Source organism: Rutidosis leptorrhynchoides, chromosome 3, assembly GCF_046630445.1.
Source record: "Rutidosis leptorrhynchoides isolate AG116_Rl617_1_P2 chromosome 3, CSIRO_AGI_Rlap_v1, whole genome shotgun sequence".
Classification (NCBI taxonomy): domain Eukaryota; kingdom Viridiplantae; phylum Streptophyta; class Magnoliopsida; order Asterales; family Asteraceae; genus Rutidosis; species Rutidosis leptorrhynchoides.
Window position 1 is genome coordinate 648685313 of NC_092335.1, and position 72089 is coordinate 648757401.

A 72089-nucleotide genomic window follows, 5' to 3' on the forward strand; every position below is an offset into this window, starting at 1 on the left:
AAATTTCTGACCTACTCGCACTTAAACCGTCACCACGGTCAAACAAAGACGAATTAAGTTCTGAAAATTGGTCAACGGTTAGAGGACTCATAAATAGAGCCATAGCCACTGACTACGCGTCTTTTCGATTTGTATAGAGGTCGTAACAGCTGTCCGAAGTCAGCCTTTTGTTTCGATCTCTATTCTTGTTAAACTTACCTTAGTGTTGATGAATGATGATGATAATGATGATGTTGATGATGATATTTAAACTTAATTTATTCACTTTTAACCATTTTGGGACAACATACTGACCTAGTGATTTTTGACTTAGGTTGACGACCTTTCGGACTGACTTACTAACTGCATACGTTTCATATCGACTTTTACTGCTTATTCACTGTGAGTTATAGCATCCCTTTACTACTTTTTACTATTTTTGGGACTGAGAATACATGCGGTTTTTACGTTTTACATACTAGACAAGAGTACTTAAACTTTACATATGTGTGGGTGATATAACGGCACAAAGATTCACCTTAGCTCGATAACGTTTAATCGTTGGTTTCTTAACCGTGAACGCAAATCTTAGATATGGATCCATAGGGTTTGAAAATCCCACTCGTGCTAGTCGCGCTAGCATTCAACAGGTGTTTAATACTTCGAGGACAAATGCACTCGCCAAGTGCACTTTTAGGGGGTGATATACATACGTTAAGTCTAGTTACCGGGTGCACACGGTTAAGCATATACTTTTCATACTGATTTAAACTGCTGATTGAAGCACTGAAATCTCGTGGTCTACATTACTTTACTGATTACAAACTATAGCTCACCAACATTCGTGTTGACTTTTAAGCGTGTATTTCTCAGGTGCTTAGACGATGTTGCTTCCGCTGTTAGAATTATTGTCTTGGTGTTATAGACTTGCTGTTATGGACCTGATGTGTTAGATTTTCGCTGCATTACTTAGAGATGTCTCAATCATGGAACTTTTCTTTTGCATTCGTAACTTATGTTATTTTCAAATAATGACTGCAACGACCTGACTTTTTCGACTTTTAATTATGTTTATTTCTTTCACGAAACTGCGTACTTGTGTGTACTGAGATAGATTATATTCTAGGATCATTAATTATGTTAATTACATTCGTTAATGCCTTACAACGTGTTTTTAGGTACTTAGTTACTTAACGTGATCCTTGATTGCATTTACGACCGTTAGTGTCACTTATTGATTAAAGCGAGCTACGAACTTGGTACACGTTAAACTTTTGTCATAATTGGGATATTATGGCTACGTAAACTTAATTGTTATTAATTAATGATAATTACTTGGTTTTATGGTTCCTTAATTATGTTTAGTGTTTACTAATGCTTACTAGTTACCTTATTGGACTTAACACATTAATGGACTTCCATGGCCAAACCTACTCAACTTAGTGGGCTAGTTAGTGGACTAATTAACCCATGTAATTAAGATTTAGCCCATGAAAGTAATAAGACAAGTTGGTGCATGCTTATGTACTAATACTTACACTTTGATGCATGCTACCCAACATATCACTATCACCATTGTACCACCACCATGAAAAGCAAATGGTCCCCTCCCCCCACCCCATGGTGACCGTCGGCCACCACTCCCACTTCCACCATCACCATCATTTTATTTTTTTTCTTTTTCTTTCTTTGATAAATACCAACACTTCATTCATTTTTTCATTTCATTCAAACTCACACACTTCTCTCTACTTTCTCACTCTAAAATTCTCTCTCAAATATTTGAAGAACTTGTAAGTTCTTAACTTCTTTTTTTCCTTCTTTTCTTACTTTAATTCATAAGATCATCATCATCATCATGAACAAAGATTCAAGTTTTGTAACTTGAATCTTCATAACATTTGTTGATTTACACTTTATTTTGAAAAGTTTTCAAGAACATGATGGATTCAAGCTTCTTAGCTTTGAATCTTCATAATCTTGTTAGATCTAAGTTTACAAACTTAAGATCTCTTTATTTGTGTTTAAAGATCAAAACTCATGTTTATGATCTTCATGTAACTTGATGATCCAACACTTTACTTTATGGATCTTTAAGAAAGTTTGAAATACAAGCTTACTAGCTTGATGTTTCTACAAAAAGTTGAGATAAGATTAAAGTTTGTTAGTTTATGATCTTCTTTTGTTTGTTGTAGTTTAGATTTGTGACTTGTGTTATCATGAAACAAAAGATGCAAGCTCACTAGCTTGAGATCTCATAAGTGTTGTTGGAAATCCAAGCTCACTAGCTTAGGGTTTCATTTTTGTGTTTGATCTAAGTTGTGTTACTTATGATCTTCTATTTTGTTTAAGAGAAAGCTTATTAGCTTATGATCACTGATGATCCGCATAGTGCATCGGGCTAATAATTGGATTTGTGCTTGAGCCTGGCCCGTTAGCGGTCCATTGGCCTTTTCCCTTAAAACCCTAATATTGCCTCTATAAATAAAGGGCAGGACTTCTACCCTAAACACACACACATTCTGGAAGCTCAAACGCTCTCCTCTCCCTCTAGGGTTTTACCTACACAAGTGTAGGGTTTTTCCCTAGCCGCCAATCGACACGCCTCGATGGCGGCCAAACAGCTATAACCACCCTCCTGAAATCATCATCTCGGCTAGGATTACCACGGTAACCGGACCGGAGGTTAAAGTCGTTGTACATAACTGATGTTAAAGCGAAGGGGTACAAAATACTATTAATTTTTACAATGAAATACTATTAAATACGATACAATTTTACACAAGTTATTTATTTATTTATAGAGTGGATATACCTAAACCTTGCTACAACACTTATAGGCAGTGTACCTAATCGTACAGTAGTGTAGTTTTTAGTAAGTCCGGTTCGTTCCACATGGAGCTAGCCAAGTTTAACGCTATATTTTTTTTAAAACTATAATTGTATATAAATATAAATATTATAATATATATATATATATATATATATATATATATATATATATATATATATATATATATATATATATATATATATATATATATATATATATATATATATATAAGTAGTATTATTATTATAAAAGGGGGTTTTTACCGTTTAATGACCGGTTTGTCGATTTTAAAACTTTAGTCGCAGTTAAAACCTAATGTAAAATACTAAAAATAAAATTAACTTAATTTAAAGCGTAAAGTAATTGACATTAATTAAAGTGCGATAATTTAAAGTGCGATAAATAAAATGACGATAAATAAAATTGCGATAATTAAAAGTACGATAATTTAAAAGTGCAATAAATAAAATGACAGTAAATAAAAGTGCGATGAAATATGAAATAAAGGAATTATGCTTATTTAAACTTCCGTAATCATGATGTTAGACGTGTTGATTTTAGTTTATTACCATGGGTTAATTGTCCTTTGTCCTGGATTATTCGATATGTCCATCTGGTTTTTGTCCATAACAGTCCATCAGTCTTAAATATAAAGTGCGAGTGTCCTCGTCAAATTATCCTTATACCCGAAGTCAAATATTTTAACTAATTGGGGACTTAAACTGTAACAAGGTCTTAATACTTTGTTTAATAATTACACCAGGATATCGATTGTGTGTAACCCAAGGTTTTAATACTTTGTTAACAATTAAGCCAAGTGTCCTTGTACATAATTCACCCCTATTTTAATGAGTCCATTGACTATTAATCCATTCCCGTGTGACGATCGCTCCAAATCCATATGGACAATACGTCATTTATTGATTTCATTGCGAGGTATTTGACCTCTATATGATACGTTTTGTAAACATTGCATTCTTTTGAAAAGGCACACCATAAATGAATATTTAAATCAAAGGTTTTCAACATCTGATGATTTCTACATATAGACAATCACCGTAAATAATAGTTTACAATAGTACTTCCGTTGACAATGCAGTCAAAATAAGATACATGGTGATAATTTGGTGAATGCAACGTTTCCTTGAAAAGTATGTCATGTAAGACTCCATGCACATAGCTTGTCTAACATATAAGCAACAGCGGAAGACTTCTAGGAAACCTGAGAATAAACATGCTAACAAGTGTCAACACAAAGGTTGGTGAGTTCATAGTTTTAATGTTTCGCATAATCTGTGTATAAAGGTGGATCACAAGATTTCAGTTGTTTCATCCAGAAACGTTTATCAAAATATTCTACAAGATTGAGCACCCTGGTAACTAAACTTAACGTATATATAATTTGTACCCTTTGTATAATCATCTTAATAGTACACGCAAACCAACGTGTACGCTTCTCAAATAGCATACGTCCTTTAAAAGGCTAGCGCTCTAGCTCGGACGGGGATATCAAGCCCTATGGATCCATATATAACTACTCGCGCCCACCAGTTCTTATAACCGGCAGTTACTAGTTACCAAAGCTAAGGGATTTTCGGTTCAAACTAGGTGTAGAATTTAGTATGTACTTGTATCCATTGCGTTTAAAATAAAGTGCATGTATTCTCAGCCCAAAAATATATATTGCAAAAGCAATTAAAAAGGGAGCAAATGAAACTCACCTTAGCAGCACATAAAGTTGTTCACCAAAACGTGACCGAAACTCGGAATATCAAATAACCGTAGATCTCAACCTAGAGAACATATGTTGGTCAATAAATGTCTATCAAGCTAGGTCAGGTCATAGTGTATAACAATCCTAATGCTCGAGATCGACATACAAAAGTTATCCAAAGTCGTTTCAAAAAGTCAATTTTGACAATAGTTCAACAAAACGAGACATACCTTATATAAGGATTCATTTACTCGGTTGGTAATATTCAAAAATCCAATTTAACAATCTCGTAAACAAGTTGTTTAAATCTTAATTGTAGATTCAAAAGCAATTTCAATTAACGTTAATCATAATTCAGTTGATCATATCTTTTAATCCGTTCATCGAAATTATTCGATATCTAAATGAAAAGTTATTGATTTTTCGCCAGCTTTCCAAAAACATGTATATCATATACCTTTTACCAGTAATATATGTATTTACTTCGTGATTCATCATAACTATTTAACGACAAAATTTAGCATACAAGCATGCAAAAATATATATACTCGAGCACTAGACATGGATACACAATTAATGTATAAAAGATAAAATATGAGTGCTTACGTATCAATATTGAGATTCAATATTGTAGGAAAGTACGTAGATGCAACAGAAATGATAAACACTAGATTTGATTCACAAATATACCCTCGAACATTACCCATAACCTCCTTGACAATAACCCATAATTTCCTTAGCTCTATCCCGCTCAAAAACCCATTTTGAAGGTGACACGCTCATAACCTCGTCGTAGTATTTTAGGTATATATACTACTACTAATAATATTATAATAAGATTAATAATAATAATATTAATCTTAATAATAATAATAATAATAATAATAATAATATAAAAAAAATAATACAGAGGAATGAATCGAGCTTTTATAGTATGTGGCCTTCTACAGTACCTCATGCGATCGCATGAGTTTTCAGTGTTTTTACCATGCGATCGCATGGCCGCCTTATCCTATTTTTGTTTGCTAGTTCGTCGACATCAAATAGTGTACTGTAGCAAATAGTGTTTACTGTAGCAAATACGGTTCACTGTAGCAAATAGTGTTTTACTGTAGCAAATAGTGTTTTACGGTAGGAAAGTCATTTTACTGTAGCAAATACTGTTTTACGGTAGGAAAGTCGTTTTTACTTGTACATATATATATATATATATATATATATACATACATATAATTGTTCATGAATCGTCGAGAGCAGTCAAATGTAATTTAATACATGAAACAGTTCTAAAATTTTAAGATTCAACTTCATAGACTTTGCTTATCGTGTCGGAAACATTAAATCATTTAAAGATAAAGTTTAAATTTGGTCAGAAATTTCCGGGTCATCACAGTACCTACCCGTTAAAGAAATTTCGTCCCGAAATTTAAGTGAGGTCGTCATGGCTAACAATAGAAGTGTTTTCATGACGAATATGAGTTGATAAATAGAATTTTATCACCGTTGAATTATATGGATAAAACAATCCGATTTCTCGAAGCGTATGAGAGAAGTTATCGTAAAAGAGTGAAATGAAAGAATAGAGATTCGTCTTAGCTTTTGACGTAGTTACGATTGATTTCCGGAATTTAAGGAATAGAAAATCTTCATAATCTAAATAAGATTTGATTCTTTGGAATTTGTGGAAATTAGGATTTTCTTTAATTAAATGCGTAATCTGTCTCGATTGCTATAAATTGACCTCTTCTGTTTCATTTATTTTCACCACTCCTATAATTTTCTTTCTTATTTCATACATCCCAATAGATTGTGAAAATGCTTAATCCAGTTCTGATTCTTGATATTTTCCTGGCTATCGTATCCTTCATTCTTCTTTTTCATCTGCCACCAGAGGAAGTTATTTTCTTTTACTATTACCTTGGGGTTATAGTGTTTTTCATTCTCTCGTGTCTTTATATTGCTATACGCATTGATATACACGGTTTGTAATTTCGGAGTTGTTATCGGGCTTTATGTTCTCCATTATATTTCGGAGCTTCATGCTTTCATTTTCTCTTCCCGGCCTTAAGTCAAGAGAGTAATGGTCCAGAATTCGTAGGTATGAATTTCAGAATAAACATAATTAAAGTTCTAAGAAAGAAACGGTAATGGCACAATCCGACTTGTCAAATTACCAGAATATCCGGAAAAGACCGAATCATCAAGAAATATATTTTCTTGATATATTTAGAGATTATATAGAATGAAAGAGTTATGTAACATGGTTTATGATGAGGGTGTGATCTGTGAACCTTTGTCACGTTCCATTAGAAACTCAACATGACTTACTGTAATATAATCACGTTGATCAAGTGTCATTATATTATACTAACTCATGCTTCAGTTCCCAACATTACTTCAAAACATCCATTTTTTTTTCGAATTTTTCAGATTTTAGAAACTAAAATAGTTTCTTTTATGATGTAACACAGATAGCGCAAAGAGGTAATGGTTTCAGATAAGAATGGTTTAAAAAAATATCTTCAGAAATATGGAGGATATTTATAATGGGAGATACGATGATATCTTAGAATATTTAAGATAAGATGATGATGATAGCACTGTAGCAAAATACGGTTTCACTGTAGCAAATAGTGTTTTACTGTAGCAAATAGTGTTTTACGGTAGGAAAGTCATTTTACTGTAGCAAATACTGTTTTACGGTAGGAAAGTCGTTTTTACTTGTACATATATATATATACATACATATAATTGTTCATGAATCGTCGAGAGCAGTCAAATGTAATTTAATACATGAAACAGTTCTAAAATTTTAAGATTCAACTTCATAGACTTTGCTTATCGTGTCGAAAACATTAAATCATTTAAAGATAAAGTTTAAATTTGGTCAAAAATTTCCTGGTCATCACATCCCGTGTCCGGTCAAATGAACGATTACTAGTACTTATAAATATCCAACTCATCGTGTCCGATCGAGTGTATGTGGTTATTTATAATTACGTTCAATTGTAAATCTTTATATTAAATTAACGAACTATCATTCAATTAAACAAATATAAAGCCCATTAATAGCCCATAGTCTAATTTCCATAAGTGTCGTTCTTTTGTCCAAACCCCAATTATGGTACAAAGCCCAATTACCCCGTCTTTAATATTTAGTCTAACATCACGATTACTTCGACTTAAATAAGCATAATAATAACTTAGCTACGAGACATTAATTTAAAAAAGTTGAACATAACTTACAATGATTAATAATAGCGTAGCGTTACACGGACAGAATTTCGACTTACACACTTACAACATTCGCTAGCATACTCTTATTATTATTAATCTTAAATTAAAATTAAAATTATAAATTATATATATATATATATATATATATATATATATATATATATATATATATATATATATATATATATATATATATATCGTGAGAGAGAGAGAGAGATTGAAAAATTTGTAAATAAAACGTCCGAAAATTGCTGAATTTATAGATGTAGCCAGCACTTTACTGCCATGCGATCGCATGGGTATAAGGCAGCAAGGCCATGCGATCGCATGGCCTGATTTTCCAGCTAACATTCACAGGTCTAATAGTTTGCCGACACTTTTTATTAATATATATAATATATATATAATTTTAAGTAATTATATATATATTATATTATATTTATGTGCATAGTTGACTTGTAATTTTCGGTCCGTTGCGTCGCGCGTTGAGAGTTGACTCTGGTCCCGATTTCGGATTTTCGAACGTCCTTGCGTACAATTTAATATCTTGTATTTTGCATTTTGCGGCTCGTACTCTTGTAACTTTTAGACGTTTCTCATCAATAATTTGAACCACTTTGATTGTACTTTGTACTTTTTAGCTTTTTGGTCGTTTGCGTCTTCAATTCGTCGAATCTGTCTTTTGTCTTCACCTTTTATTATTTAAACGAATATTACTTGTAAATAGAACAATTGCAACCAAAAGCTTGTCCTCAAGCAATATAGTCTTGAAATAAAAATACTAGAATCACTTCTTTATTCTTCACACTTTGTACATCAGTGATTTCGATTTGGCGGTATGAACAATGATAGTAACGTTGTGGTTTACAGTCTCACATGACTATAAAAATTTAGATCCTTTAGGAAATTGGATCTTTATGAAAACATTTGACCTTTTGAAAATTCAATCTAGCTTTTACCCTAGATAAGTTTTCCGAAATAACACTTCGCCGGTGTTTGCAAATTATTTTTGTGGGTTTGGTGGGTTTCAGATTTGAAAATTTTAGCTCAAAACTTATGGTTTTGTGTCACCCACTTGCTAACCTTGTATTTGGAAAGCAACAAGTCTAATATACTTGCTCCGTATATTACCTTTCGGTAAACTACCGTCCGGTTGTAAAGGAAATCGTTGAACAAGCAACTGTTGAGGCAATGTCCCGTGACATTCTTTTGATTATGGTCTATATCGTGTTGGATGCAATTACTATCCTTTGTAGGAGCAATAGTAAAGATCACCCTATAGTTTTTCGGTCTAGCACAAGGTCCTGTCTTTCACCATGCTATGCAACCACCGTTCTTACGGTTGACACCCGATTTGGTTCAGGTGACCTAATGAATTTCAGGTGAATTCTTAGGATTTTACGTTCAATGGTAATGAATGCATTAAAAATGGGTTTTCAGAAAACAAATTGGTTTGTAATTTGATCAAAATATTTTCTCGTTCAAGCTCGAGTTTAGATATCATCGAATTCCATGAGTTTGTAATTCTCAATCTTTAAGGTCAATCTCAAGGATTGAGTAATATCAGGCTTAAAAGCTGATTTTTGATCTTTAAGGAGATTATCCTTTCTGGTGATCTGATTCATTAGTCTTATAAGCTAATTTGCACGGTGCCCCCATTGTACGAGACAGATCCTCTCTTGGTTAGGATAAGTCTGACCACTTGGCGACCCTGTTTGATGCTAAATTCTGTGGATTTCCAGCTGATTTTCGAGAAAACTTTTCAAGGTTTTTCGTAGACTCTACAACTGGTCTGGACGACAACTTCCTGACCTAAATCAAGAAGCGCGTGTCTTTTTCTCGGAAGACTTTACTTCCTTTTAAATTTCATTTATATTACAATAAACTGGGTAAAACTGATTAATATTGTCCAAAACAAAAGTATCTTTAATTATTTGTACAAAAATATGTGATATTTGTTTTAAATAACTTGGTAAATTTTTCCCACACTTGGCTTTTATTTTCCTTTCTTTGCCTTTTTATTTTCCTCTATTCCATTTTTTTAATGAATTCAATCATTTTGGGTTGTTTCTCAATTTATGTCCTTTCCGAGGTAACAATAATTTCAGTGTTAACACCTAGTTTTATCGTTCATAAATATGTATAAACATGATTTTGAATTCATTTATTTGAAAATTTTGAAAAATTTTACTAGAATTGGGTAGTCAGTATATAAGACTAGGGCTGTTCTTTATTATCAGAGAGCACTAGATTCGAATACAACTACTGCGTTACCAGTATTTTTAATGGTAACCAAGTGTATAAGTAAAAAAATTTTAAAAATCCAAAAGAATTTAACCCCTTCCCACACTTAAGATCTTGCAATGCCCTCATTTGCAAGAAATCAGTACATTTTAAATTATTGAGGGCGATTAGCGTAGAAAAATGATTAAATTTTACAAAAGTTTTCAAACATATTGTTGTTTTTTTGTTGAATGATAAATGGTGCACATCATTTGTTCATTCCGTCTTGTTGTTACATCACATTTGTTTTTCGTTTTGTCGTCAAAATTAGTAGCTTTTGTTGAACTTAATGTCAGTCTATGAAAATGCGATGTTTTACCCTGTTGTGTACAATTGACAATATACATACATACAAATAATAACATGCATGGTAAATTGAAATGGGACTTAACATCCCACTTTCAAATCAAATATGAAATATTAGTACAACATAATAAAAATGTTAGAACTTACATAAAAGTATCACAATATTATATGTTTAAACATAAATAAATAAAAATAATAAAAAGATAAAAATCATAGAAATCACCAACGGGAACTGTATCAATCTGGATAGGGGTTCCAGTTCATGTCGTCGGTCGGGTTCCACGGTTGGTTATAGGTGTACTGATAGGCCTGGTTAGGGTCGTAGAGAGTAAATAGTGGTCGCATATCGGGCTGGTGTGGAGGATAGTAAGCAGGTTGGGTCGGTACGTAGTTATTTGGTACCTGAGGTGATAGCTGGCTCATGATTCGATGCTGATGATAGTGCCATCTATCATGTTGTCGTTGCATAGAATGCTCGTACACATTCTCGGCGTGCCACTGTTCGTACCTACTATGTCTAGCCTCGTTTGTCATTTCTACCTCATCTATACGTTGGTAAACGTCAGTAACAGCCTCCCTAATGACATCCCTAATGTCATCCGCTTCCTCCATTTTCTCATCTGAACCTCTCTCTACCTGTGAATGACGACCATCATATGGTACTGCCTGATTGCGTTTGCTTTTTAATACCTTTGCACCCAGATAGACCCGCAATCCTAAAGTCTCAACCTGTTTCCTACACACCATCAGTGGACCCCCTTGATCCCTATCTACACCCAAATACTCTCCAATGAGAGTAACAAAAATACCTCCTCCTATTATTCCCCAGTCCTGTATTTCTGTTACCATTTTGGACAGATAAAAACCAACACAGTAGGGGATATTAACAAAGCTTCTAGTGTTTCGAATACACTTAAGGTAAAATAAATTGTGTAAGGTCATCTTCTCCTTGTTGTTACCTCTTTGTGTAATCGAATTAGCTAAAAATCTATGTATAACACGAAGCTCTGCTTTGTTAATATCTAAATAGGAGGGTCTTCCTCCCAGCGTAAAAACATTATAATTTGACATACGCCTTCAGACGGCGTCCGCGTCAAAATTCCTACCTACCCTTTCACCATGATAAATCAAATTTTTACAATCAGGTAGTAGTAATTCACCAGAAGTGTAAATCTGTAAAGCCTTGGCCATGTCCAGCATGGACATCCTATACATCCTACGGCCAAGTAAAAATCTAAGAAAATTCCTATCGTCTAACCTAACTACATCCGTATCTAACGCTATAGTACTCATAAGCTCAACACACCATTCCTTATATACAGGCCTATGAATGGTGAATAAACGTTCCCAATCGGGAAAATGAAGAGTTCCCATACCTTTGGATCAGATGATGCCTAACTGAGTTAGCTAGTTGGACCCTTTCCAAAGGCTCCCAATCGATTACCCTCGGTACTTCTACATTTTTCGTTACCAGTTTAAATTTGTTACTTTGGTATGTCGGGTAATCTCTCCAACTTCGATCAAATCTCAAATTAGGATGCAACTGTTCTTCATGAATCGTTGGGTGTTCTATTATTGGATGAATCAGAAATTGTACGTAGGCATTAACATATTCTTGTTGCGGATCATAATATGGTATGTGTTGATCATTATGATATTGTTGTTCTTGTTGTTGTTCCTGTTCAGGTTCTGGTTCATATTGCATTTCTGGTTCAGGTTCGTTTTCAGGTTGTCTGGATGATGATCCACCACCAGATTCGGTATATTTCTGCAAAATACATTAAACACAAAATTTGTGCATCCAAATATGCATTAGTGTTAGCAAAATAACAACTTAAAACAATTACAATAACATGTTTAATCCATATTAAACTCATGCTCATTTTCACATTTTTATCAATTCTACACTTTTTCAAATAAGCACATATGAAAATGTTTACAAAGTTCATAAGCATTCAACTCAAATAATATATCAAAATAATCATTACTAGCAATTAAAAAAGTTTCAAATGGCATTTACATCAAATTAATCAAGTTCATGAATTTTGGACTTAAAAAGTCCACTTTAATTCTCAAAAATCATGTTTAGGATCAAAGTTTGGATCATTTAGCTACCTAAACATGCTACACTACTTAATTTAGCAATAATTCATGACAAAAATCGGCCATAACCTGTTTATATCAAAAAGCCCCAAATTGCTCAAGAACACAAACCCTAGATTTTTAAAAATTTTGAAGTTTTTGGCTTCAAATCATGTTAAATAGCATCAATTTAGGTTATACATGCATAATATACTAACAATTTAACTCTAATTGCACTAGAAATTAACAAAATTAAATTAGGTATAAATTAGCTCAAGAACACTAAAACTGAAAATTTAAAGAGTTTAGGGGTGAAATTTCTACCTTTTTGCCTCCCCATCTGAAGAAAGACATATTTATAGCTAATTGTAGAACGAAATTTGGTTGAATTTGATGAAAACTTGATGATTTTAGAGGGTGTTTTGCGGTGTTTTTCGTGTATGTGTGTGCAGTTGTGTGAGTACAGAACAGCTCGACTCACTTTATAATCTGTCCAGTTTTTTGGCCTCATGCGATCGCATGAGTTTTCAGAGGAAACCCATGCGATTGCATGGGGTCTGATATATATATATATATATATATATATATATATATATATATATATATATATATATATATATATATATATATATATATATATATATATATATATATATATATATATATATATATATATTATATATAAAAATCTTATACTTTTAAAACAAATAATTAATTAAAAATTAAAAATTTTGTTTCTTTTTAGGATGAGGGCGTTTCGGATCGTTGTCCTAGTCCGTCTCTCGACAAAATTTTAAAATTTGTCACTTTTTAAGCGTTGTTTTAAAAGCAAAGATTATTGGGTTTTTTAATGTTTTTGGCATACTTTAATTCAATAAGATTAAAAATAATGATAATAAAATTTCTCGTCCCACCCTTGGGTAAAGCAATTTCGGTTCAACGACCTAGTTTTCAACTCATGATGAATTTTAAATATCAAATTTTTAACTTAATGAAATAAAGTAAATTTTTATTTTTAAATTCACACCAAACTTAAATTTAAAATGCATAAAATTAAAAATTCAAATTAATATCATTAATATTTATATATATTAAATTTACAAACTTATATTAAAAATATTAATTTTTAAAATATTTAAAAACTAAATATATTGATTTTAAAAATTTACATTAATAATTTGATATTTATATATTAATTTTAAAAACAAGGTAAAAATTTAAAATTTAAAATCTTTTTGGTCTTTTATCCCACTTTAATCAATCAAATATTAACAAAAATATACGCCCCTCTTTTCGGTAAAGTAATTTCGGTTCCATAACCTAGTTTTACTCCTGACGAATTTTTGAAATATTTTGGGTTGATTAATTAAAGATATTTATACCTTAAGAATTAACGGTAAATTTCGCAGTGATGTAATAAATTTTTGTATGATATCAATAATTTCGGTTTCGCATACCTAATTTTATTGAATACCAATTTAATACTTTATAGTGAACGATTTAGCGTTTATTATCAAAAGGTTAAAAGCAATAAAAAAAAATAAAAACTGTACATACTTACCTGTGAGAAAGAATTCTGAGAGACCTGCTTTAGCTAACTCATAGGAGAGTCTTGTGATTTGGTTCTCCATAGCTACGTAAGCGTAACCTCGATTCTTCAATATCTTTTCTTCTAAACATATGAACGGTCCTTCTCTGCATAGAGTAACAAATTCAGTATTTGAATATGTTTGATTGTTTGAACATTTACCTTCGTATGACCATTTTCCGCATTTATGACATCTTTCAAGGTGTTGTGCCCTTCTTTTTGTTGTGGATTTTCATTTTCCTTTACCAAAATGTATCTTACGATGATCTTTCCTGAGTTCTTTCCTTACTTCGTCCATTTTTCCTCTTACGAATGATACCACTTCACTCGGAAGTGTGTCATTATTACGTTTAGTAATCAAAGCGTGTAGCATTAGACCATGGTTCAGATCAAAGGAATTCTTCATCTCGTAAAACCTAAAAAAAATAAAAATTCAGAATGGAGGGAGAAGACTAGTTCTTTAGGGTCTGCTAGGGAAAGACCATTCGGATTCTATTCTCGGAAACTACACGAAAACAGAATATCTAACTCTAACAGAAATATATATTACCCTAAAAAGATTCAAACCTTCCCACACTTAGTTAGCTGTGGTGTCGAAATTGTGATTAACTTCATCTTCAACTTCCATTAGATTATCTATGTAATGTTTAACTCTGTGACCATTAACCTTAAATTCAATCCCATTTGAATTTATTAATTCTACTGTTCCGTACGGGAAAACTCTTTTGACTATAAATGGTCCAGACCATCTTGATTTCAATTTTCCAGAAAATAGCTTGAATCGTGAATTGAAAAGAAGAACTCCGTCTCCTTCTTTAAATTCTTTTGAACTTCTGATTCTTTTATCATGCCATTTCTTCGTTCTTTCTTTATAGATTAACGAATTTTCATATGCTTCATGTCTCAATTCTTCTAATTCGTTTAATTGACTTAACCATAGACGTCCGGCTTCATGCAAATCAAGATTACATGTCTTCAAAGCCCAAAATGCTTTATGTTCAATTTCTACTGGAAGATGACATGCTTTTCCGTAAACGAGTTTAAAAGGTGTGGTGCCAATTGGAGTTTTGTAGGCTATTCTAAAAGCCCAGAGTGCATCCTCCAATTTCATGGACCATTCCTTCGGATTTGATCCTACGGTTTTCTCTAGAATACGTTTTAAAGCTCGGTTGGTATTTTCAACTTGTCCACTTGTTTGTGGATGATAAGCGGTTGAGATTTTATGAGTTACTCCATATCTTTTGAGAACTTTCTCAAGTTTATTGTTACAAAAATGAGTACACCGATCACTTATTAAAGCTTTCGGTGTTCCGAACCTAGCAAAAAGACGTTTTAAAAAGTTGACTACAACTCGTGCATCGTTAGTTGGGAGTGCTTGTGCTTCCGCCCATTTAGATACATAATCAATGGCAACGAGAATGTAGAGATTATTATGAGATTTTGGAAATGGACCCATAAAGTCAATACCCCAAACGTCAAATACTTCACATACTTGAATGACATTTTGTGGCATTTCATCACGTTGACTTATTTTTCCGGCCCTTTGACAAGCATCACAGGATTTACAAAGAAGGTGTGCGTCTTTGAAAATTGTAGGCCAATAGAACCCAGCATCATAAACTTTTTTTGCTGTGAGTTGAGGCCCATAATGCCCTCCTGTTGGTCATGTGTGACAATGGTTTAAGATTTGATTGGCTTCATCTCCGAATATACATCGGCGTATTATTCCATCGGGACAACTTTTAAACAAATGTGGATCTTCCCAGAAATAGTGTTTTATATCACTAAAGAATTTCTTTCTTTTTTGGTACGACAACCCTTTTTCAAGGAATCCACATACTAAGTAGTTTTCATAGTCTGCAAACCATGAAATTTCATTATAATCGATCTTCAAAAGATATTCATTAGGAAAGTTATCTTGTATGGCCGATTCATTCAGAACTTCTAATTCAGGATTTTCAAGACGAGAAAGATGATCAGCGGCGAGATTTTCTGCTCCCTTTTTATCTCGAATTTCAATATCGAACTCTTGTAAGAGTAAGATCCAACGGATTAATTGTGGTTTGGCATCTTGTTTTGAAAATAGGTATCTAAGAGCAGAATGGTCGGTATAGACCACCGTTTTTGCTAGAACGAGATATGAACAAAATTTATCAAAAGCAAAGACAATAGCAAGGAGTTCTTTTTCAGTAGTTGTGTAATTCGTTTGTGCTCCTTGTAACGTCTTACTAGCATAATAAATAGGTTGAAATCGTTTTTTAATCCTTTGTCCTAAAACGACTCCCATTGCAAAATCACTTGCATCGCACATGAGTTCAAATGGTAGATTCCAATTTAGAGTTATCATGATCGGCGCATTAGTGAGTTTTTCTTTAAGTATATTAAAAGATTTGATGCATTCATCTGAAAAGATGAATGGAGCATCCTTTTCAAGGAGTTTATTCATAGGAGTGGCAATTTTAGAAAAATCTTTTATGAAACGTCGGTAAAAACCGGCATGCCTTAGAAAACTCCTAACTCCTCTAACATTGGTGGGATGTGGAAGTTTAGCAATTACATCTACTTTAGCTCTATCCACTTCAATTCTTTCCTTTGGAATTTTATGACCAAGAACAATGCCTTCTTTAACCATGAAATGGCATTTCTCCTAATTAAGTACTAGATTTGACTGTTCGCATCTAATAAGCATTCGTTCAAGATTAACTAGACATATTTCAAAAGTATCACCGAAGACTGAGAAGTCATCCATGAAAACTTCCATGCATTCTTCTATCATGTCGTGAAAAATCGCCATCATGCACCTTTGAAAGGTTGCAGGGGCGTTGCAAAGTCCAAATGGCATGCGTTTGTAAGCAAAAGTACCATAAGGGCACGTGAACGTGGTTTTTTCTTGGTCCTCGGGTGCTATTGGAATTTGAAAGTATCCGAAGAAATCGTCAAGAAAACAATAGTAACTATTCCCGGCTAATCTTTCCAACATTTGATCAATGAAAGGTAAGGGAAAGTGATCTTTTCTGGTGGCGTCATTTAATTTTCTATGATCAATACAAACACGCCATCCTGTTACAGTCCTAGTAGGAATAAGCTCATTTTTTCATTTGTGATGACAGTCATGCCACCCTTCTTAGGTACGCATTGAACTGGGCTTACCCATGGACTATCAGAGATTGGATAAATTAAACATGCATCAAGCAGTTTAATAATTTCTTTCTTAACAACATCTTGCATATTAGGATTTAGTCTTCGTTGGCGTTGCACATACGTTTTATGACCTTCTTCCATAAGGATTTTATGTGTGCAATACGAAGGACTTATGCCTTTAATGTCATGAATCTTCCATGCAAAGCTGGTTTATGAGCTTTTAGCACAGAAATGAGTCGAGATTTTTCATTTTTCGTAAGGGAAGACGATATTATTACAGGTAATTTAGTTTCACCATGTAAATAAGCGTATTTCAAATGGTTTGGAAGTGGCTTTAACTCTAATGTCGGTGGTTCTTCTATCGATGATTTGTATCGATATCTGTCTTCCTCTTTTAGCATTTGAATTTCTTCTGTTATTGGTTCATATTCATTAGCCATGAGTGCGGCTAACATTTCAGTTTCATCAATTGGTTCAGTTCCTTCTCCTAAAGAATATTCTCCTGTTCTTTGTAATTCTGGAAATTCTTCTAACAATTCTGTATGTGAATTTATAGTTTGAATATAATAACATGTATCATCTGCAGATTGCGATTGTTGCATAGCTCTATCAATAGAAAAGGTAACACTCTCGTCCTCTATACTTAGGGTTAGTTTCTTACCGAACACGTCTATTATTGCTTTAGCTGTGTTTAAAAATGGTCTTCCTAATATGAGAGGAACTCGAGAATTTTCTTCCATGTCCAGAATAACAAAATCTACTGGAAATACTAAAGAACCAACTTTAACTAGCATGTTCTCCGTTATCCCTCTAGGATATTTTACTGATCGATCGGCTAGTTGTATACTTATTCGTGTTGGTTTCAATTCTCCAAGGTCTAGTTTAGAGTATAATGAATACAACATTAAATTTATACTAGCACCTAAGTCTGCCAATGCTTCTATTGAACTAAGACTACCCAGAAAACATGGAATTGTGAAACTTCCTGGATCTGATAATTTTTCTAGTATCTTATTCAACAGTACTACAGAACAATTAGCATTCACAGTAACAGCCGAGAGTTCTTCCATTTTCTTTCTATTTGTGATTAGATCTTTCAAGAATTTAGCATATCTAGGCATTCCTGAAATCACATCAATGAAAGGAAGATTTACATTTATTTGTTTAAACATATCCAAGAATTTGGATTGCTCGGCTTCAAGTCTTTCTTTTCTCATTTTACTAGGGTAAGGAAGTGGTGGTTGGTATGGTTTAACATAAGGTTTAGCCTTAACTGTTATCTTCATTAACCTTTTTAACTACCGGTTCTGTTTCCTTATCTTGCCCAGGTTGTGGTTCTTGTGTAGTAGGAATAGAATCATCAGAAATTATAGGTATTTCAGGTGGTTTAAGTGTGATACCACTTCTTGTGGTAATAGCTTTAGCTATTTCATTCCGGGGGTTAGTATTTGTATCACTAGGTAGACTTCCCGGTTTCCTTTCACCTATCAACCTTGCTAGGTTGATTACTTCTTGTTCCAAATTTTGAATAGAAGTTTGTTGATTTCTAAATGCTTGAGCATTTTGTTCATTGGTTTGTTTCTGAGATGTGAAAAACTGAGTTTGAGATTCAACTAGCTTTGACATCATGTCTTCTAAATTTGGCTTTTTATCATCGGTTTGTGGTGGTTTAATTGGAAAAATAGGTCTTTGCTGATTGTAAGTATTATTAGATACTTTTGATTGCTAGGACCTTGTTAGTTGTTGTATGGAACATTTCGGTTATAATTCTGATTTTGATTGTAGATTGGTCTTGGCGGTTGATAATTATTCTGATAATTATTTTCAGGCCTTTGGTTCATATATGAAACATTCTCTCTTTGTTCCATTGTTTGTTCAATACTGAGACAATCTTTTATCAAATGTGGTCCTCCACACTGCTCACAACCAATTCTTATTGAGTGAATATCTTTAGTCATCTTTTCCATTAGTCTCTCGACAGCATCTATCTTTGCAGAAATGGAATCAAAGTCATGGCTAGAATCTGCTCTAGCTGCTTTAGATGATCTAACGATATCTTTTTCTTGATGCCACTCATGTGAGTGGGAAGCAGTGTTATCAATGATTTTGTAAGCTTCAGTTGCGGTTTTCTTCATAATGGAACCACCAGCTGCTATATCGATGTCTTTTCGTGTAGTGATGTCGCATCCTTGGTAGAATATTTGTACTATTTGATAAGTGTCTAAACCATGTTGCGGACATCCTCTTAACAACTTTCCAAATCTTGTCCACGCCTCATATAGAGTTTCATTTGGCTTTTGTGTGAACGTAACAATTTCTCCTTGAAGTCTCACAGCTTAGATGCCGGAAAGAATTGTTTAAGAAATTTTTCAACTAAAACATCCCATGTATTAATCGCCCCTTCAGGTAACGATTCTAACCAATCTTTGGCTTCTCCCTTTAAAGTCCAGGGAAATAACATGAGATATATCTGTTCATCCTCAACTTCTCTGATTTTGAATAGAGTACAGATCCTATTAAAGGTACGAAGATGTTCATTTGGATCTTCTTTCGGCGCAACACTAAATTGGCATTGATTAGTTACCATGTGTAGGATTTGTCCTTTAATTTCATAATCTGGCGCATTAATGTCTGGTTGAGTAATTGCATGACCTTGGCCAGTGCGTTTAGCCCTCATTCGGTCTTCCATACTTAGAGGTTTCAGATTTTCCGTGATTGAATTTGTTGAATCTGAATCACTAAAGGATTCTGACTTAATGGTTTCTTCCTCGACAATCTCTGGATGAGTGATTTGTGGTTCAGGAGGAATGATTAGTGGTTCAGGATCTCTGAATTGTCCCTGAATATCCTCTGGATTCTCAACTGTGAGGTCGGGTTCAAAAAATGGATTATCGGAAATTTGAATTGGAGTACTTGGTCGACTAGATGACGATTCTAAAGAAAAATCAACGGCGACAATGTTGGCTAGATGTCTTGATCGAGTTACAGGTGGTGAACGTATAAAAGGTGGTGAACGTTTTGCTCGGTGCATTCACTGAATATCCTATTAGTTATAAAATATAAAAATTATATAAGTTATCAAATTAATAGACTTTTCTGATTTTGCCCACGTTTCGAATAGCCATTAGATGTAGCAGGTAGCCAGGACCCTTTAAATCGGAACCCCACAACTCGCCACTAACAAATCCAACTATTACTACGAACCAGAAAATTTTTGGATGTCTATCAATTTAACTGCTTAAAATAATTTTTCGTTTTGAAATTGTAGAGAAGAAATAGAAAATTCTATGTCCTAAAAACTAGAGCGTCGAAAAATAAGAAAGAAAAAGAGTTCGTCGAAAAACGTCGAAAAATAAAAGGTCGAAAAATAAAAGGTCGAAAAATAAAAATAAGAAAGTAGCGCGTCGAAACTTAAAATTCTAAAAACTAAAAATTAAAAGTTGCGTCTAAAGGTATTAAAGCTTAGAGAAATTCTATATCCAAAACGGCAATAACTTAAAAAGGTACTAAAATATATTAAAAACTAAAGCGATAAACAACGTCGTAAAATTCTAAAGCGTCTAAATCTTAATCTAAAGAAAAAGCACTTAAGGGATTTTACGGCAAATCTTAGAAAATAAAAATAACTACGGCAAAATAGTAAGTTACGAACTAAAAATATACAAATATTACGAATAAAAAGATATAAAATATAAAAATAAAACTTAAAGTTGTAAAAATACAATTTTTATAAAAATATTATTTTTATATTATTTATTTTATAAAAGTATTAATTTTATAAATAATAAAACTAATTAAAACTTAAAAATACAAATTAATTAAAATCTAAAACTAACTAATATTAAATTAAACCCTAATCTTAATTAATTAATAATAATAATAATTAAATCTTAACCCTAATCGTACGTACCAGGTATGTGGGCTGTCTTTTCAACTCATGCGATCACATGAGTTGTATGTTATAAATCCATGCGGTCACATGACCCTCGGATCCAGTTCAGATGTTGGGCTGCTACAGTGTAGTGGCCCGATTAATTTTTTTTTCTGTTTTTATATTTATATAAAATATTTATATAAATTAAATAAAAACTTAATTTTTTAAAAACTAAAATAGAAATAGAAAAACTTTATATTTTAAACAAACTCTTAAAAATATATATATTTCGTTTTTCTTTTTATATTTTTGTATTTTTAATATTTAAAACGTATTTTTACAAAAAAAAAAATTAAACTTGATAAAAATCTTTTTTTATATATAGCGTTTCGCTTTCGGCATTGTTTGATTTTCCCGGCAGCGGCGCCAAAAATACTTGATGTTAAAGCGAAGGGGTAAAAAATACTATTAATTTTTACTATGAAATACTATTAAATACGATACAATTTTACACAAGTTATTTATTTATTTATAGAGTGGATATACATAAACCTTGCTACAACACTTATAGGCAGTGTACCTAATCGTACAGTAGTGTAGTTTTTAGTAAGTCCGGTTCGTTCCACAGGGAGCTAGCCAAGTTTAACGCTATATTTTTTTAAAACTATATTTGTATATATATATATATATATATATATATATATATATATATATATATATATATATATATATATATATATATATATATATATATATATATAAGTAGTATTATTATTATAAAAGGGGGTTTTTACCGTTTAATGACCGGTTTGTCGATTTTAAAACTTTAGTCGCAGTTAAAACCTAATGTAAAATATTAAAAATAAAATTAACTTAATTTAAAGCGTAAAGTAATTGACAATAATTAAAGTGCGATAATTTAAAGTGCGATAAATAAAATGACGATAAATAAAATTGCGATAATTAAAATTACGATAATTAAAAAGTGCAATAAATAAAATGACAGTAAATAAAAGTGCGATGAAATATGAAATAAAGGAATTATGCTTATTTAAACTTCCGTAATCATGATGTTAGACGTGTTGATTTTAGTTTATTACCATGGGTTAATTGTCCTTTGTCCTGGATTATTCGATATGTCCATCTGGTTTTTGTCCATAACAGTCCATCAGTCATAAATATAAAGTGCGAGTGTCCTCGTCAAATTATCCTTATACCCGAAGTCAAATATTTCAACTAATTGGGGACTTAAACTGTAACAAGGTCTTAATACTTTGTTTAATAATTACACCAGGATATCGATTGCGTGTAACCCAAGGTTTTAATACTTTGTTAACAATTAAGCCAAGTGTCCTTGTACATAATTCACCCCTATTTTAATGAGTCCATTGACTATTAATCCATTCCCGTGTCCGGTCAAATGAACGATTACTAGTACTTATAAATATCCAGCCCATTGTGTCCGATCGAGTGTATGTGGTTATTTATAATTACGTCCAATTGTAAATCTTTATATTAAATTAACGAACTATCATTCAATTAAACAAATATAAAGCCCATTAATAGCCCATAGTCTAATTTCCACAAGTGTCGTTCTTTTGTCCAAACCCCAATTATGGTACAAAGCCCAATTACCCCGTCTTTAATATTTAGTCTAACATCACGATTACTTCGACTTAAATAAGCATAATAATAACTTAGCTACGAGACATTAATTTAAAAAGGTTGAACATAACTTACAATGATTAATAATAGCGTAGCGTTACACGGACAGAATTTCGACTTACACACTTACAACATTCGCTAGCATACCCTTATTATTATTAATCTTAAATTAAAATTATAAATTATATATATATATATATATATATATATATATATATATATATATATATATATATATATATATATATCGTGAGAGAGAGAGAGATTGAAAAATTTGTAAATAAAACGTCCGAAAATTGCTGAATTTATAGATGTGGCCAGCACTTTACTGCCATGCGATCGCATGGGTATAAGGCAGCAAGGCCATGCGATCGCATGGCCTGATTTTCCAGCTAACATTCACAGGTCTAATAGTTTGCCGACACTTTTTATTAATATATATAATATATATATAATTTTAAGTAATTATATATATATTATATTATATTTATGTGCATAGTTGACTTGTAATTTTCGGTCCGTTGCGTCGCGCGTTGAGAGTTGACTCTGGTCCCGGTTCCGGATTTTCGAACGTCTTTGCGTACAATTTAATATCTTGTATTTTGCATTTTGCGGCTCGTACTCTTGTAACTTTTAGACGTTTCTCATCAATAATTTGAACCACTTTGATTGTACTTTGTACTTTTTAGTTTTTTGGTCGTTTGCGTCTTCAATTCGTCGAATCTGTCTTTTGTCTTCACCTTTTATTATTTAAACGAATATTACTTGTAAATAGAACAATTGCAACCAAAAGCTTGTCTTTCTTGAAGGATAATGCTATGAAATATATGTTCGTTTTTAGTATTATCAATAACAAAGCCTCATCTATTGCACTCAAGTGTATCTCTAGCATTCGGTGGAAATATGCTTGATCATTTGGCGCCATCCGTGGGACCATCAACTACAATTCTCGTGGTTATTATCATTGATGAGAAAACTAGTTCGCTGTTCAGAATCATTCATGGCTGTAAGTTTTTATTTATGATTTTATTAATCATATTAATCTTGATTGTACTTTAAAATCCATAAGGACAGCCTCGGGCTAATAATTATGGATAACGATTGCAATAAGAGCTAGTTAAGTCTCTATTATACAATTAAGAAGAAACCACTAACGTCAATAGAAAAGAGTACGTTTGATTTCGGTCAGATCCGGAATCTAATCTTCAGATATGTCAAAATAAGGTTTGTACTATTATCTCTATGGTGGTTTATGTAAATGATAAAACTAAAAATATGTACAGTTTAAAACATGACACAGAATCTTCCAATTAAATGAAACTGCTTCGCATCCTTTTGTGACAAAATTCAGAATATCTTTAAACAGAGGTTTAAGCATTAAAAAACCTTTTTCTGTGAATACGAATTAAACAAAGGTTTAAGCATGAAAGTGGTGTAACGGATTTGCACATGAATATCTTCTATAATTCGTAATTTGTGCCCTGAAAGGAAAGTATTATGTTATATATTTTACCAAAATACGTAAGAACGGATTTGGGGATAACCTTTATGATTTGGGGATGACCTTTATGATTTGCAATTAATGATTTCCTTTGCCCTTTATTTTGATCTGAGTAAATCTCTAGCAATACATAAACCTAGAAAATATCATGATATTTCGTTATATCTAAACATGTATGTACAACCTCGTGTACGTGAGGTACAATACGCAATATGCTGTTACAAGTTTCAGGTTTGTATCCTTAGAGGGTGACCACTGACGGAGACAGAAGTTCTTACTAGCTAACTTATATGTTATTTGCGGTCACAACGGCTCCTGGAAGGGATGCATATGCCGCAATAAGTCAACTCACGCTCTATTACGCGCATGATTGACTATACAATGCAACACGACGTTACGTGTTCTTACCACCAACGTTAGTTAACTCGTGTGTGCAAGTCTTCATTTATTTTATGAAAAGAACACATATGAATAGACTAAATATTATGATCGTGTAAAATAATCACAATTATGATTACACGTACTGTTGTTATGATCATAAAAAAAAAAAGATTTACACAATATGGAGTTGTTTGTGTATTAACCGGCTTTCCCGAATCTTTAACACAACTATTTCAAAAAGGACCTAGTTTCCTACTTAATAATCGTCTTATATTCACGATGGTGTTCTGCTTTTGAAGAATTCCTTTTAATTAACTAACGATTGGATAAAGGTTAAAAAAGAATGAGAGTCTGTGACTAGCAAAAATTTTAGTTTTCGTAATATTACGATATGTATATTGATATAATATTCGTTAATTTTGAATCGTAATATTGAATACGGATTATATTTACATCATATTGACGATTTTTATCACGAGAACTAGCAAATATATTCTATTGGTATATTTATATACAATATATGTTATTGTGATCTTATGAGATCTTATGTCCATGCACAAAAATTGTATCACAACTGATAAATGTTGCAAGCATTGAACCTTATCATGAAATATAAGTTTGGCTATTACTTTGGTTTGCGTACAAGTCATTTTTGCAGATAGTACAGCAATTTATATATGCTTCAACTCATTGGTACTGGAACGCATAGAAATACCGATGTTTGAAATCGGTGTGGTGTGATCGTCTATACACTGTTAAGGTTGTAGCCTACACGCACCTTGCTCATTAAGTTACCACAGCGATGGGTCTTATACTTAAGGTTGTTGATCAGAACCTGGTTCGTGACTCTTCTTCAATGTTACCTGTAAGTTTGTATTTTTACATTCATGCTAATAATCTAGAGGCTTGATCGTATCTATAAGTCCGTGACAACGGACATTCATAATTATAAACAAACAGCTAATATATGAGCCAATTAATTTTTAGTCAAGCAAAATCTACAAACAATTGAAAGTATATGTTTGATCCAAGAATTTGCCGAACCGTTTTACTATAAACATACAATTATATCCTTTAACTAAAAACTGATGAACCATTTAAGGGAATTATCTAATGCTTTTATATTTGGGTCTACTTTAGACTAAGAAAATTAAAATTATATTTAATCTTTTCTAGTCGTGACAAAAAAACTAGTAGACATTTTGGTATATGGGTTCGATAACTTTTACTGTGTTCTAGCTACCAAACTTTATTTGTTCGCGGTACGCGATGTGGCTGACACAAAATTACACGATCTGGAATTATTAATTCAATCTTGGACAATGAAAAGCTAATTATGAGGTAACTAAATAATGTATGGATTTAGTTGATATCCCATATCCGTTATTCTTATAGAAAGATTACAAGAGAATTCGCACAAAATAGATAAAATTAATTATGAACATTATTGTTATGGGCAACTTTGAAAAGGTTGGTCTCTATTAGCGTATAAATTTTGCTGCGAAAATTACAACGTATCATTGAATTGAAGACCCATCGAAGCAATTAGCAACAGCTTTTGCAGCTAATTTATTGCATATTACGCGGGTGTTTTACAGTGTGCGTTAGTCTGTGAAGCTTGAGGCGCACGATTACAACAAAAAACTTAAGAAGTTTTTATACGGTATTTAATTCTTGGCGTGATATCAATAGTAGTTCAACACAACTAAAATACTTTAGTTATCTTGAACTGGGGGCCCGCATAGTATATACTATAACTAGTAGAAAAGGAATGTTTCCTTTATTTTTTGAAAAGACGGTTGGATACGGAATATGTCTCCCTGAGATGCTAAGATTCCGCAGTGCTACTCCGCAATACCGGTCCATAATACCCCCTTGCAGTGTTAATCATACGATATCACATTACGCACTATTTGTGCACTAAAATAGTCCATGGCTGCAACGCGTAAGCCCATGGACAATTATTATAAGACCATGGCCGCGTACGCGCGCCCATGACATATTTATTAAATCCATGGCTGCAACGCGTAAGCCCATGGACAATTATTATAAGACCATGGCCGCGTAAGCGCGCCCATGGCATATTTATTAAGTCCATGGCTGCAACGCGTAAGCCCATGGACAATTATTATAAGACCATGGCCGCGTACGCGCGCCCATGGCATATTTATTAAGTCCATGGCTGCAACGCGTAAGCCCATGGACAATTATTATAAGACCATGGCCGCGTAAGCGCGCCCATGGCATATTTATTAAGTCCATGGCTGCAACGCGTAAGCCCATGGACAATTATTATAAGACCATGGCCGCGTAAGCGCGCCCATGGCATATTTATTAAGTCCATGGCTGCAATGCGTAAGCCCATGGACAATTATTATAAGACCATGGTCGTGTAAGCGCGCCCATGGCATATTTATTAAGTCCATGGCTGCAACGCGTAAGCCCATGGACAATTATTATATGACCATGGCCGCGTAAGCGCGCCCATGACATATTTATTAAGTCAATGGCGACAACGCGTAAGATCATGGACAATTGTTTAAAGACCATGGTCGCGTTATGCGCGTCCATGGCATCTTTAGTATAATCTCATGGTAGCTTTGCGTAAGTCCATGAGATCACTTTATTTGCTCATAGGTCGCATACGTACTTTTGCACTTCCCTTCTAAAAGTGGTTTAAGTTCCATTCTAGATTTCAACACCACTAAGTACTTTAGTACTATTGAAATGGGGGCTACCATGATATGAGCATAACTATTAGAAAGGCTTATTTTCCTTTCAGTGATTAGCGATTGCATGCCAAAAATCCTTTAAACACGTAGGATAGACCCGCATATGCATCGCATATATTATTTTTGCAGTTAAGCCCGTAAAGAAAACACACTTATCGAGGAAACTGATCCACCCTCTACAGTGTTTCTTATTTAGCGCGTCCAAAACACTATAAACATTAAGTATGTTGATTGCATGCACCGCTGCACAGGGAACGCTCCGAATCCCAAGTGGCATAGTTTAGTTTGGCTACTAATACTATTTTTAATGGTGACAGTAGTAAAACATTAGTTTATTTTAAACGCTTGTATACCGCGCAAGACGGAGATCTGCAAAGTCATGACTATAAAATACAAGTTTGGTTACTTGTGAATATCACGGACATTGGTTTGGCCGGAAGACTCTTGAATAAGCATTGGTTTGCTTATATACGGATAGTGACATTGGTTTATCCATGCGTAAAATACTTATAAGAAATTTATAAAAGTCAAGAGTATAAAATTTAGAGCATTGGCTTGCTCTCTAAGCGGACAACAATGGATTGTTGCCGCAAGAATAAAAATATTATGTCTGTATAGAGGGGTCGCTCCCGTCATGCAGCATAACATTTATTCTACGTTATTGTGCAAATAATGAAAGCTGGCTTTTTAATTTGCTATTTTGCAAATATTAAGGAACTAATTTGTTTCTTTGCTCGAACATATGCCAGAATAAACACTAAATGCAGAATAACGACGCGCGCATAAGAATACTATCAAAAATAAAAAAGGCATTAGTTTGCATGCGTAAATATACGTAAATATACGCAAATTACGGCATTGAATTGCCTGCACAATTAAATACCCCTCACCTTTTGGTTGGGATGCCTCAAAATGACTGAGTACGGAGCTTGCAAGTCAGAGATGCCTTGAATGCAACATCGATCTCTGATTTATCGCATTGTTGCATCAAGAAGGCTCCTATGCGAATAGCTGGAGAAGCCTCGACGTGGCCTTGAGATTCGAAACTCAAAGTCACTAGTGAGATGTCTTGAACGCAAACGGAAATTCTGAACAATGTTTGCTTCAGGAAAGCCTTAATTTACAATAAAACGTTTTATGAGTAGACCATGACTTTGTGCTATGGCCCACTCTTCATTAAGTCCATGGTCGCGTAAGTGCGCCCATGGCATATCTTTACTAAATCCATGGTCGCGTAAGCGCGCCCATGGCATATCTTCATAAGTCCTTGGTCGCGAAATGCCCTTGGCTGTTATACTTAAGACCATGGACGCATGGCAGTACTTTGTAAAAGCCATGATCGCGAAATGCTCATGGCTATTATTATAGTTCAACACAACTAAATACTTTAGTTATATTGAACTGGGGGAGTAACGATATACTAATATACTATTAGTATACTTTATGCATTAATATATTGGGTTATGTTTTGTAATTGTCCCGCATCACACCTAAAGTATATCATTCATAAGTATAGGTGTTCGACATTAGAGCTGTCATGATGACGGCGTCACTTGGCGCAATAGATGCTCATTACGCATCATTACTTGGCGCACAAGATGCGCATCAAATGCTTATTTCAACTTTGTTAAACGTGACAGTTCTTTCAAGTTACATGCGGTGGCATATATTATAAGTTCGATACGATACATTTGCTATATATCATACCGAACTTGGGGGACTTGATGATCCGCATAGCGCATCGGGCTAATAATTGGATTTGTGCTTGAGCCTGGCCTGTTAGCGGTCCATTGGCCTTTTCCCTGAAAACCCTAATATTGCCTCTATAAATAAAGGGCACGACTTCTACCCTAAACACACACACATTCTGGAAGCTCAAACGCTCTCCTCTCCCTAGAGGGTTTTACCTACACAAGTGTAGGGTTTTTCCCTAACCGCCAATCGACACGCCTCGATGGCGGCCAAACAGCTATAACCACCCTCCCGAAATCATCATCTCGGCTAGGGTTATCACGGTAACCGAACCGGAGGTTAAAGTCATTGTACATAACAAAGCCTCATCTATTGCACTCAATCGTATCTCTAGCATTCGGTGGAAATATGCTTGATCATTATACTTTACAAGATCTAAGTTCCTAACTTATGGTAGTGTAAAGATTGAAAGTCTAAGTGTTATGACTTGGGGTTTCATCAAGATCATGAGATCTAGACTTTTTGGTCTAAGATCTTTAATATCTAGTTAAGATCTAAGCTCTCTAGCTTAAGGTCTTGCTTATTTAATTTGATTCAAAGTTTATAGCTTAATAAGACTTGTATTGTGTCGAAACTAAGAAAATTGATGTAACTTTGGTTCATCACCTTGCTCAAACTCTCACATGAGTTGTGTTTTAATTCTTAGTTTTGATTATTGTGTGTTGATGGTAGAACCTTGGTCAAAGTGATGCAAACACATCAACGAGTTGTACACTTGAAGCTACAAGCATCAAGGATGAGAACCGTGATGAGCATCAAGCACCAAGAATCCCACCGGAGCACTTTGCTTACTATTTTCTGGATCTGACCAGGCTGCTGGGCTACTGGAAAAGTTGATTTCTAGATATTTCGGTTCGAGTATATGACTTTTCGTTTAGGCGTCGCCTAAATCCGATGTACGGTTTAGGATTTATAGCCTTCCGAAAGTCACTACGCCCTTGTAACGTTGTGCTGAAATTTCTGACCTACTCGCACTTAAACCGATGCCACGGTCACACGAAGATGAGTTAGGTTCTGAAAATTTGTCAGCGGTTAGAGGACTCACATACGAAGCCATGGCCACTGGCCTCGCATCATTTCAGTTTGTATAGAGGTCATAGCAGCTGAATGAAGTCAGCCTTTGTTTCGGTCTCTATCCTTGATTGAAAACTTACTTTACTTTTTACGTATGATGTTGATGATGATCATACTTAAGACTTAACTTACGTACTTTTAAACCTTTGGGAACGATTTACTGACTTAGTAACTTTTAACCTAGGTTGAGGACCTTTCGGGCCGACTTACTTGCTTACTTATCTCGTACCGACTTTTACCGCACTTTCACTGTGAGTTATAGCTTCCCTTTTTACTTTACTATTTTTGGGACTGAGAATACATGCGCTTTTTATGTTTTACATACTAGACACGAGTACTTAAACTTTATATATGTGTTGGTGATATAACGTCACAAATATTCCCCTTAGTACGGTAACGTTTAATCATTGGTTTTTGAACCGGTGAACGCGAATATTAGATATGGATCCATAGGGTTTGACATCCCCACTTGGGCTAGTCGCGCTAGCATTTAACGGGTGTTTAATACTTCGTAGACTTACGCACTCGCCAAGTGTACTTTTAGGGGGTGATATTACGTTAAGTTAGTTACCAAGTGCCCACGGATAAACATATACTTTTCATACTGTTTTGAAATACAAAATCTCGTGGCTTACCTTACATTACTGTTACAATTTAAACTATAGCTCACCAACATTCGTGTTGATATTTTTAAGCATGTTTTCTCAGGTGCTTAGAGTTTTGAGGCTTTCACTGTAGTAGTCTTGCTGTGTAGACTCCCGCTGCTTTTGTTAGAGATGTCTCTGCATGAAACTTTTACCTTGCATTCACGAACTATGTTACTTTTGAACAATGAATTTGTAATGACCTTTGGGTCTCGTACTTATGTTAATTGCTTCCTATTCATTGAAGCACACTATCGTTTGTAAAACATTTGACGTTGGTAAAGGCGTTACCCCTTTTTATGAATGCAAACTTATTTTAGAACAGCATATAGTGTTTGACCTTGTAATGATCCTGTTGTTGATGATTCGTACACGTTAAATTTGTACGGGGCGTCACATTTGGTATCAGAGCATTGGTTGTAGGGAATTAGGTTGCATTAGTGAGTCTTGACCAAGCCAAGTAGGATTCACTGATAGGACTAATCTACAACTTGCTTGTTTACCTGTTTCTGCGGAACTTACTGCATGCTACTGCTTACCTTACTACTATGAGTACTTGCTGTATGCTACTGCTTATTCTCGATACTGCATGCTACTATCTGCTTTCGATTGCATGATACTTTTGTAGGATTTTGTTAATATTGCCATGATATGTACTGCTAGGATGTTGTAGTGCCTAATTACGTGCTTGCTATATGTCTTACTGACATGGAAAAAGTTATGTTTCCTTGTTCAGATGTCGGATATCCCGCCCATTATCATTGACTTGGAGAGCGACTCAGATACATCTACTACCTCGCCTACTATTGTTGCTGACTCACAGATCCCGTCATCGCTACCCTCCGGCGACTCTGGTGATTCGTCCTCTGGAGACAGTAGCCACGCACCTGACCCGACGGTTATATCAGATGGAGACGAGGATCCAGAGGAGATTCCAGCTCCACCTAGCCCTAGACTCCCGAGGCCACAGCACCATTCCGGTGGCACTGTGATTCCTGGGGGAAATGGGGACGGTCCTTTTCGTAATGAGCGTGGACATTGGGTCAGACGCCTTGCTGATGGACGTGTCGTGCCGATTCCACCTTTCAGATATCGACTTATGACTACCGGCCGAGCAGATCCACCCTCAGATGATTCAGACGACTCATCATCCGATGACTCCAGCGAGGAGGATTTCGAGGATGATTCCGAGGAGGACCCTGAGAAGGCGCCCGTGCAGCCGCCCTCTACCCCACCGAATAAGCGGTATCGTTTCGTTGGTACCTTTATTCCAGGGGTTAACGGAGGTAGACCGTTCTTGGACGCACGTAGACAGTTGGTTAGGGTTACCGCCCGTAAGCGGGTTGTGCCGTATCCTGCTAATCCATTCGTGCGTAAGGTTGCCCATTACGCACCATCTACTTCTGGTACTGCACCATCTGCACCGCCTGCCGCACCAGCATCCCCCGTCATCGAGGAACTGACGAGGGAAGTGCATATCCTCCATGCTCGGGTAACTGAGCTCGAGGAACAGATGACCCACCTGATGGACATCATTTATCCACCATCACCATAGGACTATTGTATTAGATTTTGTTATGTAAACCCTGTTAGTAGTTTCATGTTTTACTCACGTATTGTACGAACCTTATGCGGATGTATGCAACTTTCTTATTAATGAATAGAACTTAATGTTGTTAATTTTTGTACGGTGTTCTATTTACGCTATTGTATGATGATTTTTTGGTATCTGTATCTGGTTGCATTACTTAATAATTGTGTGTTGTGTTGATTCCATACTGAGTGCCTTATGCTATAATATTATTACTTATTGAATGCTGGATTTTGACTTAAGTCGAAACTTTTGTTTAGAAGATCAATGGAAAATGGAAGAGTTCCAAGGGAAATGCCCACAGCAGCACAGATTGAGGAAATGATAACTGCTCAAGTAGCCGAAGCAATGGCGAATGCCAACCCCCAAGCTCCACCCGCTAACCAGAACAATCATAACGGGTGCACCTATAAGGAATTTCAGACCTGCAAGCCCCACAACTTCAGTGGTACTGAGGGGTCAGTTGGACTGATAAGGTGGTTTGAGAAGTTGGAAGCTGTGTTCCATGTGAGCAACTGCTCAGAAGTGAACAAAACTAAGTACGCCTCCTGTACGCTGTCGGACGGCACTTTAACCTGGTGGAACACACTTGCTCTGGTTAAGGAAATTGACGAGGCTTATGCTACCCCGTGGGAGGAATTTAAAGGGGCTATGATCGAGGAGTACTGCCCCAGAACGGCAATACAGAAAATGAAAGCTGAGTTTTGGGAGTTGAAGGTTGTGGGAACCGACCTTGATGGCTATAACCGAAGGTACCTGGAATTAGCTTTGATGTGCCCCACGATGGTTACCCCTGAATTTAAGCGAATGGAACGATACTTGTGGGGACTTCCCAAGACCATTCAGGGAAATGTTACCTCTTCGAAACCAGCAGATGTCCCGGAAGCGATGCGCATGGCGCACACCCTGATGAACCAGATCATCCGCAAGGAACCCGAGAAAGCGAAATCAGAATCAAGAGCTAGTAATGAGAAGCGTAAGTGGGAAGGCAACAAAGGAAAGGTCTTTGATCAAAACCCAGCTAAGAGGCATGAGAGTTGCAAGGGAAACGACTGGAGGAACCCCAACCCGACCCCTAGCTCGAACCCTAACTACAAGGGTAGTATTCCGCAGTGCAAGAGATGCTACAAGCATCATATCGGGTAGTACAACGTGGTCTGTGAAAAGTGTAAGAGGAATGGGCACATTGGCAAGGATTGCAAGATCACCACCCCAGCTGTGAAGACAAACCTTACTGGACTAAGGAAGTGTTTTGAGTGCGGTCAACAGGGCCACTTCAAGAATGAGTACCTGAACAAGAAGAAGGATGGCGGACTAGCACGTGGAAGGGTTTTCAACATGAACGCCAGGGATGCCCATGAGGATCCTGACTTGGTCACAGGTACATTCACTGTCAATAATCTACTTGCTTCTGTCTTATTTGATACTGGTACCGATAGGATTTATGTATGTAGATACTTTTGCTCTAAGATAGACTGGTCGTTAGTTCCTTTAGAGGAGAGTATGCTTGTTGAGGTATCCAATGGGAAAATTGAGAAAGTTGACCAAGTTGGTCGAGGAGGCGTTATCAACTTAGCTGGTGTAGATTTCGAGATTGATCTGATACCTATCAAATTAGGAAGCTTTGATGTGATTGTCGGTATGGACTGTTTGTCCAAGGTAAGAGCCGAGGTTATCTGTGGGGAGAAGATTCTCCGGATACCTCGCGAAAATGGTGAGCCATTGATGGTTTACGGAGAGAGATGTAGCACAAAGTTGAACCTTATTAGCTGCAAGAAGGCACAAAAGATCATGAAGAAAGGACGATTTGCTGTTCTGGCACATGTGAAAACGTTAGAAACCGAAGTGAAGAGCGTGGATGATGTACGGATTGTGAACGAATTTCTCGACGTCTTTACAGAAGAGTTACCTGGATTACCGCCATCGAGAGCAGTGGAGTTTCAGATTGATCTAGTACCATGAGCTGCACCTGTAGCTCGTGCGCCTTATCGACTTGCACCTTTTGAAATGCAAGAGTTGCAGAGTCAACTACAAGAATTATTAGACCGTGGATTTATCCAACCAAGCTCTTCACCTTGGGGCGCTCCTATTTTGTTTGTAAAGAAGAAGGACGGATCTTTCCGCATGTGTATCGACTACCGCAAACTCAACAAATTGACGATCAAGAATCGGTATCCCCTTCCCAGAATTGATGATCTTTTCGATCAGCTGCAAGGATCAAGCGTTTACTCTAAGATCGATTTGCGATCCGATTATCACCAATTGAGGGTGAATGAGAGTGATGTGATGAAGACTGCGTTCAGAATCCGTTATGGTCATTATGAGTTTCTTGTGATGCCCTTCGGTTTAACCAACGCACCTGCTGTATTCATGGATCTCATGAATCGTTTATGCAAACCATACCTGGATAAATTCGTTATCGTCTTCATAGATGATATCCTCATCTACTCCAAAAGCGAAGAAGAACATGAGCAACATCTTCGACTAGTGTTGAAACTCTTGAGACAAGAGCAACCTTATGCCAAATTTTCCAAGTGCGAGTTTTGGTTGAAGGAAGTCCAATTTCTAGGTCATATCGTGAGTGACCAGGGTATCAAAGTTGATCCCACAAAGATCGAAGCTATCAGCAAGTGGGAAACCCCCACTACTCATACTCACATCCGCCAATTTTTAGGCCTCACAGGTTATTACAGAAGGTTCATTGAAGGTTTCTCTCTGATTGCACGCCCGTTAACCGCACAGACTCACAAAGGGAAGAAATTCGCTTAGGAAGCCGAGCAAGAGTCGGCATTTCAAACCTTAAAGCAGAAGTTGACCACCGCACATATCCTATCTCTTCCCGAAGGCAGTGATGATTTCGTTGTGTATTGCGATGCCTCGAAAAATGGTTTTGGGTGTGTACTGATGCAACGAACGAAGGTCATTGCTTACGCCTCTCGACAACTAAAGATTCACGAGCGAAATTACACTGTAACATCCCACCTTTTCCGTTTACTTTTTCGTTTAACTATTTAAGTTCCGTTATATGTTTATAACACATCCCGTTATTATGCGTTGAATTATCTCGTTTAGGTAATTCCCGCACCCGGTTTAAAGTTGAGGGACCAAACTTGCCAAAGGTTGAAACATTTGACTAGGTCAAAGAGTCAACCCCTTTTCATCCATTCATTTCACCTCCTCTTCCTCTTTTTACTACTTTCAAATCCTCTCAACATTCAAACACAAAGATTCATCATCCATTTATGATCTAGCGGGTATTTTACAAAACAAATTACATATTTGAGCTCCTTGCAACTTCCTCTTCGTTTTGGTACCAACTTCACCTCCTTTGGGTAACATTTCTAAAACACTAGATTTCTTTAAATTCATGTTCTTGACTTATAAAGTTGTTAATTAGCGTCTATGGCTCATTGTGATGTCGTGTATGTAATTTGTATGCTCGATTCGATGTTTTTGGTGTAACTAGTTCAATATGAAAATTACTTGCTAAATCCTTGATTTTGGATGATCAAATGTTGTTAGATTGTTAAAGTGCATGTTTTAAAAGTGTTACTAGTATCATTAGCTTCGTTTTGATGTATAGGTTGATTAAGGAAACTCCAAGAACATGATTAGTGATTTTGTGAACTTGGATTAGGGTTTGATAAGCTTTACATGAACTTTTGATGCGTCAAATGCTATGAGATATTGTTGTTAAGTGTTTTGTTGCAATGTGTGTTTGATCACCTTCGAAACGGCATATCATACATGTAAAACGGTTGCCCGAATCATGAAATGCATATTTGGAACTTGAACTTTGATTATGGACGTTTAAATGCGGTTTTGGGGTGTGTAAGTGTTGAATTGCTTGATGAAATGTGTCTAGGTGTTTTCCTCGTCAAATTACCTTTCCGGTGATATAAAATACATGTTCTAATTGTTTGCGGTTTGTAATTTGGGTTGGTTTGATTGTTGGTTCGTGCACTTAGAGTTGCAGCAAACAGGGCCTGGAAACCAACCAGGACGCCGTCCAGAAACTCAGGACGCCGTCCCACTTCTAATACCTGGACGCCGTCTAGGTACTCAGGACGCCGTCCCACTCTTCAATATAGGACGCCGTCCAGTCATCTGGGACGCCGTCCTAATGGCCTAAAACTGGCTGTTCGCTTAGTCTTTTGACGAAAAATGTTTGGCATGTTCTAGACCTCAAATTCACGTGCAACTTGTTTTAACATGCTTATATATGAATAACTGGCATAGAAAATTTGTCCGAGACCCGACCCGACCATGTTGACTTTTCCGTTGACTTTGACCCGACCAAGTTTGACTTTTTGTCAAACTTAACCAAATACTTATACAACCTTTCTAACATGATTATTTACTTGTATCTTGCATGAAACTTGACTAGTTGATTCACATGCTAATATAATCGAGTCGTAACGAGCCATAGGACTAATTGAACATCTTTACCCTTCGTGACTATCGTTATTGATACAACCTATTTGTTTAGGTCAAGACTAGCATTGTTCTTTGCACACGTTACTTGTCGAAGTACTTTTTGGTTCGTGCATACAAGGTGAGATCATAGTCCCACTTTTACTCTTTTAAACTTACTTTTAGGATGAGAAAACATAAACGATTCTTTTGAACTAAGTGAACACAAGAACGGGAAAACAAACATTCTACATACGAGTTTAGAACGAAAATCCTCAATCCGATTATCATTAGTTACATCAGATGGTGTAAGCGAGAACTTATGTTATATGGCCATATGGGTTGACAACCCTCATCTTTGACGGTTCGCTACCGTCTACGGATGAAATATATTTTCGGGAAACAGTGTTGTTCTAGCACTAATTTATGGGGTATTCAACGGACGGAATGTTAAGCTTTGATAATTGGGTGCTCGTGAATATTAACTTTTAGAATGTACTATGACTTTATCAATATTGCAACTCTTGTGGTTCAGCTTGCTTTTACTCATTTACTTATTTAAACCTATGATTTCACCAACGTTTTCGTTGACAGATTTTCTATGTTTTTCTCAGGTCCTTGAACTTAGGTGATACATGCTACCGCACATACTTTTTGATACTTGCATTGGATGTCGAGTATACTTGCATACGTGGAGCGTCTTTTTGGCTATTTTAAACTATGTCGCACGTGTTTCATATGAACAATAACTTTTGTTATGTACTTGTCTTGGGAATTACTTTTGTAAACATTGAAACATCCTTTATGAAATGTATGCGACATATTTTCGGTCAAACTTTGTTATAAATACTTATAACCATGTAATGGGACCATACGTAGACGACGCCGTCACTTGACGATTTGTCGGGGTCGCTACAAGTGGTATCAGAGCTTTGGTTGTAGGGATTTAGAGTTCATTGGTGTCAACCCCGAGTCATAGGGTACATTGGTGAGTCTAGACTACAACCGGCATATAGACTTGACATAGGAATTACTTGACAAATTGTGCATTTATACTCTAACTCTTCTACTCATATCTACTCTTATTCTATCTAAATCTTGCATTATATAATTTAATTGTCACGCCACCTTGACTATATGATGTAATGTCGAATGCACATATGAATTAGGGTAATATAATTCCCGAAAATTATATTACGGTGACTCATATGAACATACCGACATTATGACATAAAGAATTTAAGGCGGGTCAAGGATAATTTTCTCTCTATCTTTATTCCATATCACGGTTAGTATTATTTAGAATACTAACCAACGGTATTCTTTTGTTTTGAAGGAACAATGGCTCCTCGTCGTGTACGCCGCAATGAAACTCCCGAACAAGCTCTCGAACGGATGATAGCTACCGCCGTAGATGCGGCCATGGCCGGTCACTCGTCTAACAACAACAATAACACCAACCACAACAACAATAACCAAGGAGCCGGTAACTCTAGCGAAGGGTGCTCCTACAAAGCTTTCATGGGGTGCAAACCTCACACTTATGATGGAACCGGGGGACCGGTTGTGCTTACTCGTTGGTTTGAACAAACCGAGGCCGTCTTTAGCATAAGCGGTTGTCGGGATCAAGACAAGGTCAAATACTCCACCCACACTTTCTCCGGGATTGCTCTAACATGGTGGAACACCTATGTTCAATCGGTGGGTACAGATGAAGCTCATGCCCTCTCTTGGGCCGATCTAAGGGAAAAGGTGATTGTTGAATATTTTCCGCGTGAAGAAACCCGCAAGCTTGAGGAAGAACTAAGAGCTTTGAAAGCGGTCGGAAACGATCTTAAAGCTTATAATCAACGCTTCGCCGAACTATCCTTGATGTGTCCTAATCTTGTTAACCCCGAATCTCAAAGGATTGAGCTCTACATGCTCGGTCTTCCAAAAAGCATCAAACAAGGGGTGATGTCATCCAAACCCACTACTCATCAAGCCGCTATGAACATGGCTCGCCAATTAATTGAAACGGTTAACGAAATCGTAGTACCAGCTCCTAAGGCCGAGGACAAGTCGGGTGGCAACAAAAGGAAATGGGAAGCCACTCCATCAACTAACTACAACAACAACACCTTCACCAAAAAGCCCTTCAACAACGACGGCAAGAAGGGTTATGTCGGAAACTTACCTTTGTGCAACAAGTGCCACAAACATCATTACGGCGAATGTAACAAGCTAATTTGTCACCGTTGCCAAGGAGTTGGTCATAGGGCCAACAATTGCACAAGCACTGCCCCCGTCGCTCGAAAGGGGCCCAATCCTCCAAGGACGGTCACTTGTTATGAATGTGGCCAAACGGGCCATTATAAGAACGAATGCCCGAAGAAGAAAGCCAACCCCAACAACCGAGGCCGAGCCTTTAACATCAACACCGAGGAAGCCCGAGATGACAATGAACTAGTCACGGGTACGTTTCTTCTCAACAACTCTTATGTTACTTGCTTATTCGATTCGGGTGCCGATAAATGTTTTGTGTCTAAGACTTTGGCTCCTACCCTTTGCACTCCACCACACCCTTTAGATACTACTTATTCCATCGAAGTGGCCGACGGAAAACTCTTAAGTGCCGACACATATTACCGGGGGTGTACTTTGAACATTTTGGGTAAGGAATTTGAAATTGACTTGATACCCATGGAATTAGGGAGTTTTGATGTAATAATCGGTATGAATTGGATGGTCAAAAATAAATCTCACATTCTTTGCGATCTTCACGCAATCCGAATTCCTATCGAGAATGGTGAACCATTGATTGTCTATGGCGACAAAAATTGCACCGGACTCAATCTCGTTTCGTGCCTTAAAGTTCGAAAGCTACTTCGCAAGGGTTGTTTCGCGATTCTTGCTCACGTTAAGAAAGTCGAGGCCGACGAAAAGCGTATCGAAGATGTGCCAATTGTTAGTGACTTTTCCGATGTATTTCCCGACGAATTACCGGGTCTTCCACCTCATCGACCGGTTGAATTTCAAATCGATCTTATTCCAGGAGCCGCACCCGTAGCGCGTGCACCGTATAGACTCGCTCCATCCGAATTACAAGAATTACAAAGTCAAATCCAAGAGTTACTTGACCGTGGTTTCATTCAACCTAGCCATTCACCATGGGGCGCTCCGATTTTGTTCGTCAAGAAGAAAGACGGATCCCTACGAATGTGCATTGATTATCGTGAACTAAACAAATTGACGGTTAAGAACCGATATCCTCTTCCTCGCATTGATGACCTTTTTGATCAACTACAAGGTTCTCGTGTATACTCAAAAATCGATCTCCGTTCGGGTTATCATCAACTAAGGGTTAAAGGGGAAGATGTCTCCAAAACCGCTTTCCGGACTCGTTATGGTAGTTATGAATTCCTTGTCATGCCTTTCGGTCTCACTAACGCACCGGCGGTGTTCATGGATCTCATGAACCGCGTGTGCAAACCTTACCTCGACAAATTCGTTATCGTGTTCATCGATGATATTTTGATCTATTCTAAAAACGAAGAGGAACACAAAGAACATCTCCGACTCGTGCTCGAGCTCTTGAGAAAAGAGCAACTATATGCCAAGTTCTCCAAGTGTGAATTTTGGTTAAAGGAAGTTCAATTTCTTGGTCATGTTGTAAGTGATCAAGGCATTAAAGTCGATCCCGCAAAAATCGAAGCCATTAGTAAATGGGAGACTCCTACTACTCCTACTCAAATTCGTCAATTCTTGGGTCTCGCCGGATACTATCGTAAATTCATCAAGGATTTCTCCCTAATCGCTCGTCCTTTAACCGCGTTAACTCACAAGGAACGAAAATTCGTTTGGACATCCGAACAAGAAACCGCTTTTCAAATCTTGAAAACTAAGCTAACCACCGCTCCTATCTTGTCACTTCCCGAAGGCAATGATGATTTTGTTGTATATTGTGATGCCTCGAAAAACGGTTATGGATGCGTATTAATGCAACGAAAGAAAGTCATTGCTTATGCCTCTCGACAACTCAAAGTCCACGAACGAAACTACACGACACATGATCTTGAACTCGGTGCCGTCATCTTTGCACTTAAGTTATGGAGACATCATCTTCTTGGTACCAAAAGTACTATCTTTACCGATCACAAAAGTCTCCAACACATCTTCGATCAAAAGCAACTAAACATGAGACAACGAAGGTGGATTGAAACCTTGAACGATTATAATTGCGAGCTTCGTTACCACCCCGGGAAGGCAAATGTAGTGGCCGATGCCTTAAGTCGAAAGGAAAGAACGGTACCTCTTCGCGTCCGAGCATTAAACATCACCATCCACTCCAACCTTAATAGCCAAATTCGGGTAGCTCAAGAGGAGGCTCTTAAAGACAACCACATCGGGCGTGAACTTTTAAACATTCTCGTCTCCCGATTCGAAGTTAAGGAGACCGGACTTCGATATTACGCCGGAAGAATTTGGGTGCCTAGATATGGCGACTTACGAAACCTCATCCTAGACGAAGCCCACAAATCGCGATACTCGATTCATCCCGGCGCCAATAAGATGTACCACGACCTTAAAGAACGATATTGGTGGCCGAACATCAAAAAGGAAGTCGCTACTTACGTTGCCAAATGTTTGACTTGCGCTAAAGTCAAAGCTGAACACCAAAGACCGTCCGGGTTACTTCAACAACCCGAGATCCCGCAATGGAAGTGGGAAAGGATCACGATGGATTTTATCACCAAACTACCAAAAACGTCGGGCGGTTATGATACTATTTGGGTCATTGTCGATCGCCTCACCAAATCCGCGCACTTTCTCGCCATGAAAGAGACCGACAAAATGGAGAAACTTGCACGACTATACATTAAGGATATTGTAGCCCGACACGGTGTACCTTTATCGATTATCTCCGACCGAGATGGTCGTTTCGTTTCTAGATTTTGGCGTACGTTACAAGAAGCGTTGGGAACGCGTTTGGACATGAGCACCGCATATCATCCCTAAACCGATGGGCAAAGTGAACGTACAATACAAACCTTAGAGGATATGTTACGAGCCTGTGTTGTTGATTTTGGGAAAGCTTGGGACAATCACTTACCTCTCGCCGAATTCTCTTACAATAATAGTTATCACGCGAGTATTAAGGCCGCACCTTTTGAAGCATTATATGGTCGAAAATGTCGCTCTCCTCTTTGTTGGGCCGAAGTGGGTGACGTGCAAATTTCCGGGCCCGACCTCATTCACGAAACCACCGAGAAGATTCTTCAAATCCGAGATAGGCTTCGGACGGCCCGGGGTCGTCAAAAATGCTATACCGACAAAAGACGCAAAGACCTCAAATTTCAAGTCGGTGACCGCGTCATGTTAAAAGTCGCACCTTGGAAAGGTGTCATCCGTTTTGGGAAACGTGGGAAACTAAATCCGCGGTACGTTGGTCCTTTCGAAATCTTAGAACGTGTTGGAACCGTTGCGTATCGTTTGGATCTTCCGCCTCAACTAAGCTCCGTCCATCCTACTTTTCATGTATCTAACTTGAAGAAATGTCTTGCCGAGCCCGATATCGTCGTTCCTCTCGAGGAACTTACTATTAATGACAAACTTCATTTTGTGGAGGAACCGGTTGAAATTGTGGACTACGTCGAGAAGGAATTGAAACAAAGCCGGATCCCGATTGTCAAGGTCCGTTGGAACGCCAAAAGGGGACCCGAGTTTACTTGGGAAAGAGAAGATCAAATGCGAAAGAAACACCCTCATCTATTCCCGGTTCCGGAAACGTCAGATTTCGAGGAAGAAACAACGACTACTACGCCTACCTAAATTTCGGGACGAAATTTCTTTTAAGGTGTAGGTAATGTAACATCCCGCCTTTTCCGTTTACTTTTCCGTTTAACTATTTAAGTTCCGTTATATGTTTATAACACATCCCGTTATTATGCGTTGAATTATCTCGTTTAGGTAATTCCCGCACCCGGTTTAAAGTTGAGGGACCAAACTTGCCAAAGGTTGAAACATTTGACTAGGTCAAAGAGTCAACCCCTTTTCATCCATTCATTTCACCTCCTCTTCCTCTTTTTAGTACTTTCAAATCCTCTCAACATTCAAACACAAAGATTCATCATCCATTTATGATCTAGCGGGTATTTTACAAAACAAATTACATATTTGAGCTCCTTGCAACTTCCTCTTCGTTTTGGTACCAACTTCACCTCCTTTGGGTAACATTTCTAAAACACTAGATTTCTTTAAATTCATGTTCTTGACTTATAAAGTTGTTAATTAGCGTCTATGGCTCATTGTGATGTCGTGTATGTAATTTGTATGCTCGATTCGATGTTTTTGGTGTAACTAGTTCAATATGAAAATTACTTGCTAAATCCTTGATTTTGGATGATCAAATGTTGTTAGATTGTTAAAGTGCATGTTTTAAAAGTGTTACTAGTATCATTAGCTTCGTTTTGATGTATAGGTTGATTAAGGAAACTCCAAGAACATGATTAGTGATTTTGTGAACTTGGATTAGGGTTTGATAAGCTTTACATGAACTTTTGATGCGTCAAATGCTATGAGATATTGTTGTTAAGTGTTTTGTTGCAATGTGTGTTTGATCACCTTCGAAACGGCATATCATACATGTAAAACGGTTGCCCGAATCATGAAATGCATATTTGGAACTTGAACTTTGATTATGGACGTTTAAATGCGGTTTTGGGGTGTGTAAGTGTTGAATTGCTTGATGAAATGTGTCTAGGTGTTTTCCTCGTCAAATTACCTTTCTGGTGATATAAAATACATGTTCTAATTGTTTGCGGTTTGTAATTTGGGTTGGTTTGATTGTTGGTTCGTGCACTTAGAGTTGCAGCAAACAGGGCCTGGAAACCAACCAGGACGCCGTCCAGAAACTCAGGACGCCGTCCCACTTCTAATACCTGGACGCCGTCTAGGTACTCAGGACGCCGTCCCACTCTTCAATATAGGACGCCGTCCAGTCATCTGGGACGCCGTCCTAATGGCCTAAAACTGGCTGTTCGCTTAGTCTTTTGACGAAAAATGTTTGGCATGTTCTAGACCTCAAATTCACGTGCAACTTGTTTTTAACATGCTTATATATGAATAACTAGCATAGAAAATTTGTCCGAGACCCGACCCGACCATGTTGACTTTTCCGTTGACTTTGACCCGACCAAGTTTGACTTTTTGTCAAACTTAACCAAATACTTATACAACCTTTCTAACATAATTATTTACTTGTATCTTGCATGAAACTTGACTAGTTGATTCACATGCTAATATAATCGAGTCGTAACGAGCCATAGGACTAATTGAACATCTTTACCCTTCGTGACTATCGTTATTGATACAACCTATTTGTTTAGGTCAAGACTAGCATTGTTCTTTGCACACGTTACTTGTCGAAGTACTTTTTGGTTCGTGCATACAAGGTGAGATCATAGTCCCACTTTTACTCTTTTAAACTTACTTTTGGGATGAGAAAACATAAACGATTCTTTTGAACTAAGTGAACACAAGAACGGGAAAACAAACATTCTACATACGAGTTTAGAACGAAAATCCTCAATCCGATTATCATTAGTTACATCAGATGGTGTAAGCGAGAACTTATGTTATATGGCCATATGGGTTGACAACCCTCATCTTTGACGATTCGCTACCGTCTACGGATGAAATATATTTTCGGGAAACAGTGTTGTTCTAGCACTAATTTATGGGGTATTCAACGGACGGAATGTTAAGCTTTGATAATTGGGTGCTCGTGAATATTAACTTTTAGAATGTACTATGACTTTATCAATATTGCAACTCTTGTGGTTCAGCTTGCTTTTACTCATTTACTTATTTAAACCTATGATTTCACCAACGTTTTCGTTGACAGATTTTCTATGTTTTTCTCAGGTCCTTGAACTTAGGTGATACATGCTTCCGCACATACTTTTTGATACTTGCATTGGATGTCGAGTATACTTGCATACGTGGAGCGTCTTTTTGGCTATTTTAAACTATGTCGCACGTGTTTCATATGAACAATAACTTTTGTTATGTACTTGTCTTGGGAATTACTTTTGTAAACATTGAAACATCCTTTATGAAATGTATGCGACATATTTTCGGTCAAACTTTGTTATAAATACTTATAACCATGTAATGGGACCATACGTAGACGACGCCGTCACTTGACGATTTGTCGGGGTCGCTACATACACAACGCACGATCTCGAGCTTGGAGCCGTTGTCTTTGCACTAAAACTGTAGAGACACTATCTTTATGGAACAAAGAGCAATATCTTCACCGATCACAAAAGCCTCCAACACATCTTTGATCAGAAGCAACTGAACATGAGACAGCGACGATGGATCGAGACGCTGAACGACTATGATTGTGAACTCCGTTACCATCCTGGCAAGGCAAATGTTGTAGCTGATGCTTTGAGCCAAAAGGAGAGAATGGTACCTCTCCGTGTCCTAGCCTTGAACATCACCATTCATTCGAACCTCAATAGCCAGATCCGAGTAGCCCAAGATGAGGCTCTCAAAGAGGAGAATATTTTTCAAGAACATTTGAACATTCTCATTTCACGATTTGAGGTCAAGGAGACTGGACTCCGGTACTTTGCCGAAAGGATTTGGGTGCTTATTTATGAGAATTTACGAAGCCTCATTCTAGACGAAGCCCACAAATCATGATATTCGATTCATCCGGGAGCCGGTAAAATGTACCACGATCTCAAGGATCAGTATTGGTGGTGTAATCTCAAGAAGGATGTTGCTACTTATGTTGGGAAGTGTTTGACTTGTTCGAAGGTTAAGGCCGAACATCAAAGGCCATCTGGATTACTTCAGCAACCTAAAATCCCGCAATGGAAGTGGGAAAGGATAACAATGGACTTCATTACAAAACTACCAAAGACGGTGGGCGGATACGATACCATCTGGGTTATTATTGACCGTCTTACCAAATCTGCTCACTTCCTAGCTATGAAGGAAACTGATTTAATGGAGAGACTCGCTCAGCTATACATAAAAGAGATTGTATCTCGACATAGAGTGCCATTATCAATTATCTCAGATCGCGATACCCGTTTCGCTTCCAGATTTTGGCGTTCTTTGCAAGAAGCCTTGGGAACTCGTCTCGACATGAGCACTGCGTATCACCCGCAGACCGACGGTCAGAGCGAATGAACGATTCAGACTTTAGAGGACATGTTGCATGCTTGTGTTATCGATTTCGGAAAAGCTTGGGAAAAGCATTTGCCGCTAGCCTAATTCTCTTACAATAGTAGTTACCATTCGAGCATTAACGCTGCACCTTTCGAAGCGTTGTATGGCCGCAAATGCCGTTCTCCAATTTGCTGAGCTGAAGTGGGCGAGAAGCAAATCACCGGACCTGAGTTAGTCCATGAAACAACTGAGACGATTGTCTAAATTCAAGCGAGGCTCAAGACGGGCCGTGATCGCCAAAAGAGTTATGCTGATCTTAAACGAAAAGACTTCGAATTCAACGTGGGTGACCGTGTAATGTTGAAAGTCGCACCTTGGAAAGGTGTGATTCATTTCGGAAAGCGTGGAAAGTTAAACCCGCGATACATTGGTCCTTTTGAAATCTTGGAGCGTGTTGGACCCGTTGCTTACCATTTGGATCTTCCGACTCAATTGAGCTCCGTTCATCCTACGTTTCACGTATCAAATCTGAAGAAGTGTCTTGCTGAACCAGAACTGGTCATACCACTGGAAGAGCTTATGATTGATGACAAACTCCACTTCGTGGAAGAACCTGTTGAAATCATGGACTGTAAGGTTAAAACTTTGAAGCACAATAAGATTCTAATTGTCTGAGTTCGTTGGAATGCCAAACGGGGACCTGAGTTTACCTGGGAAAGAGAGGATCAAATGATGCAGAAGTATCCTCACCTTTTCCCGACTCCTCCATCTACCTCAGCTTAAATTTCGGGACGAAATTTTCGTTAACAGGTGGGTAATGTAACGACCCGACTTTTTCGACTTTTAATTATGTTTATTTCTTTCACGAAACTGCGTACTTGTGCGTACTGAGATAGATTATATTCTGGGATCATTAATTATGTTAATTACATTCGTTAATGCCTTACAACATGTTTTTAGGTACTTAGTTACTTAACATGATTCTTGATTGCATTTACGACCGTTAGTGTCACTTATTGATTAAAGCGAGCTACGAACTTGGTACACGTTAAACTTTTGTCATAATTGGGATATTATGGCTACGTAAACTTAATTGTTATTAATTAATGACAATTACTTGGTTTTATGGTTCCTTAATTATGCTTAGTGTTTACTAATACTTACTAGTTACCTTATTGGACTTAACACATTAATGGACTTCCATGGCCCAACCTACTCAACTTAGTGGGCTAGTTAGTGGACTAATTAACCCATGTAATTAAGATTTAGCCCATGAAAGTAATAAGACAAGTTGGTGCATGCTTATGTACTAATACTTACACTTTAATGCATGCTACCCAACATATCACTATCACCATTTTACCACCACCATGGAAAGCAAATGGTCCCCTCCCCCCACCCCATGGTGACCGTCGGCCACCACTTCCACTCCCACCATCACCATCATTTTATTTTTTTTTCTTTTTGTTTCTTTGATAAATACCAACACTTCATTCATTTTTTCATTTCATTCAAACTCACACACTTCTCTTTACTTTCTCACTCTAAAATTCTCTCTCAAATACTTGAAGAACTTGTAAGTTCTTAACTTCTTTTTTTCCTTCTTTTCTTACTTTAATTCATAAGATCATCATCATCATGAATAAAGATTCAAGTTTTGTAACTTGAATCTTCATAACTTTTGTTGATTTACACTTTATTTTGAAAAGTTTTCAAGAACATGATGAATTCAAGCTTCTTAGCTTTGAATCTTCATAATCTTGTTAGATCTAAGTTTACAAACTTAAGATCTCTTTATTTGTGTTTAAAGATCAAAACTCATGTTTATGATCTTCATGTAACTTGATGATCCAATACTTTACTTTATGGATCTTCAAGAAAGTTTGAAATACAACCTTACTAGCTTGATGTTTCTACAAAAAGTTGAGATAAGATCAAAGTTTGTTAGTTTATGATCTTCTTTTGTTTGTTGTAGTTTAGATTTGTGACTTGTGTTATCATGAAACAAAAGATGCAAGCTCACTAGCTTGAGATCTCATAAGTGTTGTTGGAAATCCAAGCTCACTAGCTTAGGGTTTCATTTTTGTGTTTGATCTAAGTTGTGTAAATTATGATCTTCTATTTTGTTTAAGACAAAGCTTATTAGCTTATGATCACATACTTTACAAGATCTAAGTTCCTAACTTATGGTAGTGTAAAGATTGAAAGTCTAAGTGTTATGACTTGGGGTTTCATCAAGATCATGAGATCTAGACTTTTTGGTCTAAGATCTTTAATATCTAGTTAAGATCTAAGCTCTCTAGCTTAAGGTCTTGCTTATTTAATTTGATTCAAAGTTTATAGCTTAATAAGACTTGTATTGTGTTGAAACTAAGAAAATTGATGTAACTTTGGTTCATCACCTTGATCAAACTCTCACATGAGTTGTGTTTTAATTCTTAGTTTTGATTGTTGTGTGTTGATGGTAGAACCTTGGTCAAAGTGATGTAAACACATCAACGAGTTGTACACTTGAAGCTACATGCATCAAGGATGAGAACCGTGATGAGCATCAAGCACCAAGAATCCCACCGGAGCACTTTACTTACTATTTTCTGGATCTGATCAGGCTTCTGGGCTACTGGAAAAGTTTATTTCCAGATATTTTTCTTCGATTAGATGACTTTTCGTTTAGGCCTCGTGTAAATCCGATGTACGGTTTAGGATTTATAGCCTTCCGAAAGTCACTACGCCCTTGTAACGTTGTGCTGAAATTTCTGACCTACTCGCACTTAAACCGTCGTCAAGGTCAAACGAAGACGAGTTAGGTTCTAAAAATTGGTCAGAAGTTAGAGGACTCACATACGGAGCCATGGCCACTAGCATCGCGTCATTTCAGTTTGTATAAAGGTCGTAGCAGCTGAATGAATTCAGCCTTTGTTTCGGTCTCTATCCTTGATTGAAAACTTACTTTACTTTTTACGTATGATGTTGATGATGATGATACTTAAGACTTAACTTACGTACTTCTAAACCTTTGGGAACGATTTAATGACTTAGTAACTTTTGACCTAGGTTGAGGACCTTTCAGACCGACTTACTTGCTTACTTATCTCGTACCGACTTTTACCGCACTTTCACTGTGAGTTATAGCTTCCCTTTTTACTTTACTATTTTTGGGACTGAGAATACATGCGCTTTTTATGTTTTACATACTAGACACGAGTACTTAAACTTTATAATGTGTAGGTGATATAATGGCACAAAGATTCCCCTTAGTACAGTAACGTTTAATCATTGGTTTTTGAACCGGTGAAAGCGAATATTAGATATGGATCCATAGGGTTTGACATCCCCACTCGGGCTAGTCGCGCTAGCATTTAACGGGTGTTTAATACTTCGTAGACTTATGTACTCACCAATTATACTTTTAGAGGGTGATATTACGTTAAGTTAGTTACCAAGTGTCCACGGATAAAAATATACTTTTCATACTGTTTTGAAATACGAAATCTCGTGGCCTACCTTACATTACTGTTACAATTTAAACTATAGCTCACCAACATTCGTGTTGACATTTTTAAGCATGTTTTCTCAGGTGGTTAGAGGTTTGATGCTTCCGCTGTAGTAGTCTTATTGTGTAGACTCCCGCTGCTTTTGTTAGAGATGTCTCTGCAAGAAACTTTTACCTTGCATTCACGAACTATGTTACTTTTGAACAATGAATTTGTAATAACCTTTAGGTCTCGTACTTATGTTAATTGCTTCCTATTCGTAGAAGCACACTATTGTTTGTAAAACATTTGACGTCGGTAAAGACGTTACCCCTTTTTATGAATGTAAACTTATTTTAAAACAGCATATAGTGTTTGACCTTGTGATGATCCTGTTGTTGATGATCCGTACACGTTAATTTTGTACGGGGCGTCACAATGACTTTGTAACGACCTTTGTGTCACGTTAACTTTTGTAAAACGCTATCTTTTATGAATGCAAAACTGGTTTTCAAATAGCATATAGTGTTTGACCTTGTAATGATCCTGTTGTTTATGAACCGTACACAATAGTTTTGTACGGGGCGTCACACAAACCGTTATTTTAATCAAACATTACGATTATTTAGACTAGATAAACATAATATAAATTTAGCTACAAGACATAGGAATAATAAAATAGATACAACATACAAACATCTTCATTCTCATAATCTTCAAACGGTTGAAACTTGAAATAAAATACCCGTACAATACTTGATTCCAGTGCAATATTACTACAACACTTGAAAATTAAAATGGAAATAGAGAATATGAAATGGTAAATGTGAAATGAATTCGTTCCCCCCCCCCCCTGTGACGACCCGGGAATTTCCGACTAAAATTTAAACTTAATCTTTATATGATTTTGATACGATAAGCAAAGTATGTAATGTGGAGTTTAGAAAATTTTGGAAACTATGTTCATGTGTTCAATTAACCTTTGACCATTCCCGACGATTCACGAACAACTATATGTAAATAGATACATATATATCTATATATATATATATATATATATATATATATATATATATATATATATATATATTAATTATTATAAATTAAAATATTATATGAGTTAATTAATATTGTAAATAAAATAATATATGATAAAATAAATCTATATATATGTAAAGTATATTGAATATATATTTATATGGTTTCGAACTTATTTAGTAAACGAAAATAACACTCGTTTGTCAGTCGATCGATATTTAGTAAGTTAAATTCGAACTTATATGATTATAAAATAAACTGTGATACGAAAATGAGTTCTATAAATTTTAGGCTTATTAAAAATGTATTTAGGAATTATTTGTTAAGTTTTAACACTTCTTACATTTCACCCATAAATGAGAGGGGCAGTTGATGTAATTTTTATTTATTAAATTAATGATTGAATTTTATATCATAATGATCAAAATAAATAAATATAGTTAATTTAAAATAAGAGATTTTTCCGAATACTTTTATCTGCCACTAATTAACAAAGAAACCCGAAATAATCTCTGCGATAAATCTGTCGGTAGAAGATCTAAATTACATGGCTACTAATATTTTTTTATCATTACTTCTTGAGACACGTTTCTTATGTTTATTAAAATAATTAATATTAATATAATATTATGAATTGATGTACTGAATGAAAGATTATTATCTGATATTACTACTGTGCCTAATTGATTGAGATCACTATTGCATATTGATGACTATATGTAACAACTTTTGCTGTTGAAGATTCCCACTCATTGAGTTCAATAATATCTATATCTATTTATGCTATTGATATATAATTAAGAGACTAAATAAGATGAGAGATACTCACATACACGTGCACACCTACAATCGATATACAAGTTAATATATGCAACTAACTATTTTATCACAATATTTAAACTTATCATCATCTTTATCTTCATCACCAAACCATTTTACTCGATCACGATCACAACCGAACCATCACCTTCTTTAACCACCAACGAACCACTAACACAACCAACCGCCACCTTGATAATCTCCATCACCACCCCATAGTCGAACCTTCTTACCTCTCTCTCTCTCTTCTCTTTTTGTCTTGGGCCGTAAACCATCACACTCAAACTACCACCTTATTTCCATTTCAATTTCATCGAATCACCCTTCTATTGTTTTATTGCTGCTACGCTTTGTGTTTCTTTTTATTTCGAACACCAGTGAACCACCACATAAACTGAACCTATTATATTTTTTTTTATGTTTTACGAAACCCACCATCAAAAAAATCCACCTACAATATTCTTATACTTATTTCTGTTTTTGCTATTACAGTATGTTACCAAGATCAACACCACAAAAACCTGTAAATATTCGACAAATAGCAGCTCAAGTCGAAAGGTTAATGTTGTTACTCGATTCTTTTCTATCTATGAACAAGCCCATTCATGAACTACCATAACTATTACTGCTGCGACTACCATTTCTTTCTTTCTTTATTCCTGTTTCAGTCGAATCACTCAGCGCCATTTAAACCGTAAGGGCGACTATTACTGCTACGGTATTATCTATTACGTTTCTAATTTTTTTTTAAACCGAACCTAAAAACACTGCAACCTCTCTTTTCTGTCCGAATTATGATATTGTTATAATATTGTTGCTGCACAATTTCTTTTTTTTGCTAACAACCTATAACCCACTTGCCAAAACATTTGCTAGTGGGTACATGAGGTAATATTAAAACAATATGGGAAATTATTCCTTTTATATCAATTAAGTGAAGCTGGGTGTTTGATATATATTGGAAAGTGACATGAGGATGAGGGTCACGTATTGCTTTCTTTTCCTGTTTCCATCTACCGTTCAAGAAAAACTCAAACCAAATTATCCTTTCACAAATTCAGAATTCTAAACGGGCCCAATAATTAATCAATTTGGACTTTAAATGTTGGGCCGAGATCCGACTTATCCTTTTCTGTTGGGCTGTTACTATTTAAATCTCTTAAATGAATCAGACTGCTTCTCGAGCTAGTTATATTTCTATTTCACGAAGGTGTGAACAACGAGAACTATGATATTTGATTATGGTAATAGTTACTCGAAAACGAATTATGATAATGGTATTGATCATGATGATGATGAGTAACATAATGATGATGGGTGTGATGTTATATTTATAAAGATGAGGATGATTAAAGTGATGTTAGTAAGATGATGGTGGTTAATATAAGAAATAATGATGATACTTTAATATAGATAACATTAATAATAATAATTGATGAAGATTAGGGTTAGATAAGGATGATGTATAATATTAGGTAATGATAGTATGAAGTTAGGAATGATGATAATAAATTGATAAGAATGTTGATGTTGATAATTAGGATATTAGGATGATAATGGTTAGATTATGATACGATGATACGGTGACACATAAAATGATAAAAATGATGATGAAGGTGTTGGTAATGATAAAAGATTGATGACTTGATGATGACTCAATGATAATGATCATAATGAAGAAGAAGTAACAGATACACAAATTAAATACATTTAATTCGTGAAATAAAACATAAAACAATAAGGAGCTTGATGGTTTAGAGTGATTGTGGGTTAGCGAGACGTCTCGGGTTCGATCCCGGGCTGTGACAAATTTTTTATTTTTTTTTAGAAAAAGAAGGAGAAGAAATAGGGAAAAATAAACTACTATGGGAAAACAAAAACGAACGAATGGTTAAGGATGTTATCGGGTTAGCGGGACGTCGCGGGTTCAAACCCGGACTTGGGCATTTTTTTAAGGGCTACTTCTTTGAGGTAATATTACTATCACCATTACTATTATTATTATTGTATCATTATTAGTATTAATATAAGTATTATTATTATTATTATTAATATTATCATTTTATGAATTAATAAAAATATGTATCATTATTAAATTTTTTTAGTATTATTATTATTATTATTATTATTATTATTATTATTATTATTATTATTATTATTACTATTATTACTATTATTATTACTAAGTATTACGAATATTATTGTTATTACTATTATTAACATTATTATTAGTATTATCATCATTATTACTTTTAACATTAAAATTATTTTTTTTAACATTATTATTATTATTATTATTTTTATTATCATTATTACTTTCATATTAACAATATTATTATTATTATAACAAATAAATATTTTCTATATAAGAGTATATTATGTACAACTACCTCAATACATCTAATTATATATATTAAGATTATTCATATAAATATTTACATATAACAAATTGTTGATATTTGATGTAATATTAATCATATGTATATATACAACTATATAAACATTAGCTATATTAAATATATACAAATTAAATATATAATATATATAATTTATGATAAAATATATAAATTTAATTCGATTTCGATTATATGTATTAATATACATATGAATGATATAGGTTCATGGATCCAAGGCCAACCCTGCATTGTTCAATTGTTCAATATAGTCATATGTATTTTTACTATAAAATACATTAGGTGAGTTTCATTTGCTCCCTTTTTAAATGCTTTTGCAATATATATTTTTGGGACTGAGAATACATGCGCTATTTTTATAACTGTTTTACTAAATAGACACAAGTAATTGAAACTACATTATATGGTTGAATGATCGAAGCCGAATATGCCCCTTTTAGCTTGGTAGCCTAAGAATTAGGGAACAGACCCCCTAATTGACGCGAATCCTAAAGATAGATCTATTGGGCCCAACAAGCCCCATTCTGGAATTTAGAATGCTTTAGTACTTCGATTTTATCATGTCTGATGGGTGTCCTGGAATGATGGGGATATTCTATATGCATCTTGTTAATGTCGGTTACCAGGTGTTCAATCCATATGAATGATTATTTTTGTCTCTATGCATGGGACGTATATTTATGAGAAATGAAAATGAAAATCTTGTGGTCTATTAAAATGATGGAAATAATTATTTATGTTAAACTAATGAACTCACCCACCTTTTGGTTGACACTTTAAAGCATGTTTATTCTCAGGTATGAAAGAAATCTTCTGCTGTGCATTTGCTCATTTTAAAGATATTACTTGGAGTCATTCATGGCATATTTCAAAAGACGTTGCATTTGAGTTGTTGAGTTCATCAAGATTATTATTAAGTCAAGTATAGTTAGATATATTATGAAATGGTATGCATGCCGTCAACTTTCGATGTAATGAAAGTTTGTCTTTTTAAAAATGAATGCGATGTTTGTAAAATGTATCATATAGAGGTCAAGTACCTCGCGATGTAACCAACTGTTGTGAATCGTTTATAATTGATATGGACTTCATCCGGATGGATTAGGACGGGTCTCTACAGTTGGTATCAGAGCGGTGGTCTTAGCGAACCAGGTCTGCATTAGTGTATCTAACTGATAAGTCGTTAGAATGCATTAGTGAGTCTGGACTTCGACCGTGTCTGCATGTCAAAAGTTTTGCTTATCATTTCGTGTCGAAATTACTTGCTTATCATCCTTAAAGTCTAGACACGTCTTACTACCTCTATTGCATAGACAGTGTATAGATAAATTCATATCTTAGCGTATCTATTATTGTTACCTTTGCCTGACAACTTCCGTAGATTCCTCCGTAACTTATGGGATTTTAGTATTATATATGCATATGTAAATTATGTATTGTAGGGTACTAATCTACATCCTATAATCTATTTCTTATCGAAAATCCTTCATCTGATCGTACGAGATGAATCCCTCAACCAGTTCGAGTCCCTCAGATTCTGATAGCTATTCCGATAGTTATTCCGACAGCTATTCCGACATGGATATTCACCTAAGCTCCGAAAGCGATGTCATCAGAATGAATCAATCAATCAGCCATCCCCAATTCATCTAATGGATTCATAATCAACTTAATCAATGGAGACGAGAAGAGGGCGATCCTTTCCATCAACCAAAATCACCTCTTGACGAAGAACCTGAAGCACTTACTGACTAATCCATTCGAAACACCATTTTCACACTCATTTTCTGAATATCTCGCCAAGATTATATTCTATCTAAAATTCTAAACCTTATTCATTCGCTCGTTCCTACCGACAATCATCCTGGAGTAATAAGTCATCGAGCTTCGCGCCCGAGTTGTAGCCTTGGAAAATATGGTGCAAAATGTACCAGCTTCAGCAACATCACCGACACCAACAGTACCATCAGTAACAGCACCAGTACCATCAACAATCCATGCCTCAACATCTCATTCTGTACCTCGAGTATAATTATCATTCTACGAATCGTTCTACATCATTTATCTTCGTTCGACATGGCAATTATGTAATCTCTAATGTTTTAGAGATTATATATTCTTATTTTAACGGTAAATTAAATGAGTCTAATATCATACTGACTCATTAAATTCATGATTACATCTGAAGAAAATATATATGTATATATGTTTTCATAAAGATTGTAATTAAAAATTCTTTTGTACAAACTGTTAATGATGAAAATATTTTAACGGGTAGGTAATACCCGAAGAATATTTAAGATTTCACATTAATAAGTTACACTGTACATTCTTCGAATCTGATTCAACGGTCATTTACTATCCTATTTATATCCACAGATATACGTATCCGTCACAGCAGAATAACCATTTCCATTCAATTTCATACTTGGATTTTGATCTATCAGAATCCAACAAGTGGCATAATGAAGAAAACGTGGGACAAAATAAAATTTGTTATAAACAAACAAATTAACTATGAGAAATTTTGTTAAGAATCCACGCTAACAAAATCCTAGCTAACTGTTCCTAGCTAACTGTTAATTCCGTATTACATTTTAATTATCGCAATTTATTTATCGCAATTTAATTATCGCAATTTATTTTATCGCAATTTTAATTCTCGCAATCTTATTTATCATCATTTAATTTCTGTTATTTATTTTATGCACTTTATTTATCGTCATTTAGATACTGTTATTTACGTATTTAAATATCGGGACACATATACAAGGTTTGGACATATCATATCGACGCATCTATATATATTATTTGGAAAAATCATAGACACTCTATATGCTGTAATGATCAAGTTCGCTATACAGGGTTGAGGTTTATTCTACAATAATATATATACTTTGAGTTGTGATCGAGTCTGAGACATGTACACGGGTCACGACACGTATTAATTAATTCGAATATTATATATTGCTAACTGTGGACTATCAACTGAGGACTAATGACATTGGACAATTAAAATGAATTAAAATATTGATTATAACATATGAAACTAAACATTTCTTCAAGTTTGCCACTTGATTTCATCTTAAACCTCATTTGTATCTTGACGATTACAATCTGCGTTCAAACCTTTCGTAATTCTTGAAAACACCTCAATCGAGAGGATGAACCAACCGCACTTCATCTACGTAAGAAGAGATTGATGTATATAGTTATGCACTTGAAAACTCTTGGAACCTGAGTAAACGTTTTAACACGTGTCTGTGCTAATTCCTTTAGTATTATTATTTAAATGTCCCGTTCTTATTGATTAAAAACGTTCCATATTAATTGATTTCATTGCGAGGTTTTGACCTCTATATGAGACGTTTTTCAAAGACTGCATTCATTTTTAAAACAAACCATAACCTTTATTTCATAAATAAAGGTTTAAAAACCTTTACGTAGATTATCAAATAATGATAATCTAAAATATCCTGTTTACACACGACCATTACATAATGGTTTACAATACAAATATGTTACATCGAAATCAGTTTCTTGAATGCAGTTTTTACACAATATCATACAAACATGGACTCCAAATCTTGTCCTTATTTTAGTATGCAACAGCGGAAGCTCTTAGTATTCACCTGAGAATAAACATGCTTTAAACGTAAACAAAAATGTTGGTGAGTTATAGGTTTAACCTATATATATCAAATCGTAACAATAGACCACAAGATTTCATATTTCAATACACATCCCATACATAGAGATAAAAATCATTCATATGGTGAACACCTGGTAACCGACATTAACAAGATGCATATATATAGGAATATCCCAATCATTCCGGGACACCCTTCGGATATGATATAAATTTCGAAGTACTAAAGCATCCGGTACTTTGAATGGGGTTTGTTAGGCCCAATAGATCTATCTTTAGGATTCGCGTCAATTAGGGTGTCTGTTCCCTAATTCTTAGATTACCAGACTTAATAAAAAGGGCATATTCGATTTCGATAATTCAACCATAGAATGTAGTTTCACGTACTTGTGTCTATTTTGTAAATCATTTATAAAACCTGCATGTATTCTCATCCCAAAAATATTAGATTTTAAAAGTGGGACTATAACTCACTTTCACAGATTTTTACTTCCTCGGGAAGTAAGACTTGGCCACTGGTTGATTCATGAACCTATAACAATATATACATATATATCAAAGTATGTTCAAAATATATTTACAACACTTTTAATATATTTTGATGTTTTAAGTTTATTAAGTCAGCTGTCCTCGTTAGTAACCTACAACTAGTTGTCCACAGTTAGATGTACAGAAATAAATCGATAAATATTATCTTGAATCAATCCACGACCCAGTGTATACGTATCTCAGTATTGATCACATCTCAAACTATATATATTTTGGAATCAACCTCAACCCTGTATAGCTAACTCCAACATTCACATATAGAGTGTCTATGGTTGTTCCGAAATATATATAGATGTGTCGACATGATAGGTCGAAACATTATATACGTGTCTATGGTATCTCAAGATTACATATATACAATACAAGTTGATTAAGTTATGGTTGGAATAGATTTGTTACCAATTTTCACGTAGCTAAAATGAGAAAAATTATCCAATCTTGTTTTACCCATAACTTCTTCATTTTAAATCCGTTTTGAGTGAATCAAATTGCTATGGTTTCATATTGAACTCGATTTTATGAATCTAAACAGAAAAAGTATAGGTTTATAGTCAGAAAAATAAGTTACAAGTCGTTTTTGTAAAGGTAGTCATTTCAGTCGAAAGAACGACGTCTAGATGACCATTTTAGAAAACATACTTTCACTTTGAGTTTAACCATAATTTTTGGATATAGTTTCATGTTCATAATATAAATAATTTTCCCAGAATAACAACTTTTAAATCAAAGTTTATCATAGTTTTTAATTAACTAACCCAAAACAGCCCGCGGTGTTACTACGACGGCGTAAATCCGGTTTTACGGTGTTTTTCATGTTTCCAGGTTTTAAATCATTAAGTTAGCATATCATATAGATATAGAACATGTGTTTAGTTGATTTTAAAAGTCAAGTTAGAAGGATTAACTTTTATTTGCGAACAAGTTTAGAATTAACTAAACTATGTTCTAGTGATTACAAGTTTAAATCTTCGAATAAGATAGCTTTATATGTATGAATCGAATGATGTTATGAACATCATTACTACCTCAAGTTCCTTGGATAAACCTACTAGAAATGAGAAAAATAGATCTAGCTTCAAAGGATCCTTGGATGGCTTGAAAGTTCTTGAAGCAGAATCATGACACGAAAACAATTTCAAGTAAGATTTCCACTCGAAATAAGATTGTTATAGTTATAGAAATTGAATTAAAGTTTGAATATGATTATTACCTTGTATTAGAAATATAACCTACTGTAAGTAATAAAGGTTTCTTGATCTTGGATGATTACTTGGAATGGATTTAGAAAACTTGGAAGTAAACTTGCAATCTTGGAAGTATTCTTAATTTTATGAAACTAGAACTTTTGGAATTTATGAAGAACACTTAGAACTTGAAGATAGAACTTGAGAGAGACCAATTAGATGAAGAAAATTGAAGAATGAAAGTGTTTGTAGGTGTTTTTGGTCGTTGGTGTATGGATTAGATATAAAGGATATGTAATTTTGTTTTCATGTAAATAAGTCATGAATGATTACTCATATTTTTGTATTTTTATGAGATATTTCATGCTAGTTGCCAAATGATGGTTCCCACATGTGTTAGGTGACTCACATGGGCTGCTAAGAGCTGGTTATTGGAGTGTATATACCAATAGTACATACATCTAAAAGCTGTGTATTGTACGAGTACGAATACGGGTGCATACGAGTAGAATTGTTGATGAAACTGAACGAGGATGTAATTGTAAGCATTTTTGTTAAGTAGAAGTATTTTGATAAGTGTCTTGAATTCTTTCAAAAGTGTATGAATACATATTAAAACACTACATGTATATACATTTTAACTGAGTCGTTAAGTCATCGTTAGTCGTTACATGTAAATGTTGTTTTGAAACCTTTAGGTTAACGAACTTGTTGAATGTTGTTAACCCATTGTTTATTATAACAAATGAGATGTTAAATTGTTATATTATCATGATATTATGATATATAATATATCTTAGTATGATATATATACAGTTAAATACCATTACAACGATAATCGTTACATATATGTCTCGTTTCGAAATCATTAAGTTAGTAGTCTTATTTTTACATATGTATTTCATTGTTAATACACTTAATAATATATTTACTTATTATTTAACATAATTAACCAAGTGTATCAATATCTTAATATGATTCATATGTACCTAGTAAGACGTTGTTATAACGATAATCGTTATATATATCGTTTTCGAGTTTCTTAAATTAATAGTCTCATTTTTATGTATATAACTCATTGTTAAAATACCTAATGAGATACATACTTATAATAAAATCATGTTAACTATATATATAACCATATATATGTCATCGTATAGTTTTTACAAGTTTTAACCTTCGTGAATCACCGGTCAACTTGGGTGGTCAATTGTCTATATGAAATCTATTTCAATTAATCAAGTCTTAACAAGTTTGATTGCTTAACATGTTGGAAACACTTAATCATGTAAATAACAATTTCATTTAATATATATATAAACATGGAAAAGTTCGGGTCACTACAATTATTACCCAAAATAACTTGGTAATTCCTTTTAAAGTAGCAAATTTTGTCACAGCTCCAGTAAGTCAACTTCGACTTTTCGTTCGAAACAACCTTATTAACACTTGGTTTATATGCATGCTCTTTTATTGTTACCAGAGAACCTTTTATATTCCACCATATTACCAGCAGATGTACCAGTAACCTCGTCGCTCCTTTGTTTAAATCCCTCCGACAAATCACTATATTTATCTATTGAAGTCTCATCATGTACTCATCCGCATCTTGTAACAAGAATTGCCATACCAATTACCGGGAATCAGCAAATCTGTATTTTGAGTCTCGCAACGTTTCCACATCAACAGTTATATGTATCCATATAACATTTATCTCTTAGAACTATGATCTTCCATTCTGATATTCTGAAAAACACCCAGTCTGCGAATTAATACTCTGAATTTTGAAAAGTTGAATGAAGCAACAAAAACTGTAAACGACCTCAACAGCCAAAAGTTGATGATAAAGAATTGTATGTTGGCAAAGCTCAGAAAAAGTTTGAAACTGAAAAACTGATTGAGCAAACTACGAAGGAGTCTCTGAACAAATCACAAGGACTAAACTTGTACATTAAGAATTCTGATGATTCTGTTTCTGATGAAATCTTTAGCGAATACCTTGCTTCTGACTTCAAGCTCTTGCGGACAAATTTTCTTCACCATCCTTCGATATTAGAAATTCCAAGATATCATCGTATCTTTCATTATAAATATCCTCCATATTTCTGAAGATATTTTCATAACTATTCTTATCTGAAATCATTAATCTCTTCGTGCTATCAGTGTTACATCATATAGAAACTGTTAGTTTCTATATTTTGTAAACTTTCGAGCTTAAAATATGAATGTTATTGAAGTAATTTTGGGAACTGATGCATGAGTTAGTATAATATAATGATACTTGATCAACGTGATTATATTACAGTAAGTCATGCTGAGTTTCTAAATGGAACATGATGATTCACAGATTATAACGTCATCATATGTCATGTTACATAACTCTTTCATTCTGCTTAACATCTGAACATATCAAGAAAGTATATTCTTGATAGTTCTGTTCTCAGTGATTCTGGTAAATTGACAAATCAAATCGTGCCATTACGTTCCTTATGGTTTAGAACATTAAGTTCATTTAAAACTCCATACTTACGAATTCTGGACCATTACACGCTTTACTATAGGTCGAGAGGAGAATAAAAAGGCAAAGAGCTCCAAAATATAAGAGAAAATATAAAGTCCAATAACAACACGGAGGTTACAAACTGTGGATATTAATACGAATAGCAATATAAAGACACGGTATAATTAAGAATATTATCACCCCAAGGTAATAGTAGAAGTGAACAGATTCTTCTGGTGGAAGATTGAAAAGAAGGATGACAGAAATGATAATTAGGAAAATATCAAGGATTAGAATGGGATTAAGCATTTTCACAATCTATTAGATGTATGAACTAAGAAAGAAAGTATAGGAATTATGAGAATAATGGAACGGGATAGTTTAATTTATAGTAAAATATATGACAGAGCAATCGAGAGAGATCACCGTATTTATTAAAAGAGATCTTAATTCCCATATTCACCGAAGAATCAAATCTTTTAGATTTCCAAGATTTTCTTTAAATCCCTTGAATTCCGGAATTCAACCCTGGCTATGTCAAAAACTAAGACGCACCTTATCTTCTAAAATCAACCGTGACTACGTCAAAAGTTAAGATGAAACTTTATTTCTTCAATTCACTCTTTTGTGATAACTTCATTCGTACTCTTCGAATAATCGAATTGTTTTATCCACATTACTCAATGATGATAAAACTCTAATTATCAACTCATATTCGTCATGAAAATATTTTTATTGTTAGCCATGACCACCTCACTCAAATTTCGGGATGAAATTTCTTTAACGGGTAGGTACTGTGACGACCCGGGAATTTCCGACTAAAATTTAAACTTAATCTTTATATGATTTTGATACGATAAGCAAAGTATGTAATGTGGAGTTTAGAAAATTTTGGAAACTATGTTCATGTGTTCAATTAACCTTTGACCATTCTCGACGATTCATGAACAACTATATGTAAATAGATACATATATATATATATATATATATATATTAATTATTATAAATTAAAATATTATATGAGTTAATTAATATTGTAAATAAAATAATATATGATAAAATAAATCTATATATATGTAAAGTATATTGAATATATATTTATATGGTTTCGAACTTATTTAGTAAACGAAAATAACACTCGTTTGTCAGTCGATCGATATTTAGTAAGTTAAATTCGAACTTATATGATTGTAAAATAAACGATGATACGAAAATGAGTTCTATAAATTTTAGGCTTATTAAAAATGTATTTAGGAACTATTTGTTAAGTTTTAACACTTCTTACATTTCACCCATAAATGAGAGGGGCAGTTGATGTAATTTTTATTTATTAAATTAATGATTGAATTTTATATCATAATGATCAAAATAAATAAATATAGTTAATTTAAAAATAAGAGATTTTTCCGAATACTTTTATCTGCCACTAATTAACAAAGAAACCCGAAATAATCTCTGCGATAAATCTGTCGGTAGAAGATCTAAATTACATGGCTACTAATATTTCTTTATCATTACTTCTTGAGACACGTTTCTTATGTTTATTAAAATAATTAATATTAATATAATATTATGAATTGATGTACTGAATGAAAGATTATTATCTGATATTACTACTGTGCCTAATTGATTGAGATCACTATTGCATATTGATGACTATATGTAACAACTTTTGATGTTGAAGATTCCCGCTCATTGAGTTCAATAATATCTATATCTATTTATGCTATTGATATATAATTAAGAGGCTAAATAAGATGAGAGATACTCACATACACATGCACACCTACAACCGATATACAAGTTAATATATGCAACTAACTATTTTATCACAATATTTAAACTTATCATCATCTTTATCTTCATCACCAAACCATTTTACTCGATCACGATCACAACCGAACCATCACCTTCTTTAACCACCAACGAACCACTAACACAACCAACCGCCACCTTGATAATCTCCATCACCACCCCATAGTCGAACCTTCTTACCTCTCTCTCTCTCTTCTCTTTTTGTCTTGGGCCGTAAACCATCACACTCAAACTACCACCTTATTTCCATTTCAATTTCATCGAATCACCCTTCTATTGTTTTGTTGCTGCTACGCTTTGTGTTTCTTCTTATTTCGAACACCAGTGAACCACCACATAAACCGAACCTATTATATTTTTTTTATGTTTTACGAAACCCACCATCAAAAAAATCCACCTACAATATTCTTATACTTATTTCTGTTTTTGCTATTACCGTATGTTACCAAGATCAGCACCACAAAAACCTGTAAATATTCAACAAATAGCAGCTCAAGTCGAAAGGTTAATGTTGTTACTCGATTCTTTTCTATCTATGAACAAGCCCATTCATGAACTACCATAACTATTACTGCTGCGACTACCATTTCTTTCTTTCTTTATTCCTGTTTCAGTCGAATCACTCAGCGCCATTTAAACCGTAAGGGCCACTGTTACTGCTACGGTAATATCTATTACGTTTCTAATTTTTTTTTAAACCGAACCTAAAAATACTGCAACCTCTCTTTTCTGTCCGAATTATGATATTGTTATAATATTGTTGCTGCACAATTTCTTTTTTTTGCCGACAACCTATAACCCACTTGACAAAACATTTGCTAGTGGGTACATGAGGTAATATTAAAACAATATGGGAAATTATTCCTTTTATATCTATTAAGTGAAGCTGGGTGTTTGATATATATTGGAAAGTGACGTGAGGATGAGGGTCACGTATTGCTTTCTTTTCCTGTTTCCATCTACCGTTCAAGAAAAACTCAAACCAAATTATCCTTTCACAAATTCAGAATTCTAAACGGGCCCAATAATTAACCAATTTGGACTTTAAATGTTGGGCCGAGATCCGACTTATCCTTTTCTGTTGGGCCGTTACTATTTTAATCTCTTAAACGAATCAGACTGCTTCTCGAGCTAGTTATATTTCTATTTCACAAAGCCGTGAACAACGAGAACTATGATATTTGATTATGGTAATAGTTACTCGAAAACGAATTATGATAATGGTATTGATCATGATGATGATGAGTAACATAATGATGATGGGTGTGATGTTATATTTATAAAGATGAGGATGATTAAAGTGATGTTAGTAAGATGACGATGGTTAATATAAGAAATAATGATGATACTTTAATATAGATAACATTAATAATAATAATTGATGAAGATTAGGGTTAGATAAGGATGATGTATAATATTAGGTAATGATAGTATGAAGTTAGGAATGATGATAATAAATTGATAAGAATGTTGATGTTGATAATTAGGATATTAGGATGATAATGGTTAGATTATGATACGATGATACGGTGACACGTAAAATGATAAAAATGATGATGAAGGTGTTGGTAATGATAAAAGATTGATGACTTGATGATGACTCAATGATAATGATCATAATGAAGAAGAAGTAACGAATACACAAATTAAATACATTTAATTCGTGAAATAAAACAGAAAACAATAAGGAGCTTGATGGTTTAGAGTGATTGTGGGTTAGCGAGACGTCTCGGGTTCGATCCCGGGCTGTGACAACAATTTTTTTTTTTTAGAAAAAGAAGGAGAATAAATAGGGAAAAACAAAATACTATGGGAAAACAAAAACGAGCGAATGGTTAAGGATGTTATTGGGTTAGAGGGACGTCGCGGATTCAAACCCGGACTTAGGCATTTTTTTAAGGGCTACTTCTTTGAGGTAGCATTACTATCACCATTACTATTATTATTATCGTATCATTATTAGTATTAATATAAGTATTATTATTATTATTATTATTATTATTATTATTATTATTATTAATATTATCATTTTATGAATTAATAAAAATATGTATCATTATTTTTTTAGTATTATTATTATTATTATTATTATTATTATTATTATTATTATTATTATTATTACTAAGTATTACGAATATTATTGTTATTACTATTATTAACATTATTATTAGTATTATCATCATTATTACTTTTAACATTAAAATTATTTTTTTTTAAATTATTATTATTATCATTATTACTTTCATATTAACAATATTATTATAACAAATAAATATTTTCTATATAAGAGTATATTATGTACAACTACCTCAATACATCTAATTATATATATTAAGATTATTCATATAAATATTTACATATAACAAATTGTTGATTTTTGATGTAATATTAATCATATGTGTATATACAACTATATAAACATTAACTATATTAAATATATACAAATTAAATATATAACATATATAATTTAGGATAAAATATATAAATTTAATTCGATTTCGATTATATGTATTAATATACATATGAATGATATAGGTTCGTGAATTCAAGGCCAACCCTGCATTGTTCAATTGTTCAATATAGTCATATGTATTTTTACTATAAAATACATTAGGTGAGTTTCATTTGCTCCCTTTTTAAATGCTTTTGCAATATATATTTTTGGGACTGAGAATACATGCGCTATTTTTATAACTGTTTTATGAAATAGACACAAGTAATTGAAACTACATTATATGGTTGAATGATCGAAGCCGAATATGCCCCTTTTAGCTTGGTAGCCTAAGAATTAGGGAACAGACCCCCTAATTGACGCGAATCCTAAAGATAGATCTATTGGGCACAACAAGCCCCATTCTGGAATTTGGAATGCTTTAGTACTTCAATTTTATCATGTTCGATAGGTGTCCCGGAATGATGGGGATATTCTATATGCATCTTGTTAATGTCGGTTACCAGGTGTTCAATCCACATGAATGATTATTTTTGTCTCTATGCATGGGACGTATATTTATGAGAAATGAAAATGAAAATCTTGTGGTCTATTAAAATGATGGAAATGATTATTTATGTTAAACTAATGAACTCACCAACCTTTTGGTTGACACTTTAAAGCATGTTTATTCTCAGGTATGAAAGAAATCTTCCGCTGTGCATTTGCTCATTTTAAAGATATTACTTGGAGTCATTCATGGCATATTTCAAAAGACGTTGCATTCGAGTCATTGAGTTCATCAAGATTATTATTAAGTCAATTATAGTTAGATATATTATGAAATGGTATGCATGCCGTCAACTTTCGATTTAATGAAAGTTTGTCTTTTCAAAAACGAATGCAATGTTTGTAAAATGTATCATATAGAGGTCAAGTACCTCGTGATGTAACCAACTATTGTGAATCGTTTATAATCGATATGGACTTTGTCCGGATGGATAAGGACGGGTCTCTACCCCCCCCGGTTTAAAGTTCATTTACGGAGTACTATATATAGAATAAAAACCTTCATTTGCCAAATTTTACTCCGTAAACTTCAAGTGAATTTCCACAAGACATGGCTCCTTATTTTGAGGTCTTGAATGTAGTACTTCAACAACCACATTCACTTTTGGTGATAATAATTCTACCGATACTTTTATTCCGTAAAGGAAAGTCTTCAAAGTCTAGAATTTTTGCTTCTTGATTTGTAATTTGTGCTTCTAAACTTGTATCTCTTGGAGTATAATTTCCACATTGAGCATTTTGATTGTTTTCTTGATTAAATCTTCATTTTCCGCACTCCGTATTCACTTTTATTTATTTATACGATTACAAGTAGAAAATATAACTATTACATTTAGAAACCTATGATTTCGGATAGATATTGCTTCTAAATATGTGTTCATTTTTAGTAATATTAATCTTATGTCTCTGGCGAACTCCGTAGGTCTTGCTGTGAGAGACCAACGGAAAGTGACTGGTTTTATTTTACTTATTTTATTTCCTCGTTTCTACCGTTGTCCTTTATCTGATATAGCCTTTTGGTGGTGGCCGACTTCTTGGTCAGAATTCTGCTGGTATGGGTTGTTGTCGGGGGATGTCGCGGGTTGTTCCCTCTGTTTCTTTGTTTCCGTTTCATGGTAATGCTCGTTCCATCTTCCTCTTCGTTAGATTCGGTACGGATCGATCCTGTGATGTTGCCGACTTAGCGGCTTCTGTCGTTAAGCGCTAAAAAATTGGGGTGTTGGCGGTTTCTCTCGATTGTTTGTCCAATATCCGTAGGTTGGGTTTCAACTGGATAGGGTATCCAGGTGGTTCTTTTTGGGTCTGTTTGGATTTGTTGGTTAAAAAGGGTTCCTTTTGGTTTTTTGGTTGCTGTCTCGAGGACGGTGTTCTTGGGTTCCTCGGCGGGCAGTTTTGTGGATGTTTAGCTGAGCTGAGGTGGGTGCGATTTGGAGAGGGGTGTGTAGCTTATAGGTTTTTTAGATTTTATGTTTGGATGAGAGTTTGTATGGTCATGGACTGTCTCGGTTTGTGGATGTCATTTGTTGTCTCGGTTTGTGTTGGCCGAGTTGTTAGGTGAGGGTTTCAATTTGGGACATGTGTATGTTGATTTCGGTTTGTGTTGGCCGATATTTATGTCCTTTGTCATTTGTGGCGATCAGTAGATCGTCGTGTTGGTTCAATCAATCCGTATGGTCTGCACACTTTGTAACTCATCTGATCATCAAATCATTATATATACGGATTGTTCGTTCAATCAATCCGTATAGGAAGTAGGCGTATCCTCAGCCGACTTGAATCCTTTTCTATTCATCTTCGTCTTCGATGTCAGATGAACAACACGCTTGATCTAGATGACTCATGAAAATATCATGCTTGTAATGGAGCATGATTTGTCTAAGTGTTTATTGCGGGCTGGTCTTCTTCTACTGGTTCTTCTATGGTCTCTGCTGGTTAAGCACACATCCTGTGCTGGTTAAGAACAACCCATCTGGTTCAACTATCTTGTGCTGGTAGTTGAGGCAACGACCTGAAACACAGACACAACATACATTGCTGGTTCTAGACTTAGAATATTTTAGTAAATATTATGCTGGCTGCACATAACAATTAGTGTTTATAATCATGTTTGGCCATAATTAAATCCTTAATTATGTAGGGACTCAACATATATCTTAACGTTTCTCAGTCATCCGGTTGCACCCGACTTGACTACAACACAATACGATTTGGTGATGAAAGCTCGAGCAAAGATCGAAAAACAATACCAAAATGCGTTTGACGATTCCGACGAAGAATATCTTCATCTTTTAGTTGTTGTTGTTTTAATATTTTATTGTGTTTTAGTTTAATTGTGTCGTCGTTAAAAAAATGTACCGTATTTGTGTTTATTAATAAAAGTGTTGTTTAAAAATATGATTATAATTTATTACTTAAATAATAATAATAATAATAATATTATTATTATTATTATTATTATTATTATAGTAATAATTAAATGTGGGGCCATGTGATCAGGATGGAGTATGTTATGGATGTTAGTGATGTTTCATGGAGAGGAAGTGAAGAGAAAATGGAGAGAGAAAATTGATGTTGCGCTGATGTATCAGTCTGTCATGGGGAGGGATGATGTCATATTTTGGGAATGGTCAAATATATGCACGACAAATTGGGCCGGTCCCGAAAATTTAAGTACCTAAAACGATGTGAAAAAAGGCCCACATCAGCTTGCTAAACTGCTAGTGGACTTTGATTTCTTTTTTCGAGGCATTTGATTATTGTTTGAGCCTATTATGCTTTGTCTTCGCTGCTTCAGTTGTGTTTCCTTAGTTCCACTGCTTCTTAAATCTCCGGTTATGTTTGTATATATAAAATTATTAGACCCGTGAAAATTTCTAAGTGTGTGTCGATCCCTCTGCTCCTTCTCCGACCTCAAACGACATATAAAGTGTAGCACATAAAAAATGCGTAAATAATTTAGAAAATAAACAGAAAAAGGCTACTAATACTATTTTGTCCGTTTGCATTTCAAAAAGCAGATAAAGTAAAGGCTATTTATTTTTTAGGTGATTCTCGTACATCAATTTTTAATCAGTACACATTTTTTTTTTATTATAAGCTCTCAATTATACACTTATATTAATCTAGGAAGTTAAACATTTATTATTATTTTAAGTATAAGTAAAGATATAATATAATAGTAGGGGTGCGTTTATTTACCTCTTAATGAAATGGTTCAACACTGAATGATGAACCATCAACATTCAGCGCGTTTTTTTTAACATCTGAATGACAGATGGTGCTGAATGATTATTCATGTAATATTCTGTTTAAATTATATCAAGAACGATTATTAAACAACTATATTGTAATTGTTATTCATGTCAAATGTTAATAAGGTAAAATTACATTATTCGTTTAAAATGATTATCAAACAGATTATTATCATTCAGAAGCAATTTCATTCAGAATCTTTGAACCATTCAAATTATGAATCATTCAACGCTAAATTATCCAGTTTTATCAAACGCACCCTAAGTTAGGTGTGTATCAATAAAAAAATAGTGTGGGTGGATGACATCACTTCACTTTTTATTTAAGAGGTGATATTCACACACCCATTTTTTATTTATAAACACTTTTTTTTTATTATTATAAAACTTATAATTTTTTATTTATTTATTATTTATAATTATAATTATATTATAATTTATAATTATAATTATATCTTTCATTAAATTTATTGAACTCGGTATGTGTAAATAAGGGTATTATGTCTTCTTCCTTTTATTTTATTTAATGTCTTCTTCCCCCATCTCATACGTTCTTCCTCCCTACTTTCTAACCTTATTCTCAAAATCATAAAACCCTAATACTAATCTTCATCAACACACTCTAAAAAGGAGGTCGCCTCTGTACAACAAACCAAACGTACATTTGCTTTCAAACAGACACACAGTTAGTGGATCTTGACAATTGGAGTAGATCTAGCAAAACAATAGTCCTAGATCCATGGAGTAAGAGCAAATCTGGTGACGATTTGAGCCGATTTACACGTTTGACCGTCGTTGTCCGAGAAACTGGCCGAATCCAGATGTTAAACTTTCAGAAGAGCAACTTAAGAAGAAAGAAGAAAGAGAAGGTAAAGCTCACTCCATTTTATGTAAAGCTAATAGCATACAGTAGCAATATAGTAGAATAGTGCGTTGTGTGCATAATTTTTTTTAATTTGTGAACATTGCATAACTGAATATTTACAAGCATGATGTCGTTGTAAACAGAGTCTTCGTGGAAGAATGTTGTTCACTTACGGTTTCAACTGCTAAACTCAAGGTGTTGTTAAGTAGTATAGTAATTTGTTCTTATAAAATAAATGATGAAGTTAGGGGTAATTTTTCATTGATAAATACTTGACTCTGGACTCATTTTTCTTGGACTTTTTTGCTTTGTTGGTCCCTGTATTATACTCTATTTTGCTAACAACGTCCCTTGGTTATTAATTTGGTCTTAAGAATCCTTTGTTTATCAATATTTTGCAATCAGTGTCCTCGGAGGGACGCCTGATTGCAAAATTGCAATATACCCCATTTTGCTAACAGTGTAGTTTCGAGGGACGTTGATTGCAAAATTTTGATAAACAAAGGATTATAAATGCCAAATTAATAATCAATGGACGCTGTTAGCAAAATGAGGTATAATACCGGGACCAATGGAGCAGAAAAGTCTTTTTCTTGGTTAACTTTTTCCTGATAGTTAATTTTCAAAGTTTGTCCAACTAACTCAAATGGAGATATTCTTACAAATGCGAATCTGGTCAAGCTAGCCTAAAAACACCTTTTTTTGTCCGTATACAAACTTTTGTATAGATAGTAATATGAGTAAAAACATAATAGTATTTCATTAGTACTCTAATTTATTTGAATAAACTGATTCAAGAGGTTTTGTGCATTATAAGGAAAACAATGGGCGACTTTTGACCATTGTTCAAGCTTATTAGTTTGATAAGTAAGTACACATATTCGTACTAAATTAGGCATAAATGTTTGAAAAATATTATTATAAGAAATATGTATCTCATATTCGGGATTAACAATTTTCAGGTTCTCTCAGCTGTAGCAGCTGGATGTGCAATATTCGTACTAAATTAGGCACTTTCAGTATCTTGATCCTCAAGAAGCTATTGATGTTAATAAGGAAGGTGAAAAGCTCAATGCACACTTGGAAGAGTTGCAAATGTCGAAAATTGTTGATTCGAAGGAAGGATCTTCAAATCTTATGAGACAGCGACCGATGAAAAGATTGTAAACCGGATCTCTTGTATCCACCTATTGCTCGTAATTTGTATCGTCACCTTAAAGGTGCACTTTTAATGTATATTAATGAATTTGTACTTGACTATTTTTGTGTCTAATTTAAATTGTTTGCTGGTTTTTCAGACAAAGAATAGGCCCAAAGATGATTTTTTAGACAAGGTGCAGGAAAACATTACTCCTCACGTGCGTGCAACTATGATAAATTTCCTATTAAGGTAATAAAACTAACCAATATTCGACAAATAATTGAGTGATTTTTTATTATGTTATCGGCAATTACTTTAGTTGTACTATAGGTTGACGGAGACAATTTTTGTGTGCCTAAAACATTGTATTTTGCTACTAACTATTTAGACCGTTACCTTTCTGGCACTTATATTGATGAACAACAGTTTAA